The sequence below is a fragment of the Bombina bombina genome, chromosome 4, assembly GCF_027579735.1.
Source record: "Bombina bombina isolate aBomBom1 chromosome 4, aBomBom1.pri, whole genome shotgun sequence".
NCBI classification, from domain to species: Eukaryota; Metazoa; Chordata; class Amphibia; order Anura; family Bombinatoridae; genus Bombina; species Bombina bombina.
Window position 1 is genome coordinate 1117762469 of NC_069502.1, and position 72089 is coordinate 1117834557.

Sequence of the window (72089 nt, forward strand, 5' to 3'; positions counted from 1 at the left end):
TTAAATAGGAGTAATTTATTTATTAAGATTTATTTTATTTCGTTAGATAAAAATTATATTTAACTTAGGGGGGTGTTAGGGTTAGGGTTAGATTTAGCTTTAGGGGTTAATACATGTATTATAGTAGCGGTGAGGTCCGGTCGGCAGATTAGGGGTTAATAATTGTAGGTAGGTAGCGGCGACGTTGGGGGGGGCAGATTAGGGGTTAATAAATATTATGTAGGTGTCGGCGGTGTTAGGGGCAGCAGATTAGGGGTACATAGGGATAATGTAGGTGGCGGCAGTGTGCTGTCGGCAGATTAGGGGTTTAAAAAATTTAATAGAGTGGCGGCGATGTGGGGGGACCTTGGTTTAGGGGTACATAGGTAGTTTATGGGTGTTAGTGTACTTTAGAGCACAGTAGTTAAGAGCTTTATGAACCGGCGTTAGCCCAGAAAGCTCTTAACTCCTGGCTTTTCTCTGCGGCTGGAGTCTTGTCATTAGATTTCTAATGCTCACTTCAGCCAAGACTCTAAATACCAGCGTTAGAAAGATCCCATTGAAAAGATAGGATACGCAATTGGTGTAGGGGGATCTGCGGTATGGAAAAGTCACGGCTGGAAAGTGAGTGTTAGACCCTTTCCTGACTGACTCTAAATACCAGCGGGCGGCCAAAACCAGCGTTAGGACCCCCTAATGCTGGTTTTGACGGCTAACGCAGAACTCTAAATCTAGGCGTAAGATAGCTACAATGTAACTATTAGTTATATTTTAGCTAGCTTAGGGTTTATTTTATAGGTAAGTATTTAGTTTTAAATAGGAATAATGTAGTTAATGATAGGAATATTTATTTAGATTTATTTTTTCTAACACCCCACTCCCACCAACTTTAACCCCATAATACTGCCTAGTGCAGTTGTTTTATTAAAAAATAAAGATGCTGCATCTTTATGTTTTAATAAACTACACTAGACAGTATTTTGGGGCAGACTTATAAAATTAACCCGAGATCCGATTTCTGGTTAATTTTATAAGCGCTAATTTCTACCGCAAGCTTGCGGCAGCAATAACCAGCCTCTTGTAATGGCTGGTTAATTATCTCGCTCGATAATTTAGCGCTTCACTTGTAATATAGACATTACTTTTAGAAATATAACAGCTAACCATAAATAACTAACTAGCTGACTTTCAAGTGACATACTCTGTAGTGGCTCATTATAGCAAGTCTTCAGTGTAAAATGTTTAACAGGTAAAACTGTTGATCATTAATTAGGGCAATTTATAATGAAATACTATGTATTAATATTTAAACATAAGCATTTTCATTTTTAAAAATATATCCCTAATTTAAGTACATTTTTACTAACTTAAGTTTTAAAAATTAATATAACATTATACATGTTAAACACATTTCTGTTGCAATAAATGTAATTTTTTTAAGAGTACTAAGTTGGTTTAAAATTTGTTTGTAATGAACTCTGTGCTATTCTAAGGCATTTAACGGACTCTGCACTGTTTAACGTTAGTTAAAAACAAAGGATAATACAGCCATTTAGATACATTTGGTCAAAGTCAGTTTCAATTTTAAACAAATCACCTTTATGAAAATGTGTTGATTTAAAGGGACAGTCTAGTCCAAAATAAACTTTCATGATTCAGATAGAGAATATCATTTTAAACAATTTTCCAATTTATTTTTATCACCAATTTTGCTTTGTTCTCTTGGTATTCTTAGTTGAAAGCTAAACCTATGAGGTTCATATGCTAATTTCTAAGCCCTTGAAGGCTGCCTCTTCTCTCAGGGCATTTTGACAGTTTTCCACCACTAAAGGGTGTTAGTTCATATGTGTCGTATAGATAACACTGTGCTCACGCATGTGGAATTCCAGTAAACCAGATCTGATTGGCTAAAATGGATGTCTGTCAAAAGAACTGAAATAAGGGGAAAGTTTGCAGAGGCTTAGATACAATGTAATCACAGAGGTAAAAAGTGTATTAATATAACTCTGTTGGTTGTGCAAAACTAGGGAATGGGTAATAAAGGGATTATCTATCTTTTTAAACTATAAAAATTCTGGTGTAGAATGTCCCTTTAAATTTGACTTGATTCTGATGAGTTTGACTCATTGACTGACTTGTCAGCTCTTATTTAAAAAAGTAAACTGTTCAGTCAGAAGTTTAGAAACAGACACCTAGTTAAATTATAAATAACTCATACATTTTGCACACTTTTACTACTTTGTGGATATCGTGGTCAGGTTTTGAAAATAAATCACATTATTCTTTTAACAATAGCCCTGTTTCTCACTTTTGTTGTGAATTATTTATTTTTTAATTTTGAATATATTTTTTTAGTATTATATGTTAAGGTGTAATTTTATTTGTATTTATATTTACTTAAATATGTAATACGTTCACTTGTTGAAGAGTCTACAAATATTTAAACCTTTTAAACATTCTGCTAATGATTTAATAGTCTTGTAACATGATGGTTACATAAAATAGTACTGCATTTTGATTTCTAATATATAATTACTGAAAAGTTGTTCAGATTGTTTCGTACATGTTTTGATATTGATATTGATCACAGAAATCATGTTTTTGTCATTACATACAAAGTTCAATTATTTTACTAGGAATAAGTCCTGAGTGGTTCTAATATTTTAAAGTATTGTTCTTACAAAATAAAAAATTGTCAATGGGAATTTTTGTATACAAATCATATGTAAGCTTTTCAAAATTAATGGAATATACGGTACCCCTAAATATGTATATTGGTAGTAAATTCAAACATATGCACATAACTCTAGCAATCCCCCCAAAAATATATTAGGTAGTGTTACATATATTGTATGTTTTCTTGATAGACTATTACTTCTTTTTGTGATACAATTAGAAAGTTGATGTTATAAAGATTCATATTTTTAGTTTTGTTGTTTTATTCCAAGTTGGCTCATATTACCACTGTTGTCCTTACAAATGTTTATTTTACTATAAAAAACAAATGTTATTTATTTGAAAGGTTGGGGGAAAAATCTGCATTTATTTAGAAGTGCAATTTAAGTTATCAATTATTAAAAATATAACATAACTGTTCTATTTTGTTACTGATGTATACAAATTAAATGAATCAAAATCTATATTAATACCATTTAATACAATATATTTTATTTGTACCCACAATATTTATTGTGGTTCTACAATCTGCAATTCTACTTTATATTTGCTGTTATATTAAAAAGGATGGGATTGATAATTGAAAACTGTATTTTGGTTAATATTATTAAATGTTTTGGCCTATCAGTAGATCATGATGTCAAATAATTTTGCTTTTGGATGTTTCACTGGTGTTAGGATTGTTATTGTTTGCCTGACATAAAATGTGTGTAAATATTACATTGATAGAGTTTTACAGTCCTTAAAAATATAAATCTGAAACTAGTAGATTTCTGATTTATTTCTTCTTTACAATACGCCTCTTATATTTCATTGTAAGAATTTGTTTAATGAATATCCTACTTAATCATCACTACTAGGGCCTGATATTCAAAACCTTGCCCGCATGGAGAAAAATCAAGCAAATATTATTTGTATTTGTTTTGCAAAATCACACTGTATAATTTATTTATTCAAAGCAGCTGAATACATTTTTGGATTCAGTGTAACTAATCATATAATATTTATGGGGAACATGAAAAAATAAATAGAATTAATAGATTACTTATGTTTCATTATTTGCCAACTATTGTACAACAATTCCTTGGTATTCTTTATTTTTGTGTTAATATCACACAACATTTTTAAGATGCTAAACTTCAATAAACAAAGTTAAGTTTTGTCAATATAAGGAATAATAGAACAATTCAGTCAGATATAATGTTGATGCAATATAAGCTACTGCAATGATTATTGTTTTTTCTCACCATTTTTAATAACTTACTGGTAAAAAAATGTGACTGACATATTTTATTAGATATATAAAACTTACACGTTGAGGTTTTCAGGTAAGTTGCTCTTGGACAAATTAGAAATGTGTCACCCAGAACTATGAGAATCTCTCCATATAGGTGCAATATTGCTCCAACTTATTTCTGACTTTTGTGTGAAATAAATGACTTAGAGAAAAATCTCCAAGTTGGCTGTCCACAAACCACTGACTTGTAATGAATTTGTTAAATCCAGACAACTTTCTGGCTAAAGCTGGTGATTCAAAGACACAGGCTGTTTATCTACTGACTTGCTATGTTTAACCCCTTCACATCAGGCAGTGAGCCATGCAGAAATAGTGTGGTTGCACCGCTGTTGGTGAGAACCACACTCCTACCACCCTAGAAGCCCTTACCACAGCCAACTTACTGGGTACAGTGCAATGGGGTTAATGTAACAAGCCTTATGTATGGTGATACTTCATAAATACAGGTGTCAATTGTTATTAGGATGTTTTAGAATTGAAAAGAAAATGATCAAATAAGTATCAATATTTAAACACATTCTGAAAATTAAACAGTGGTATTAAATTACATTATAACAATGTCACTATATTAAATTGCAATAATAAGATTTAATATATAGTATTATTAAATGTAGATGTTCACAATATTAAATTCAAAATGATGTGAGCTCTTTATCTCTTTATGTGGTGTGCTAGCTACTACAACAGTTTACAAATGATTTTGAAAAGTTCCAAATTGGTTGTAAATCCCTTGAAACTGAGTTACGGCCCAATAATCTAAACTCCACAGGATGTTGACGCTCTCGGGTTCAAAGGGTCTTTCCATGTGAGATTTCTCCCCTAGAAAGTAATGGCGTTTGTCAGGGAGAGTGATGTTAGCAGGGCACAGAGGGTACACTTTAAAAATTAGATACTGGAGCCAATACAAATCAGATGACTTTGTTTTCAGAGACAGTAACTTACAATCACCCCTTTTCTTCAGTTTGCAAGAAAAAACAACAAGATATGCAGGAAGCATTTTTAGTGAATATGGAAGACCTAGTTAAGAACTTTCAGCAACACCCAGGGAATACTCCTGTTCAGCACTCTAGCAGAAGCAGGGAAACTCATCTTACTATAAGTAAAACAATACACTTTTAAGTATAAATTTCACTGAGTTTTTTTGCATGTGTAGTGTAGTTTTATTAGGATTTCTGCTGTGTGCCTTAAATAGTTTTTTTCCCTACGTAATTTCAATATGAATATAAATTTTTCCTTAAAATACATTTTTTGATGAACAATTTCATTGCAAATTTTTTCCAATAATTAATGTATGTGTTTACACAAAAGTAACAAAGAGAGCTTAATATCAAGTATGTAATCAAATACTAAACAAAGTGCCCACACAAAATAGTTTCGCTTGTGTATCCACAAACTGTGTGCAGTCACTTTTAGAAAAAATTCAAATGTTTACTTGTCTCCTGCTGCAACGGCATCTGAAAGGCTTATGATGGAAGCAATACACTCCCGCATGTGGAACTGGCCTTCCATGCGTATCACAATACTCCAAATCAAGGTGCTGCTGTGAAAGCCTGAACGTGTTGCCGGCATTCTTAAATCGAAAATCACTGCAGGGGAAATATGCAAAACTAAAGCACACCTCGATTCAAGGTAAAAGCTCAATAAAATTTACTTGAATAAAATGTTGTGCATAAGTATAAAAACAAAGTATATGAGTCTCTCCGTCTCACAGTCCCTCCTCCTGTATTTTTCCTTTGTGACACAGACTTCAGGGCTACTGTTTGACCAGGGACTCCCCTTGATCACACTCCTTCCCTTCTACTCCACTACTTCCCTCCACCTCTACGCGTTTCATCCGCCCACTCAGCGGACTTTCTCAAGAGATATGGAGATCATACATCTTTTAAATCACACTTTTTTGTAAGTCTTATTGTTATGCATCTCCTTAACAAACCTTTGTGAGACACACTGTTTTCAAGGTAAAAACTGCTTTTAGAGAATAATGACAGGGGATTAGTATAGTAGTGGTGATTTTTTTTAGAGAATTTAGCAAGAACAGAGAACTTTAGATAATCAGGCCAAATATATCAAATTAGAATCTTCATGACATGTTGTTTAAATGAATTGCTGGTCAGTTTTATTTTATTTTAAATGTCCTGTTTTTTTTTTGTGGTTAGTACAACTCTAGCTCAATTTGAAGCTCCTATCTTTAAAGGGACATCAAATTTGCTTTGTTCTCTTGGTATTCTTTGTTGAAATATAAATCTAGGCTCATACGCTAATTTTGAAGCCCTTGAATGTTGCCTCTTATCTCAGTGCTTTTTTTTAGCTAGACTGTGCTAGTTCATGTGTGCCATATAGATAGCATTGTGCTCCCTCCCATGGAATTACTTATGAGTCAGCACAGATTGGCTGAATTGCAAGTCTGCCAAAAGAATTTAAATAAGGGGGGCAGTATGCAGAGGCTTAGATACAAGGTAATCACAGAGGTAAAATGTGTATTAATATAACAGTGTTATATATTACAGAAGAAAACTAGACTTGTGCCTGGCGATAAAATTCTGTTTGGATAGTTTCGGATGTTTTCAAATTTCGGTTCGGATCGATTCGGAAATTCAAAATCGATCCGAATCTCCGAATTTAACAAATTCGGACGAATTTCGATTAGTTCCGAATCGAAACGCACATGTATAAAGAAAACCTGCAGTCAGTATTTATCAAGCAGGGGTCATCAGACCACTGCTTTCCTGTACTGTTCTCCACTTCTTTTTTAAGACACTTTCCAAAAAAATAAAATTGTCAGAAAAAAATCTACTACTTATTTGAAATTCAGAGTAAGTTCTATTGCATTTTCTTTCTATTATGTACTTGTTAATTATGCATTTCTATTGTATTGAGTGGTCCTTTAAATTAATAGGGGTAAAATAAATCATGAAAGTATAATACAAATTTGCATTACTATGCATAATTAAAGCTTTGATATTAAAATCTTAAGGTGTTTATTTTCACTTTAATCCAAAGCATAAGGCATAAACATTGGTCTTTTACGTTATTGGTGCAGTTGGATTCTCTGTAAGGATTATTTAAGGTTTGTATGCAGTAATCTCTTTTTCCAGCTGGAAGAAAGTAATACAACAGTAGATATGTTGATTTGCACAGATCTTAGTGTGTTGTACTTACACAATAAAAAATTTTCCTCCAAAAAGAGGCGAATGCCGCAAGCAGCAGCCTTCTTCTGCATTAGAAGGCATCTGAAACCTCCGGATGCACATATATAGAAATAAAATAAAAAATATATATATATAATTTGAGAAAGGCTATGTATAATTCTTTAGTGATTAACAAATTGCAGCACAATTGAAGAACTGAGCACTTGACCTATGTTATTTAGGATAAGGAAGTAATTACATCATTACTTAGTGTGTGCAATGTTATTTTGAAATGCAGTACCAGTGATTACGTTTTATATCTTTATATAGCATGTCATATGCTTCTTAATGACGGATACAGTCTTAGCATATGGCAAGGGATATTTTTGGAGTGCTTTGTGTTAAAAACCATTTATAATACTAAGTATAAAAAGGTTATTTAATATGTATCAGTTCTATTCAATAAATTGTTTATATTTTTCCAATGTATAATATAGATGTGTATGTGATTTACAACTTCTAAACTATTTAATTTAAATGAAAAATATGTTTCTCTTCATATGAAGGTCAGAATAAAATATGGGTGATATCTAACAGCTGCATGTTTTCTTATTTACAGATAAAGTTTAGGTTATATGTATGTGCAGTATACAGAAAGATAGATTATTGTATATACTATTATGTTGCAGCAACATGGTGGAAGTTTGGGTAATAATTTCCCTGTGATTATTAAAGAGGCTACAGACCTCCCATAAAATAATTCCCAAAATTTCAACCATGCAACTGTAACATAACAAATTATCATGTTTTGCATATTGACGACTAAGAAATTGCAGTAGCAGAGTAAAAAATATTAATTTTCTCCTATATTTAACAAGTAAACTAGAAACTTTTTTTACTTTCCACCTCTATGTGTGTGTGTGTTATTTTATTTTTATTTTTTCACAACAAAAGTTTTAGGGCTAGATTACAAGTGGAGCGTTAATTTATTGCGTGCCTGCAACGAGGCAAATTCACTCATTTGCGGGCTCACAATAAATAAATAACCAGCCATTTAAAAAAAAAAGAAAACTGCACTAGGCAGTTTTTGGGAGATAAAGTTGGCGGCTGTGGGGTGTTAGAAAAAAAACGGAACTGAAAGTGCCTTTACATTGTGGTTTATGGAAACTGTGTATTCCCTGTAAACATATATGTATAGTATGTATAGGCTTAAATACATATATATTTATGTGTTAATATGTGTATATACACACATTAACACATAAATATATATGTATATACACACATTAACACATAAATATATATGTATATACACACATTAACACATAAATATATATGTATATACACACATTAACACATAAATATATATGTATATACACACATTAACACATAAATATATATGTATATAAACATATTAACACATAAATATATATGTATATACACTTATTAACACATAAATATATATGTATATACACACATTAACACATAAATATATATGTATATACACACATTAACACATAAATATATATGTATATACACACATTAACACATTAACACATATATATATATATATCTATACACACATTAACACATAAATATATATGTATATATTCATATACATATACAGTATATATATATATATATATATATATATATATATATTTGCTGCGCTAGTTCTCATGTTGTGTCTGATGACATGAGAATGAGGCTCCCATTGGAGCCTATGGAAGCACGATCTTGTGAGCACAAAGCTTCCATGAAATGCGAACGTGAGGTTGCATTCGCATTGCAGCAAACTTGTAATATCAGCGCACATTTGCATGCGCTGGTATGGTATTACAAAGTGGAGTGCAAATATTACTTTAGCAAAACTCTACTTGTAATCTGGCGCTTATAGTTTTTAGGGTACAACCTTTTATGCAATATTTACTTTGTATCCTATATCCAACATGACATTACTTCATGCCAACCTAATAATATTGCTGAAAAACATTTAATGAGATTCATGCTAAAAATGACCACCAAACTTTAAAGGTGATACACTGTGAGTTTAATTTCCATATTACTGTTGCTAATACTTTGCTGGGATACAAAGCTGTGCTCAAATTGGCCTTTGTTATCTTAGTGCAATTTTTAGAAAGTTGAACCTATTTAAGAGATGACTTTTTGAATGTGCTTTTCTAAAACTCAGGTCCTTCCTTTAGATTTTCGCAGTACCAATGTTTTTTTCAGAGTTGTTTACCAAGAAAATTAAATATATTTTATATAACTGCAGAAAGTGTAATAATAATGATAATAAAAATAATCATCATCTGCATTATATTGAGCATATATCACTTTTCAGACATTATTGCTTATTGCATTTCCCTTTTACAGTAATTCATACATCAATAAACTGTGTTAATAATTTATAAAACTGAGTGGTTAGACTACTGATAAAACATTATACATTATGTAATATTAGCAGCTGTTTATAACTGTTTTCTGTTTGGTTTTAATGCTCCTTCCCTACGTTCTATACTTTGTATGCGATATGTAATAAATCTAATTGTAAAAAGTATAGGAAAGCAGCATAGGATTCATATATGTAATGTTTTTTATATGAATGAGTGAAAAGTAATGAGAGGTTTATATTTTGAAAAGGAAGCAATTACAATATAATTTTTACATAGGCGAGCGAGAGAAAGATTGTAATTTGAAAAGATTATGTGTAGTCATATTTTACAATATACTTTAGTTATTTTGTCTCATTTTCCTGTAACTCTGAAAATTGGGGGCTTTTCAATTGTCCTGAGTTTCTAGAAAGTAATTGGAGTCACCTTGTTAAAACCTAGATTAACTTTAATATTTTTCTGCTTAGGACGATTACAGACAGGTATATGTGCAAACAATGGCTGTGTGCAATATAGCAGGTTTAAAGGGACTTTAAACTATGTCAAATAGTAACAATTGTACACAACTATTGTTTGTTAAACAACTAATATTATTTTAAAAAATGTATATACACATTAACCTTTTAACGCCGTTATGCCGTTCTATGCCGTCACAATTACACTGGGCTTAATGCCGTTCTGACGGAATAGAACGTCATAACCGTTGGCTGTCCTAAAGCCAACTGTGCTTCCGTGATGTGATTGTGGTCTGGAGGGCGTGCCCTAGTGTCACAGGGATGCCCCCCTTGACCCGATCCCATCATTGAAATCTCGCGATCACGTGCGTTGTTCCGATGTAGACAAATTAACCCGGCCATCAAAGGGTTAAAACCAGGCTAATGTTTGTTTTGAATACATCATTATATCTGACATTTATTTACTGGCTATTGTCTATTTAAGAAGATACTTTATTGTAGAAGAGTGTGAGGAATGAGGAAATATTTTTATCATATAACGAAATGCAAAGAACATATTTATAGGTGTGAGAGAAAAGAAAGAAAGAAAGATAGATAGATAGATAGATAGATAGATTATATATTGTGCAACAGTATCTGAGGTCTGTTTTCCAAAGCAAATCGTCTTATGAAATGAGAACTAAACTATGTAAATGTTTCCCTGGGTAGTAATATAGAATCAGTTAAATGACTTGAAATAAAGTTAGAAAATTATGTTACAAAATCCATTGTTTATATGTAGACTATATTTTCTAAAATCATTATATATAATTTGTAATACATAGTACCCTCAGTACTGTAATCAGAAAGGTAATTATTATTGATTTAAATAACTATTATTTGCCTCTTAGAACACAAAAAAAAAAAGGACCAAAAGGAAGGGGCAGAAAAGATTGTAATTTACAGGCTGTAATAAATAGTCATTTTTAAAAATGTTATTTAAAAAAATAATAATTAAAAAGTTAGGATATCAAAATAAATTTGGATTTTGGAATTTTGGATTTAGGGCTTTGTACCTATATTATCTTTCTATCATGATATTTTAGTATTTTATTTGACAGAATAATAGCTCTTAGTATTAAAAGTAAAAGTTAATACAGGTATAATTAATAATATAATTACTATAATACAGGTATAAAACAAAAAAACATATTTAGTCACTATTAAAATGTCAGCTGCTCCATTCTCAGTAAACTGAACAACTAGATAAAAACAAACAAATGTTAAATAAAACTAATCTCCCACATTTAAGCGTCAAATGGAATGAGTAGGTTAGGTTAGAATTATTTTTTGAGGGAGAGATGCTGCAAGATGCTGAACAGTTTTTGTTTGTTAAATGATTGTTTTCTGGCAGCCTCTTATCTGTAACCTAGAGACTGCAGGCTAACAACAAAACCAAAACATGTCAAAAAGCGCCCTCTTTATTTTATATACTTTCTCTTTGCAGTGGGCGTGTTATAGTGACGTAGTCAATCCCCGCCCAGCAGTCACATGCCAGCCCTCTGCAGTCACTCAGCTTGGTTAGGTTGCATTGGCTCATGTGAGTGACATTCAGGGCTTAACCCTTGCGCTGCCAGAGAGGACCGCAACGCATTGATGGGAAGTGCCCTGATTTCCTCTTTTTCCAGCCAGGATGACTAAAAACCCACTAGCAATATATTGAAATCCGCTATCGCACTGAAGAGGTTATCCGTTAAATACTATTAGGGAACAAGAGAGGCATTTAGAGCCACTCTCTTTGGCAGCCAACATGTTAAATGTGTGGGCACAGCAGTTAGAAACCATTGCAGTCCTTTCCGGCAGCCAAAGGGTTAATCTCGTGCTGGACCAGGAGCCAAGTCCAGTTATGGAGAGAGGTTTCCCTTCTCCCTCCCTTTCTTTACTCGCTTCCTCCTCCCGTAGTCCTAGTCCTTGTTACTTGCATCACCGACAGGGCTCTCTCTGCTATAAATAGAATGACGTCAGAGACTGGGCCAGCATTCCAGAACGCCCTCTCTGCTATATAAAGAGGTGATGCAACTCCGTGCGAGATAGTGACCGTGAGATAGTGAGTGGCCGGCGGGTGAGAGCAGCAGCAGCTCATACACACACAGGGCAGCCGGCAGCTCACTCATCTGGACTTTTTTCTTGTTGCCACTGTTGGACCACTGCTCCCTTCAGCTAAAGAGCAGGGCATCACCAAACCGACAAGGTGAGCTGGGGCTTCTCTTTATGGCCACTTTTATACTTCTTCTGTAAGAACTTTCTTTGTTTCGTGTGAATTGTTTACTCTTTATGCCTGCCCTCTTCTTCCTACTTTATTCTCTATTTATTCTTTAACAAGCGCCAAAACTCTTACATTTTAGATCTTAGATTTTATCCAAATGACTTTTTTTTTTGTTCTTATTATTTCCTTTGTCTTTGTTTTCCCTGTTATCCTGCTGGTTGTTTTGTTTCTTGCCACTTTTTAGTATTTCCCGTCTGCGTGTAGCACATCCCTCAGGTACAGAACATGAGCACCCTGCTAATTTGTTATGTAAACCTGCACTTTATAAGTTCTTACCCTTGTTTTGTTTTAAAGCTGAAATATAGTAAACGAGTTATATATATATATATATATATATATATATATATATATATATATATATATATATATATATATATATATATATACACATACATACACATACATACACACATACTGTGTGTATATATATATATATATATATATATATATATATATATAAGCTTTTTTTATAGGGTGAATTATGTTTTTACAATTTAACTTTTAGACTTTATACGTTTTTAAGTTCCATGTCTATCATTTGCAGATACAGATAGTTGTATATAATGTGTAATATACACACTAATGCGCCTTTTAAACAATGATTTAATATGAGGCGAAGTGCAGACACATTGGGGACATTGCGATAGTAAATAAAGGACCTCACGTTTATGTAGAAAGTTCTGTAGCCAGGTAAGTAGCCTGTGATTTCCCGGACTCGGGCAGCTGGAGCTCTCAGGCTGATAAGGATCCTACACGACCCTCAGGCGCAAGCACAGTTTTTTTTTCTCTTCAGAATTTCAGGCATCTGATGAAACTGCTGGGTAATAGTTTCAGTTCTTCTTTTTTTCGTGTTACACCCTGAGACCAAAAGGTGGCGATCAAATTCCCGAGAAAAACATCAATTTGAAAGTTTGGCTGATACTCAGCAGTTCATTTACTTAGGACAATTGTGCAAACTGGTTTATTGTTGTGTACAACGGATAGGTTAGATTTCCTGTGCAAATACTTTTATTTTGTATTTGTAGTAATAGTTAAGTTTTAGCTGACTCCCTTATAGAACCATGTTGACAGCTGCTTATTGCTTTGCCTTTTTATAACAGGTGAGCTGTGTGAGAAAAGGTTGGATGCTGTTAATATTTTAGACTTCTACAGATAATAGTTTTGATCCTATGATGTCATGTTATGATATCATCATAGGTGATGTCATGTATGATGTCACCAACAAAGACAGATTCTGATGTTCAAGTCCACAACAATGTAGTTAGTTGTTATTTTAAGCAGAACATGCGACCATCCCTTGGCCAAGTGTCCTCTTTCAGATGGGGGTTCTAATGATCATGTAGCTATTGGGTACATTCCCTAGTAATTGGGACCAACAGAAGGCTTCATGCAGGGGACAGAATGCAGGAGATAAAATGAGACAGGAGGATGTGATTGTGAACAAGAATGAGGAGATAGGATCCAGAGGGCAAACCCACAGGTGCTACAGATGGACCAAGGCACAGGAAGAGAGAGTGGGAATGAGAATGTAATATGGTCACAAATAACAGATCATAACATGAGAGTGAGTGAGAGAAATAAACCTTTACTCATTATTAGAATCAGTGGCTAAGTGTTAGTATTTAAAGGGACATGAAACACATTTTTCTTTCATGATTCAGAAAGAACATATCAACTTAAAAAAATGTTTCCAATATATGTCTTATCAAATTTACTTAGTTCTCATGGTATTCTTTGTTAAATAGAATACTTAGATAGGTAGCATGCACACGTACGGAAAACTAGATGGCAGCATTGTTTCCACAATGTATAACATTGTTAAATTAATTTTTGCAAAGTGTTTGCCATATAGTGTTCCAGGCATGTGCACATGAGTTTACCTACTTGCTTCTCAACAAAACATACCAATAGAACAAAGCAAATTTGATAATGTAAGTAAATAGGTAACATTTTTAAAATTATATGCGCTATTTGAATTATGAAAGTCAAATGCTGTTTCATGTCCCTTTAATTGAAAAAGGACCTGCTTTCTTTATTTCACAAGGAGCCTTGAAATATACTTTTTTTTACAATATAGTAATACAATAGATATATCACACACCATAAGGTACCCTTTAAATGTAGTAAAATCTCTTACTTTAAAATAAGGATCATAGAAGTTTGAGAGTTCAAAGAACTAATTGGAAAATTATTGCTATTTATTTATTTATTTAAGCATGGATTAAACACAAAATAATTCTATGTTACAATTCTTAATATGTAGTTGTAACTGCAAACATTTTTTTTTATTTCTAAATCCCAAATAGTACTTGCAAACTGAACTTCACAGCTTTAACACCCATGAAGGCAGTTTTAATTATTTTAATAGTAATGTAACAAAGCTCAAATTGAAATACTCTAAATTTACCTAGCAATTTCACAGATATGCTTTTTTTTTTTACATGTAGTGAAAATCATTTACACAGAGAATTTGCTTGTAAAACATTTTGCCCGCATCTGTGAAGGTCTAACAGTAAATTTCTGAATGTAATGTCATTGTGAAATATGACAGCTAGAAGACTTATCAAATGGCCACATATCTCAGGAGACAGAGTAACTTCTTACAATGTTAAAAATTCAAAAACACAATAAGGGCAGTAAGTATTTTTTTTTTTTAATATAGATATTTGAGAGTTCACATAAAAAATGACCAAACCTTACAAAATGCTTGTAACTTTGGTAATGTAGTTGTTTGTGTGCAGGTTTAAAAGTTAGTATAGAATACATTGTTTGGCAGTTGTTTATCTGACAAAGCCAAATAGGGAGCAGAGTTATCCTTAAAGGGCCAGTAAACCTAAAAAATAATGTTATATAATTCTGCACACAGTGCAGAATTATATAACATTATATTAGCAACAGCTTTATAAAACCTAATATTCCCTGTGAATTTTTATAAAAAAATACTGTTTTCCAGACCCGCTCTCTGTGCTCTTCTGAGCGGGTCTGTTTTTATCACAGAGCGCATCTGGCCAGCTGTCTAGTCACAGCCCGACCGCGCCATTACTCTCAGTGCAGCTCGCTCCTGCTCTGTCTGACAGTGAGAGCGAGCTGCACTGAGAGTAATGGCGCGGTCGGGCCAGGCTGTGACTAGACAGCTGGCCAGATGCGCTCTGTGATAAAAACAGACCCGCTCAGAAGAGCATAGAGAGCGGGTCTGGAAAACAGTATTTTTTTATAAAAATTCACAGGGAATATTAGGTTTTATAAAGCTGCTGCTAATATAATGTTATATAATTCTGCACTATGTGCAGAATTATAGAACATTATTTTTTAGGTTTACTGGCCCTTTAAAGGGATACTGAACCCAATTTTTTTCTTTCGTGATTCAGACAGAGCATGCAATTGTAAGCAACTTTCTAATTTATTCCTATTATCAAATGTTCTTCATTCTCTTGGTATCTTTATTTGAAAAGGAAGAAAGTAAATTTAGAAGCCGGCCCATTTTTGGTGAATAACCTGGGTTGTTCTTGCCGATTGGTGGATAAATTCACCCACCAATAAACAAGTGCTGTCCAGAGCTTAACCAAAAATTGTCTGGCTCCTTAGCTTAGATGCCTTCTTTTTCAAATAAAGATAGCAAGAGAAAGAAGAAAAATTGATAATAGAAGTAAATTAGAAAGTTGTTTAAAATGGCATGCTCTATCTGAATCATGTAAGAAACAATTTGGGTTCAGTGTCCCTTTAAGAAATCAGCAGGGTACATGTCAAATTCTGAGAAATAGAAATTGCTCAATTTTCAAAGCTAAATTACATGAAAAAGGGCACAAAATAAACAATTACATTTTATTGCAAAGTTGTTTCATTATGCACAACTTAATATTTTATATTGAAGTCTCAATGTATTTACTGTACTGTCCCTTTAACACTGACAAAAGTGTTTAAAACAGTGATAAATACCTACTCAGGTTCCTCAGAGAACATGCTGGTCCGAAGGAGGAGACAGCTGTTGAGGCAATTGTTAGGGGCAGTCGCAAACAAATTAGTCATTTTTACACTTTAATATCCATTTACAGACATTTTTACATGTATTATTTTTTAATTTTTTTTTTAAAACCTAGGATAATGAAAATGCTTCATAGAATTACTGTTTTTAGCTCTTAATGTAAATTTAAAACTTAAATTGTGCACCACACAAAAAAATTCTTTGTTGAAGAACATACTTAGGTAAATTCAGGAGCTGCAATGCACTACTGGAACCTACCTGGTGATTGGTGGCTGCACATATATGCCTCTTGTCATTGGATCGCCAGTTAGCTCCCAGTAAATGCACTGCTGCTCCTAAACATACTTAGGTATGCTCTTCAACAAAGGATACCAATAGAAGAAAGTGCATTTGATAGTAGAGGTAGATAGAAAAGTAATGCATACTCTGTCTAAATCATGAACGTTTGATTTCCCTTTAAGTTAAAGGCTACTGGGTAAAGTGGTGCAGTTATTTTTCTAGTTGAGCATTACTTTCCTGAATAGAACATGGGGATTGAGCACATTAGGAGTGGCAAATTCATGTAGCTGCCACTCTGGTCATGTCTTTAAAAGGAAAACTAAACCAACGCTTAATTCCTAACTGGCCTCAGCTGGAGAGGTCAGATAAAACAGACTTTTTTGACCTATAATAACTTGGTTACAACATGGCAGCACCCTTAGTAAAATGAAACTAAACATTTACACTTATTTATTAACTATTTATACAACTTATATAATTAAAAAACACATCTGCATATTATTCTTAGGCGATTATTTGCTTTGGATTCATCATTATGTCTAGCATTTATTTTATGGATTAGTGACCCTTTAAAGGGACACACAAGTCAAAATTTAACTGTCTTGGCCAAGGTAGAGCATGCAATTTTAAGAAGCTTTTCAATTTCAGCTGTTATCAAATCCACTTTGTTCTCTTGGTATCTGCTGTTGAAAAGCATACCTAGGTATGACCAGGAACATCACACATGTGCCTCTTGTCATTGGCTTACCAGATGTGTTCAGATAGGTCCCAGTAGTGCATTGCTGCTCTGAAACTGACTTAAACTATGTGTTTAACCCAATGCAGAGATTGAAAGCAGAGTTATATTGAAGCCACAGTGCAATAACATAAATGCTCTTACACCTTACAGCATTTTCTTTTTGCACTTCTATATTTGTTAATAGTATATATACTTTTATATTTACGTACATTGTGTAATACACCAGTTTAACTAAAAAAAAAAAATGAAAAGTCACACTGACTGTAATAATATTTAAACATACTGTTTATTTATTAAATTAATAATAATTTCTCCTCATTGCCATAGCAACATCATCACGTTGTCATTTATTACCTTAAACATCGAGGCAGTTGCTTAACGGTTACACAAGAGAGCTGTGGGATAGCAACACCAATAAAACAGACCCAGTTTCCTGGGGAAATTTAAACTTGCTTCCTGCTTTCAGCAGATGAAAGAGAATCCGCGCACATGGTGAAGCAATACTAGCTGCTCTACATGATTACTGATGTCAGAATGGTGCAGGTTAGTTTCAGGCCAGTAAGGTCATGAACCAGCTGACTGTGGAAGCTTAACCTGAAGTCATCATGACTTGTAGCATTTGATATACATTCATTTGTCTGAGGAAGCAGAACTAGTGAAGCTTTATTCAGTATTATGTCAGTGTGAGGAAATAAACTAGGGAAGTCATTTAATGTGTGCGGCACTGCCCAATGGTCGTGTGAAAGTAAGACTTAAAGGGACATAAAACCCAACATTTTTCTTTTATGATTTAGGTCCCCCGCATCAGCAAATCCACAGTGGGCGGAAGATCCTTCTCCCACATAGCAGCAAAGACATGGAACACCCTCCCGCTGCACCTCAGACAATCCACCTCCCTTACAAAGTTCAGAAAGGACCTCAAAACCTGGCTCTTCAACTGAACGCCCATCCCCTCCCCCCCTCCTCCTATCTGCTTTCCCTTAGCGCCTTGAGACCCTCAGGGGTGATTAGTTCGCGTTTTATAAGTACCCAATAGATAGATAGGTAGAGAATACAATTTTAAACAACTTTCCAGTTTATTTCTTTTATTAAATTCGCTTCATTCTCTTGGTATCATTTGTTGAAGGAGCAGCAATGCACTACTGGTTTCTAACTGAACACATGGGTGAGCCAATGACAATCAGTATTTATATACAGCCACCAATCAGCAGCTAGAACCTAGTTTTTTTGCTGCTCCTGAGCTTACCTAGATAAACCTTTCAGCAAAGATAGCAGGAGAAAGAAGCAAATTAAATAACAGAAGTAAATTGGAAAGTTGTTTAAAATTGCATGCTCTATCTGAATCATAAAATACATTTTTGGGGTTTCTTGTCCTTTTAAATAGGGTACATGCATTTTTAAGGCTGCTGAACTAAACGGTAGAAGCTGGCTGTGTGTATTGTTTATTAGACAGTGAATTTTAGATGAATGCACAGTAGCAGGCCAACACAACAGCCCTAGTGCAAAATATTTTTACAGGTATAGATACCTATTTAACATTATCAGATATATGTAGAAATATTTAGATTTAATAATAAAAATTAAAAAAAAAAGAACAGGAATGTAAAATATGCGTAACGCGATTCGTGTTTTGCGCTTTAGGTCTAACGCAGTGTCGGGTTAGCGCTCATGAAGAATTACTAATCTCAAAACGTGTTTATGAAATATTGTATATAAAATATTTTTAACAATGTATATTATTAGACATACTGTAGAAAAAATAATAATAAATATATATAAATATATATATATATATATATATATATATATTATTTAGCATTTTCTACAGTATATATCATTTTTCAGAAATGCATTTGGAGATTAGTAATTCTTCATGAGCACCAACCCAACACCCCGTTAGACCTAAAACACGAATCCTGTTACCCATGTTTTACATTAAATGTAATTTTTATTATTAAATAAATATTTCTTTATATATCTAATAATGTTAGTATAAAATACATATCTATATATCTATAGGAATAGATATACAGGTATATGTATATACAGAAACATATAGAAATATGTATTCACAATAAAAAATTAAATTTTCCTGTAAGTGAATAACATTGGAATGTGAAATATATACAGTAAAACACATAGATACATATGTAAGCATATTCATTAGGGCAGTAAAAAGTTTAATTAGTCAAAACTGTAAGCACTAAAATAAAACATCAAGACCATTCCAGAAATAATGGGAGTCCTGGTGTCATTCTGGAAACTGGGGCAGTTAATTGGTGATCTTGTGCTAAAAATAAAGCTGGAGTTTGTGTAATAATAAACCAGTTGGATGTATTTTTTGTAGCTAGTTGAACCTTTGTACTATCTTAACCCGATTACTTAGAAAAACCTAGTTTGGAATAGATTTACCCAAGCTACCTCTTCTGCTGCTACGTATTATAAGGCAAGCAGGGGATAATGCCATTATCATCTAATATAGTGATGGTCTCCTGGGTTTAAAGGGAGATTCTGGGATCCTTCATTATTGGGCAGTTTGGCTCCAGCATAATATATACAATAATATTGACATAAACATTGTAAAAAAAAAAGAAAAAAATTGATAGAATTAAATTAATTACTAGTGCATTTTCCCAAAACCCTCTATTTTTGAGGATGCAAGAATCCGATAGGGTAATATCTTAATACTGTAGTAAATTGAATAGGTTTCTTTAAAATTGTGTGCTCTGTCTGATTCGTGAAAGTTTAATTTTTATTTGCATGTCCCTTTAATGAGACAGAAATGTAATGTGTTGAAGCCCACTCTGTCAATGAAAAGGGTTCATTATATTTACCAGTTAGGGAAAACTAAGTAATAATAATATACTCAAATTTATAGCCAAACACTTTTTCACTTCTCATATTTTTTTAATAATCGTCCCAGACAAATGGAAATTTCCAGCCTTGTTTCTTGGCATTGATTTCTATTCAGACCTGCCAAGTTTAACCTGATGATTAAATGGGACGTGATTGATTGATTAATAAACCAGAAGAACAGTTAGAATGATTAGTATATGATTGTATGACCCACATACATAATTTTGTCATTTGGACTAAAAGATATGTTATAGATCATATTAAAACTCATTATGGGCATAATTATGTATAGCTAAACCTTAATTATCTTGCATGGGTCTTTTTTTTTTTTTTTTTTTTTTATACTGCTGGCTAGCTCAGGGAAGGTGGGAAGGTTGTCCAACATAAGGCCCTTGAGCCACACCAATGACCTCTACAGATTTGCCCACTTACTCATTTGCAAATCTATAGAACAGCTCTCTACATGGGACTGACTAGTTCCTGTTTGTATATAAAATTATATTTTTGTTCACCAACCCTTTCGGGTTAAAAAAATCTATTGTATCCATTGTGGGATACCTCTAATGTAGCACAGAGCTCAGTTTCTGGGTATGACTGCTCACTGTTAGCAATTCTAGTTACATTGTAGCAAAGTAATAATTTAGCTTTCTTGGATATAGGATCAAGTGGGCACTAATATCTCTCTCTCCCGCATCTCTGATTTAAAATCAATGCAGCTGATTCACTAAAGAATGAAGAGTGAACAGAATAACATAAGAACTGGCAAGATTCAGGGAATGGAGAGCTGTTAGTATATTTTTACCAGTGTTTGAACAAGATGCTTAAAAACTGTTGTAGTTCCAAGTTAAAAATCCATAAACCCCCAAGTTCCGGTAACTTTCAAGGTATTTTATAAAACCTTTGCTGGCATTTTTAATGCATGTTCTGTAGCTGATTACCAGGATTTTTTAATTTCTCCTCCCCCAAATGCCATTTATTACTGTAAATCTTTTTTAGGTGTTAGCAGACATAGGAAGTTTTTTTATATTTTTTATGAGTCACATATTAAGTAAGAACTTTATGTGTAATTTCTAGAATTTGGCAATGTTCTATATAAATTGGGCATAAAATGAGTTCCTTAGAATTTCATATCTGCTTGTTGAACAGTAACTTATCAGGCAATAGCTGGGGAGGTGTGGTTCATACAATTCTAATTCTGGGTCCTAATCTTTTTTTGTTTATTTTGCTTACATCCATATGTAAAACCATTCCCAGATCCATAAGCTATTAAGTCTGTCATCCTCCTGTATGTGTGTGATATTATATGCATCTTCTTTTACTTGTCTTTCAGAAAATGATGCTGCAACACCCAGGACAAGGATCCGCTGCTGAAGTCAGCGCGACTGCGATTGTCCCGTGTCTGTCACCTACAATGACATTTGGTTTTGAAGATCTTACCAACTTATCTCCTCTTGTTAAAGAAGAATTAAGATTTGCCATTCAGAATAAACGTCTTGCCAACAGACCACCCTGCTCGCTGGACAATGTAATTGTTTCTGAGGGGCCCATAGAAATGACCTACCCTAAAACAGAGGTGCGTCTTGTAGAGCCGCTTTCTTTAGTTAATACCATGATGTCCACTAATTATATTATTAATGCTTTTGAAATGATTTTTTTTTTGTGGTGCTTTACTTGAGTTACTTTACCATGGTACTAATATGGATTTGCATCAGTTATTTTAAAATATCTTGCCTTTGATTTTTCATTAAAGACCATTAAATACAGTAAAATTGCATAGTCAGCAAATGCATATTAAAAAGACAATGCAATGATACTTAATTTGAATTTCAAATGAGTAGTTTTTTTTTTTCTTCCTGGCAAATTTCAAAGTTAAAGGGACATGAAACACAATTTTTTTTCTTTCATGATTTAGAAAGAGCGTACAGTTTTAAACAACTTTCCAATTTTCTTCTATTATATAATTTGCTTCATTCTCTTGATATCCTTTGTTGTAAAGTATATCTAAATAGGCTCTGTAGCTGCTGATTGGTGGCTAGACATAAATGCCTAATGTGATTGGCTCACCCATATGCATTGCTATTTCTTCAACAAAGGATATCTAAAGAATTAAGCAAATTAGATAATAGAAGTATATTGGAAGGTTGTTTAAAATTGTATTCTCAATCTGAATCATGAAATAAAATTTTTGGATTTCATTTCCTTTTAATTCTATTTAGCCGGAAATGACTGCTAAGAAGCAGCGGTCGTAAGACCGCTGATCCTTAACTTATCCACCACCTTTTAGGTAGCAGACTGCAATCATCTCGATACGATATGGTCGATTGCCTGCGAATGGGGCGGCATTGCACAAGCATTTCTTGTGAAATGCTTGTGCAATGTTAAATGTCTGCATTTAGCGATGTCGGGCGGACATGGTTCGCTATAGCGACCCCTATATCTGAATTATGAAAGTTTCATTTTTACTTTAGCGTCTCTTTAATACACTCCCAGTCAGAAGCTATTTTGCTTCCCCGACAGACTGATCTTTGTTTGTCCCTCGTGTCTAGTCATGTAACAAAAAATTAAAGGCCAAAAACTGTTTTATTTACCTGTCAACTGCTATTTCTTACTAGTACAAAATCCAAGATTGTTTTCTTAATATACTGACTTTTGTGCCACTTTACAAATAAATTATCTATCTATCTATCTATAAATATTTAAACACTGTGCAAAAGAGCAGCATGAAAGTATATACTTCAGATACAAACATTTTTTTTATTATATCACTTCTCAAAATCTCTTCCACATTATTGGCACATTCATTGTTAATTGCGTTTATGTGCCTTAGTCATTCAACTTAAAATAGTTCTGTTCTTTTTGTGTTTCTCATATTTTGCTGATTTTGCTGTTATATCTCCGGCTTTAGTAATCTCACAGATATTACAAATCCACATCCCTCATTCAGTTTTAACTCTTTCCATGCTGTGGGGTGTTATATCTAGAATGCAGTAATCGTGTATGGCAAGTTAGAAATTGATGCTAATGCTGTCAAAGTTGAAATTCCAAAAAAGAATACTGGAAAGATGAAAACTGGAGCTAGTTATTTGATAGTATAGGACAAGCCTGATGTACTATGCCAGGTTTCATATTTTACTCCATGTCTGTCCTCATATTTTTGCTCTGAGTTTATCTCTATGAAGACACCCAAACACAATCACACTGGATATTATACAGACAACTCACAGTCAAAGCTAAATTCCCTTTAACGCTGGGCCAATGTACAGTTAAAGTAAGATGCATTAGATGCAGAACTGATCCAACATTTCTGGTGTAGATGGCCAAAACAATAAGAGAATAATTCTACTTATAAATATATATATATGACAGGTAATATAGAAAACAATGATAGTAACCCAATAAAAAGCTAATTTATTTGTACATTTAATTGTTTTCTATTGGTTTGGTACAGGGGTATACAATTTGTCATAGCTGGGAAGCCACAACTACAGTTTATAACTTTTACTCCTATTTCTATCATTCATATCTACAGTATATAAAAATAATCATTTACATGTTTCAAATATGTGTCTGGTTGCTCAATATTCTATTCTGGAATACTTCCAAATTGTTTATAACTCTGCCAGTCTCTGATTTAGTAGAAGATTGTAGCTTCCTGTTTTGGTTTCTGTATAGTGAGTTAGGTGTAACTTCTCGTCATAAGATAGTAGCGCACTTTGTATGGCTTACCTGTGCTGCTTGTTTGTTAGTACACAAATACTCCCTCTCACCGATTGTGGCCTCTCAGCTGCCTGTCACTCAAAATTAATGTTCTTCTGTCTGTCTCATAGTTTGTGCCAGTGGAGGACGAGAGGAAAAGGAGAAGAAGGGAAAGGAATAAAGTGGCAGCTGCAAAGTGTCGAAATAAAAAAAAGGAAAAAACAGAATGTTTGCAGAAGGTGAGTAGATACCATCATCAAAGCTGTAACTGTCCAAAAAGGTGTAACACATTGCACACGGCATATTCTGCCAAAGATACAGTCTCACACAAGCGTTTCATGTCCTTTACTCGCTTGTGTCTATGGCATCAGAGGAAAAGTCATACGCGCGCTCCATTAGTAAAAACAAACTTTTATTGCACAACAGCAAATTTAATAAAAATGGAAGGCAAACTGTGAAATCCGTAGATGTCAGATAATACGACTACGCATTTCGGCTGATACCGTAATCAGCTGACTTTCTACAGACATGATTTATGGTGGACTAAAAATATTAGTAATACCGTTAGTATGTTTCTAAGAGATAATTTGTGCAGTTAAATCAACTGTACTTTCTATTTTATACTAAAAGGGGCTATTAATTAAATAAACATTAAGTTTATAAATTATTATTAAATTATTAAAATGTAAAACATTTTCAACTACTCTCTGTTTGTAAAATATTTTCCTAGCTGAAAAAATGTTACCTGAACTATGCAAAGGGTGACAATGTAGCCACATTTGGTAAAACCCTTGGATACCATAGAGTCCTAACCCTAAATTGGACCTAATAGCAATATAATTTTTTTGTGACATTATGATACTGTAACTCATTTTGCTACTTACATACTGTAACATAGCGTAGCAGTAAGTGTGGTAAACGGAACTTGGTTTCTAAATTGACTTTCTGTGTTCATAAATCAATAAACCACAAAATAAACTAGCAAAGAATTTGATCCAAATCTCATTAAACAGTTTGTGTTGTCTTTGTTTGATACACTATTACAGTTAGCAATGTGTTATTAATTATAGAGCACTGTTAGTACTGCTTCTGTTCTTATAGTGCCATCTATTGGTAGCTTAGTAGTATTAAAGCACAATAATAATAAATAATATACTGGTGCCAGATCTATCGATCTATCTATCGTCTATTTAAATTCTGTGTAGGAGCAGCAGGAAAATATATACTCTGTACACAAATCATTTTTTAATTATCATTTCTCAAACTGTTCTACATTATTGGCACATTCATTGTTAATTATGTTTCTGTGCCTTGGTCTTTCAACTTAAAATAGTTTTGCTCTTTTTGAATTCTGTCTAATTATCTGTATGTCTGTCTATCTAGATACAATATTAGTTTTATATGTTACAGTCAGTGTGTGCCTGTATTTTTGTTTTATAAGATGGTGTCAAGTTTTGGTTCTAACATTGTAACTTATAATCAAATGTTTTTTTTAATATCAAACAAGGAGTCAGAGAAGTTGGAATCTATTAATGCGGAACTGAAAGCTCAGATTGAAGAACTAAAGAACGAAAAGCAGCATCTTATCTACATGCTGAACCTCCATCGACCTACCTGCATAGTCCGAGCACAGAACGGGAGGACACCAGAAGATGAGAGGAACCTCTTCATTCAGCAGATTAAAGAAGGAACCCTCCAGAGTTAAACACCAAGGGAATGAACTAAGAAACCTACTTATGTATTACAAGTAAAACTCCTAAGACACCCAGGGCCTTACAGCCTTGATGTGCATTGGAGAGATTAGGTTGATGCAGATTTCTTCATAAGAAGACAAGGTGTTGTGAACGAAACCTCTGCACAACTTACTTATCAGTTAACTGGATGATGACTTGGAGAAATGGCTCCCTTTGTCTGCCGGACTGATGTTTCTGGAAGCCATATCAGAGTGATATGTTGTACTTTTGAGGGTTTTGCTAGAATCCATTCACAAATATTTCCTGTAGCAGCACCATGTGAATTGTTATTTACATATTTACAAGTATTGTCTATTTTAATGGAAGCTGACGCCTAAGTATAAACATTTCAGTATTCAGAACTTAGAGTGAAAGCCTTTACTGATCTACAAGATACAGCCACCCAGTTCTAGTCTATTACAGGGGAAATGCTTCCTACCTATGACTCAGTAAGTTCTTGAATGGATATTTGTGGTAAGACACCTGCAATAGAGTTTAGCCCTTATGCATTGCCTTAAAAGCCAAACCTGATCAATAGTATTTATTTGTAATGACTGTTCTACATTTTAAGGCATCTAATTGTTGAGATTTGGTTACTTTGAGGCCACTAAATGGTACTTTGCTGCTGCCAAACTTTGTGTTTTCATGTTAATTCTTGATGTTGTGTAATGTGTTTTGTTAGTGCACTTCTTTGTATCTGTTTTACCCATCCAGCTGCCTAAGCATTTCAAGCTCTGGGGCAGAGGAAATAAAATAGAAATATAGGAGAAATGTATGAGGAAGTAATAAAGGGAATGTCCGTTAAAGGGCAGCTTAAGCAATAAGAAAGGGCATGTTGTAAGTGAATGGTTTGCTCCAGTGCAAATATAATTGGATGAACTTCTGCACCAAAGCGAGCTCTTAAATACCAGATCTAAACTGTTTTTAGGAGCTTGCAGTAAATTCATGCAGCTGCTAGCATCTTCACAAAGCTGTGTATCATTGTTCGGGGGAACAATTCTTTTTTTAAATAAATTATTAGTTATATATGCTGGCAACAATTTATTTTATTGACACTCAAGCATTAGAGAAAGCTTCAGTTCTTTTGAGTACCATGAATATACATCTTAAAAGAATATTAAAGGGACATTAAAGTCAAAATTAAATGTTTACGATTCAGATAGTGCATATGATTTTAAACAACTTTTCACTTTACTTCTATTATCTAATTTGCTTTTTCTCTTGGTATCCTTTGCTGAAACGCAAACCTTAGTAGACTCGAGAGCAGCAATGCACTACTGGGAGCTGATTGGTGTCTAGACACATAGGGCTCTTGCCATTGACTCGATTAGCTCTCATTAGTGCATTGTTGTTTTGGAGATGACTTTTACTATGGGCTAAATTAAAAGTGAAGCGCTAATTTAATGTGCTGGTATTACTGAGTGAAGCACAAATTATGCTTGCGAAAGCACAATTTTGTGCTCCACTCTTAATCTAGCCCTTTATGTTTAATTCCTTTACAGTAGTTATTAAACACATAGTTATATGCAAGCAATAGTGCAAAATGAAAATGCTTTAACATATAGCATTTTATTTTACTTTTATGTCCCTTTAAGTTCAGTAAAAGTTGCATTCATTAAAAAAAAATAACATTTGTATGTTGATGCTTGTGGACTTGAATGAGATTCAACATATAAAGGTTTCCATTAATTGGGACCTTTAATTATGTCTTTGAGAATCGACATCTGAATGTTGTTGTTTTTTTTTCATTTAAGCATCTATTCTACTACATTTCAATGTCATATTCTCTTCTCGGATTTAAATATATTCATGCTTGTGTGTTCAGCAGTGCTTAGTCACCTGTGCACAAGCTGTGATAGTTCAATCATTTCATGTTTACATTTCTTGATTACTGGAGAGAGCTGCTCTGTAGTCTGTGGGAATTAACAACAAATCTCTCTTCAGAACTCTATAAACTATCTTTTCATGTAAAGTGCATTTCTAGGCCAGTGACTTCTTGATGAATAGTTTCCACACATAATCAGCACCTCATTGAAATATTATTGTCGGATTAATAGACATACAATGAACTAAAGCTGAGACTCGCCATTTTACCACATTGATACATAGCAAGTGTTTACTGCAATGAATCCAACTATAGCAAAAATATCATTCAAATTTCATATTGATTAGTTTTGTTTTTTTTAAACCATATTTTCAGTGTGTTTTAAAGTACATTTCTTGTAAATTTTTACCTCAAACTCGAGGTTTTTTGTTTTATAAATGCCTGGAAAGTATCCCAGCTATCAAATTCTGAGACCTATTTCATTTTTATATTCTGCAACAGAACTTTTTTTTCGAATAGATTATCATATGATCTGAATTTATTACAATGTCCTATTGTCTTTCACTTATAAATGTTTTTTTGTTTTTTTTGAGAATTAAAAGTCCATAGCATATGAAACTAAAGTAGGAAACATAAAACAGAATGATATAAATCATTCTAATCCAAATGCCGTGTATGTGTATTACTTAGTGATTCAGAGTGTTCCAAATGTTTTGATTGTTTATAATCAAATTTTGTGCTTTGAGAAATGTATAATTCATTTTGGTAGGTGCACTGAAAATATTAAAAATGGATTGTTTTTTCTGCTTTTCTGTGCGGCTCCTACAACGTAATATATATCCAAATATATTACATGTGACGCAGGCGTCATGTAATTTTGTTTGGCTTTTTATGTTATACTCAAGTGTTTACTGGCATGTATGATGTTAATTATGTTAGCACTATATATAAATATAAATATATATTTTTTTCACTGTAACATCTGCAGGTTCAATTATCGTTGTGGTACTTAGTTTTAAAACTCCTCACGATATTACAGATGTGAGAGGAATTGCATGTTTTAGTGTATGTTCACAACAGACATACAGATCTCTCAAAATAAGGTACTTTAAAGCCTTTTGTTTTTCTATATTGAGGTTTTTGAGTTTTTATACTTTAATAAATATATATGAATACAAGCAAATGATATCTTGTCTGTGTCTGTGTGAATTGTGCCAAGATCGTTGACCTCCTAGTCTCATCCAATACCTTGAACACCATTTCTATTGGAAACACTTCCAGAACGTCTTCAACCAGTTTACTTTACATTGGAAACTTCTGCTCTTCCTGCTTTCTCAACCCTTTTCAGAGGGTGTCCCAGCCTAATCTCATCAACAGTGCTAAACTGGGAGCTTCAAAGTAAGTTTTAAAAAGGTTTTATACTGGATTTTTATATCAGTATCTGTGCATATTCTTCTTTATAGTAGTGTCTATTACATGCAGTTATATGGAAATTTGTTGTATACTGTCCCTTTAATAAACTGTTTTATTGAATCTGAACATTTACAAAAGGTAACAAAGCTTAGAATTTGCACTCACAGAAAAAAACAAAATACATACAAAAGATAATTTCCTGAGATAATAATCTGAGGACCTAAACTAGATAACTGATACATATTTACTGAGCCCCTACTTTGTATAGGGTATTTAGTGGGTACACGGTTATAAAGCTTCTGAAGGACAGTTTAGTAAATACCTCAGGCCTACATGAATGCTAGATTTATACATACAACCTAGATTATATCATTTAAATTAATGAATGAAGAGTTGGCATGGATGGCTGATACATGGCAACAAGAGAAATTATTTTTTCTGTAGATATTGTAGCCATTTTATTTAAGGGATTACCTCGCATGTTGTTCTCCTTACAAACATTTACATTAACAGTGTTAATAATTAGTAGGATCTTTATACTCTTGTCTAGAGTCTTGATGCATACCATAATAATCATTCATTTAAAGACATGAAGATAATAGGGTGATTGCTATAAATTGGAATAACATGTGACAGATTCCTGTTTTAGACGCACTGAGATCTTTACTATTACGTGGCATATACAAACTGTTGGTTATCGTTTACATTAATGGGGCATGGTAAAGTGCCCACTGTCCAGTTACTGCAGTATAGACATTTAACTGGCTGTAGTACACCATGGCCAATATAATTCCAATACTGCACTGGGTATGTGCATATAGAGGGCTGAATTATTGATTAAAGAGAATATAGGACATAAGAGCCAAACAAATTATTTCATGATTCAGGCAGAGCATGTCATTTCAAACAACTTTCCAATTTACTTCTATTTAATTTGCTTTGTTGTTGAAGTACATTGGGAAGTTGCTTAAAGGGACACTGAACCCAATTTTTTTTCTTTTGTGATTCAGATAGAGCATGCAATTTTAAGCAACTTTCTAATTTACTCCTATTATCAAATTTTCTTCATTCTCTTGGTATGTTTATTTGAAAAGCAAGAATGTAAGTTTAGATGCCGGCCCATTTTTTGTGAACAACCTGGGTTGTCCTTGCTGATTGGACAGCACCAATAAACAAGTGCTGTCCATTGTTCTGAACCAAAAAATTGCTGGCTCCTTAGCTTAGATGCCTTCTTTTTCAAATAAAGATAGAAAGAGAACAAAGAAAAATTGATAATAGAAGTAAATTAGAAAGTTGCTTAAAATTGCACGCTTTATCTGAATCATGAAAGAAAAAAAATTGGGTTTAGTGTCCCTTTAAAAGTGTATGTTCTATCTGAATCATGAAATATTATTTTAGTTTTTTTACATCTATTTAACTATTGGAATCAAAGCTTTCTCTTGGGTACTATTAACAGTTGTAATGCACCAAACAGATTATGTATTATATTTCCTAATGGAGAAGATGTGCCTGGGGCATTCAAGAGTTATAAAACAGGACATAATGTAAATTCCTCTTCCCAGACCATTTCACCCAGAAAACCCGTCACATTTACTAAAACTTGCTCTCAGCATCTACAAATAATTTTAGGAAAATATTTTGGCCATTTTTATTTCATTCTCTCTGTCTGCATCATGCAAGACATACTCTTCCCAAATGAACAATTTGTCATATAATAATATTTCCTATGCTTAACTACTTGTTTAGCTCAAAAACAAGCCTATAAATGTTTAATAAATGACTTTGGTGGAGACCCTTGTACTAATATGTTTTTACAACAGATATGAAAGGAAAAAGAAAGAGAGAGCTTCTCTTTATATGAGGGAATTTAGCACACTTTTACCAAATATTTTTATTAAACAAATTCATATTAATTGTTACAAAATACCACAATTCCTGGTAGGTTTCACTCTTTCAAGAAAAAAAATACGTGAAGTAAAGTGCATAACATCATACAAAACATAAAAGCTACATCACAAAAACAATAGAGAGCTGTGGCAACGTAATGGCAGATACACTTCAGAGAACTATATTTTTGGGACTAGCAACACCCAGCCGACAGTGAACCTCACCTATTAGGGGAGTAGTGTCCATGCAGGTTTTAAATGGGATGCTATCCCGTCAACGATATCTGTAGCTAAATGCCATCAAAAGCATTAGCAGAACATGATGGAAGTATGTTCATAAACTAGAAAGTCCCACATGACTATAGTATAATATAGTAATCGAGATATCGACGATTAATTCATGCACTATGTTAATACATGCACGTTATAGAGTTAAGGCAAAGTTACAAACGCTTGAGGTTAGTGCTTCAACCTAATTAGTTCAAGCAACAAGTCAGTGGTTTTGCCAAGCACCAAGAGCTTGTTTCCATTGAGCCATAATTTGGTTTGTGCGAGATTGCAAACCGATAAATATGCTGTCGGAAGCAATTTCGTTTATCTACTGCTTCAGATGGTGTGTTATACCTTAAAGTTGAAAACATTTTTGGGTCCCATAAAAAGTATTAGAAGCTGTTAAGCAATAACTGTAATATTTATTGTTGTCCCATGTATAGGAATAGTTGCACATATGTTCTTATGGAATTATCAGTATGTATTTACATATAAAAATATATGCAAGCACATATCTACAAAATTCAAACCAGGCCTATGCCTAGGGCAGCAATACATATTACATATATTAATAAAGTGGAAATTATAATTATAATAAAAAATAGTATTTGCTTAAAGTTAAAAAATATGTATTCTAAATAAGTGTATCTTTGTTTCTGCTTCTCTTTAGAGGTGATCACAGAACTGTAGTTAACTGTTTTCCCGGAAAAAAAAGTTGCACAAACCACTTCAAAACTACATTACAAAGTACACTTACACTCATATTAACACTGTCTAATAGTTTTTTTTTAACTATTGCACAAAAAAGTTATAAGGGCTCAAAGATATGAGATCTCTGGTGTTAGAAAAAAAAAAAGCCGCCAAAGTTTTTTAACATACAGATACATACACATACATTGCTAAATATGTATTTGTATGTATATTGATATGTCTATATATGTGTACATATATATTAACCCTTTGAGTCCTAAGCACTTTCCCACCTGGGTGCTAAGCTGATTTAATTAATTTTTTTATTTTGTGGGGAAAAAAAGTTTTAACTTTTTTTTATTTTTTTTTCCAGATCCCAAAGACTTACACCATTAAGGTTAGGCGATTACCTTTCCAATGGTCCTGGGGGTCTGTAGCTGCTAAGATGCCTGAGATACAGGCTTCTAAGCAGCATGCCCCCTTTCCCTATACTTTGTATTGACAAATTGTTAATAAAGTTGCGCGGTGACGTCACCGCGAAACGTGATGCCCCAGCGATGACTGTCACTCTACAGGCACGATTGCCAGAGTAGGAGCGGGTGGGAGCCCCCAGATCTTCCTCAAGTTGGGAGAGTGCTAGTGACGGCTCTGAGCCGTCATTAGCATCAGAGTGGGAAACTCTGTGATGGCTCAGAGCAGTCATTGACACTCAAAGGGTTAATGTATTTATATGTGTATATATGTATTAACAGACATACAGTATATACACATATAATCACATAAATATATATGTACACATTTATAAACATATATATAAGTGCATTATATCCCTTTGCCATTAAGTAGATGAAAAGATGAAGCATTGATTCAAGGGAGGATTCAAGGGAGGAAAGCATAATTCTTTCACTATATAAATCCCTGGTAAGACCTCACCTTGAGTATGAAGTGCAGTTCTGGGGACCAGTCTCAAAAAAAGACATTGCAGACCTTTAAAAAGTTCAGAGAAGGGCCACAAAGCTAATAAGGGGAATGGAGAATTTAAGCTATGAGGAGAGGTTAGCCACACTGGCTAACCTCTCTAGAAAAAAGGGGATTGATAGGTGACATGATTACTTTATATAAATATATTCAAGGCCCATATACAGAGATGACAGAAGCTCTGTTTATTCCAAGAAAATTGTTTGTAACAATAGGTAACAATTTAAGACTGGAGGAAAGGAGATTTAATCTCCTGCAACGGAAACGTTATTTCACTGTAAGAGCAATAAAAGTGTGGAACTCATTACCAAAGTAGGTAGTGAATGCCAATACCTTAGATACATTTAAAAATGGTTTAGATATATTTCTGGCTAGAAACAGAATTCATGGATATGATTGCTTGGGTTAAATGGGTCATCTTTTAATGGGATTAATTTAAGCTCAACTGGAGCTTTTTTGTAAGTATATTAGATTTGTATAGGTTGAACTCTTTGGAATTTGGTCTTTTTTTCAACCTCATCCAATACCAAAGTGAGCAGTCACAAGGATTAAAGTGCAGCAGATATAAATGTCACAAGAGTGTGTTGGTACACAGCTGACGGACTTAATCTGAGAGTAATTTATCTTAAAAAAACAATATTATCCCATATATACTATATGTTAACCCTTCCAAATGCCGCCGTGGTCCCACCTGATCCAATTATAGAGCCACCCTTCTCTGTGCTATACAGTCATGGCCAAATATATTGGCACCCCTGCATTAATGTCAGATAGTGCACCACTTTGCCCAGAAAATTGTTGCAATTACAAATGTTTAGGCATTCTCATGTTTAGTTCTTTTGTTTGGATTGGTATGACACAAAAAGTGGAGAAAAAAAGCCAAATCTGACACGTTCCACGCAAAACTCCAAAAATGGACTGAACAAAATTATTGGCACCTTCAATTTAATATTTGGCAGCACACCCCTTGGAAAAAATAACCGTAATCAATCGCTTCCTGTAAAAATCAATAAGTTTCATACACCTCTCTACTGGAATTTTGGACCACTCTTTTCTGCCAACTGCTCCAGGTCTCTCAGATTGGAAGGGTTCCTTTACCCAACTGCTGTTTTGAGATCTCTCCACAGGTGCTCTATGGGATTGAGATCTGGACTCATTGCTGGCCAGTTCAGTGTTCTCCAGCACTTTGTCTTAAACTATTTCTGGGTTCTTTTTGACGTGTGCTTTGGGTCATTGTCCTGCTGTAAGACCCATGACCTCTGACGGAGACCCAACTTTCTGACACTGGGCCCTACATCGCATCACAGAATTCTTTGGTAGCCTTCAGATTTCATAATGCCATGCACACAGTCAAGACATCCAGTGCCTGAAGCAGCAAAACAACCCCAAAACATCAGTGAACCTTTACCATGTTTGACTATTGGGACTGTATTCTTTTCTTTAAAAGCCTAATTTCTTTTTCTGAAGACAGTAGAATGATGGACTTTATGCAAAAGGATTTTGGTTTCCTCAGTTAAGTTTTGGCAAACTCCAATCTGGCTTTTTAATGTTTTTGTGTCAGCAGTTGGGTCCTCCTGGGTCTCCTACCATAGCGTCCCTTTTCATTCAGATGGCAACGTATAGTGCGAGCTGACACATTTGTACCCTGTGCCTGAAGGTCAGCTTGAATTTGCCTGGAAGTTGATCAAGATTCTTTATCCACCATTTGAACAATCCTTTGTTGCAATCTTTGATCAGTTTTTCTCTTTCGTCCACATCCAGGGAGATTAGCTACAGTGCCATGGGCTGTAAACTTCTCGACAGTATTGCGCACAGTGGACACAGAAACATAAAGATCTCTGGAGATGGACTTGTAACATTGAGAATGTCCATGCTTTTCCACAATTTTTGTTATCAAATCCTCAGACAATTCTTTGCTGCTCTTTCTCTTCTCCCTGCTCAGTGTGGTACACAGAGACACACAACAGAAAGGTTGAGTACATTTTTCACCATTTTAACTGGTTGCCGGTGTGATTTTTATATTGTCAGCATCTGTTAATTAATACAGGTGGGTTTATTTACAAATTAAAGGAGCATCACAAACTTGGAATGCAATTATTTCTTACAGTTTTGAGAAAGTGCCAGTCATTTTGTCCAGTCCATTTTTGGAGTTTTGCGTGGAATGTGTCCGATTTTGCTTTTTTTTCCCTTTTTTTCCTCCACTTTTTTTGCGGCCAATCGGCCTCTAGCAGGGGGTGTCAATCAACCCGATCGTATTCAATCGGGTTGATTTCTGTCCGCTGCCTCAGAGAAGGCGGACAAGTTATGGAGCAGCAGTCTTCAGGCTTGCCAGAAACAAGGGGCATCAAGCTCCATATGGAGCTTGATAAATATGCCCCTATATGTGTACTGGTGGCCATCAATTTGTTCCATTGTGTGAAGAGTTCTGTAAAGTGTAGCAGGTCTCTGTGATGGGAGTAGCCAGGGCTGGCGGATTGTATAAGGCGACCGGATTGTATAAGGCGGATTGTATAAGGCTACCGCCTTAGTGTGCCCCAGCAGGGTGGTGCAATTTAGAGCAGCCTGATTTTTTTTACTTTATGTTCCTGTTCCTTATCTTTTTTAGCTCAGCCATGCACGCAGACGCAGTGCAGCATATCACATGGCATCCCCCCACAGTCCCAACCAACCAACACTGCCCCCTCTGGCACACCCACCCTATTGCAACCATGCACATAGCTGCAGGCCTCCAGCAGTGTTTAACAGGTGCCCGGCACCGCACCAGGGTTTCAGGAGGCTGCATGGTACTCCAACAACTCCCCCACCATATCTGTACTGGCTTCAGGGCCGGCTCCCTCTGTATTGGTCCAATTTTGTCCAATTTGGTCAGGTGCAATAGGATCAGCAGTGCATCACACACGATATTGCTATTTGCTCTAAAGAAAACCAAAATGTTAAATCCCGCGCCCACGCACAGCACAGTGCTAGCCTGTGCATGGGCTTTTACAGACTGAGACCCTGCTCTGCAAATGAAAATTGTGATCCTGGCTGCTGGTGATGCTGAAGGAAGACACATAAGGTCTGTAAATGATATGAAATGGGATGGTATGTAATGGGGGGGGGGAGGCGGCAAAATGTATCCTCGCCTGTGTGGCCAAAAATCCTAGTACCGGTCCTGGGAGTAGCCATGCCAGCCATCCAATATTATCTGTCTGTAAAATTTCCCTATCCAACTGAATCCATTGTTTATTTTGAGAGTTATAGCTCCAATCTACAATTCTCTGCAGCAGTGTAGCAGTCCTATATTGATTTATATTTGGGACTCCTAAACCACCTTTCTCCCTATTGAGGTATCATTTTTTTTTGTGACTCTAGGTTTAGTGTTGAACTGTTCCAAGGTGCTTGAAGGTGATTAAGGTAATTTCTTGATAGTGAGATGGGGACAGCTTGGAGGAAATACATTATGTGTGGTAACATGTTCATTTTAATTACATGTATCCTACCTACCCAAGACAAAGGTTAATTTTTCCACCCTGATAGGTCCTTTACTATATTTTTTTTTTGCAGAGTACCAAAATTGGAGGCAAATAGGTCTTTTGTAGGTTGGATCCCCAAGTATTTTAGCTCTTTTTGTTGAATTTGTAAGGGGCATGAGTGACTTAATTTGTCTATTACTTGTGGTGGTGTTGATATATTCAATCATTCTGATTTAGATAAGATAAGGTGAAAGTTGGATACTGTCCCGTATTCAGTCAGGGTGTCTAGTAATGCGGGTAATGAAGTCTCTATATCTGTGAGTGTGAGGAGAATGTCATCAGCATACATCGCCAGTTTGTATTCTGATGTTTGTGTGGATATTCCTTTTATAAGCATATTAGATTTTATTTTCTGTGCTAGTACCTCAATTGTGAAAGCAAATAAAATGGGTGAGAGTGAGCATCCTTGGCGGGTGCCATTTTTAATGTTAAAGAGTTCTGATAAGATTGTATTGGTTTTGATTTTCACTGTGGGCGTCGAGTACAGCAAAGACATTTTGTTGATAAAGAGTTGGCCTACATTCATTTTCTCCAGGGTGGCTCTGAGAAAATCCCAGTCCACCCTGTCCAATGCCTCAGTGGATATGAGTACAGTACTAGGGGTATATTATTGATGCGTGCGTATGATGTAAGTTTCTAATATTTCGAGAGTGTCATCCCTAGCTTCCCTACCAGAAATGAAACCCACCTGGTCGGGGTTGATCAAATGGGGGAATTACCGGTTTAGCCTTTCGGCCAGAACTTTAGCATATCTTTTTATGTCAGTGTACAAAAGAGATGTGGGACAGATATTTTCAGATGTATTAGGGGATTTGCCTGGTTTCGACAGCACAGTTATATGTACCTCTAGCATTGTTTTGGAGAATCCCTCTATTGCATCTAGCGAATTAAATAGAGCCTCTAGTTTGGGTGCTATGATATGTATATACCTCTTGTAATATTTTGCTCTGTAACCATCCGGTCCTGGACTTTTCCCCGCTGGGAGATCTTTAATGGCTTTCTTGATTTCCCCTGTGAATATGGGAGTATCTAATTTTAGGGATTGCTCCTTGCTTAATCTTGGCATACTAAGTCCTTCCATGTATTTGTAAATACTGTCTGTTTTGATTTTGTTGGTGGTGTGTGTTGAGGTGTTTCCTTCAAGGTTATATAATGTAGAGTAGTATGTACGGAATGCTTCTGAGATAGAAAAGCTGTCTGTCGCTGTTCTTTCAGGGCTTTAGGTAATAGCTTGCCTGCTTTATTCCCGTGTTCGTAATAATGTTGTTGTAGTTGTAATGCTTTCTGCTGTTGGTCGCGTTGGATGAATTTATTTAGTTCCTTTCTGGTGTCAATTAAGTGTGTGTTGTTTTTGGGGTCAGTCTTATGTGCTTTCTCTAGGAGTCTTATTTCTTTGAGAAGGGATTCATATTTAGATCTTTTTTGCTTAGATAGGTTAGCTTTATGTTTAAGGAACTCGCCCCTAATGACACATTTATGTGCCTCTCATATGGTGATGTGCGAAGAATCTGGGGTTGTGTTGAATTGAAAAAATTCCAGTAGTGTTTTCTCTATCTCGGCCCCCACAATGGGGTGATCAATGAGACTATCACCTAACTTCCATTGAAAGGGGGTCAGTGGCTCTTCTGGCCATGTTAAATGGCCTATCACAGGTGCGTGGTCTGACCAGGTTGTGGGAAGTATTTGTGCTTTTCCAGTAATTGAAAGCCCTATCGAGTCAGTCATAAGGTAGTCGATGCAGGAGTATACCTTGTGGGGGGATGAATAGAACATGTAGTCGTTAGTGGTGGGATTGTGTGTTTGCCATATATCGTGTAGAGTTAGTGAAAGGTATTGTTTGTTTATGTTTCTGATTACATATGTTCAATCACAGGTGATCTTCTATACAAATCACTCACTGATATGCATTGCCCACAGTCCGCTCCGGCCTCCTCAGAGACCCCAGTCCCCACCATTCCTACCTCACTTGTCTCTAGTCTCACTCGGTCTGTGGGCTGGGCTTGGCCGGGCTGTCTCCGTCTTTGGCAGGCAGGCAGCAATCACTCACCTCCCCGCTTGATTTCTCCCTCCAGTCTCAGTTAAGTGAGTCATAGTGTCTGACTCTGAATCTGATTAGGCAGTGGCAAGTGAGCTCTGCCTCCTCCACTCTCTGACATCACGCATGCGCACTGCAGCCCTCCAATAGGCTATAAGCAATAATAGGAGGGACAGCCCACTGACAGGAAGTATACACTGTGTACACGCAGCGAAGGGAGCCAGCCAGAGCCCCGGTCACGGGAATCACCGATAAAAAATAATAGAAATATGACAAGTAACATAAATAATACATATACATTTCATTAAATTATTAACAAGTTAGTGTTACAACAACAACATCAATCATTATTACATTAATACATCCCTTTGTCTGTCTCTCACTGTCATGATCCATGATCATGCTTCAGGGCGGCAGATTTTCTTCGGCAGTCGGCACCGCTCTCCGCGCCCCCTGCTGGTGCGCTCTAAGGTGGCTGCCTTTACTGCCTTATATAAAACGCCGGCCCTAGTCATGGTTATTCATTTGTAAACTATCTAGGTATGCATTTGTCACACATATAGATAGTGTGCTTGTACCTTTAACCAGTCTATTCTCTTCCTATCTATGATGTCAGCATCCTATAAAAGGCACCTGTTCTATATGGGAGGTGTTTGGTTATCATTCAAGACACATTGCGCAGGGAAATTTTTTGCCAGCTGCGAGTACAAGCAAAGGAAATTCACCATGTGGGTGCATGTGATTAGAGGTCAGTGTGTTAACAACTTATTGAGCAGAAAAGCAGCCTGTGGTTTGGGCCTAGTAGCAAGAGTGAATGAGATCTCAGAAGATATGTTTGGTGAATTGGGCCTACTGAATTGCAACCCAGTCCGTATATCACTTAAAGATGACGCAGTCCCATTCAGCATTACCACTCCCCGTAGAATTCTGTTCCCGCTCATGCCTCAAGTGTAGACGGAGCTTCTGCGTATGAAGAATATGAGGGTTATTGAAGAGGTTGTTGAAGCAACTGACTGGTGTGCCCCCATTGTGCCTGTTGCGAAGAAAAACGGGAAGGTACGCATCTGCGTAGACTTGAAAAGGCTGAATGAGGCGGTGAAGAGAGAGATATTTCTGCTGCTGACACTTGAAAACATAGCTCCAAAATTGACAGGGGCAAAGTTCTTCTCTACATTGGATGCTTCTAGCGGCTTCTGGCAGATACCTCTAGATTTAAAGTGCCGCAAACTGACTACCTTCATTACACCAGTAGGTCAGTTTTGCTTCTGCAGACTCCCCTTCGGGATATCCTCTGCTCCTGAAATCTTTCAAAGAGAAATTATTTCTTTCCTAAGAGACCGCGTGGGCACGGCAGTCGTCATGGACGACATCTTGGTGTATGGGTCTACATTGGAGGAACATGATCAGCGACTGAGCTGTGTGCTGCAGACTATTAGAGAGTCCGGGCTGAAGTTAAATAAAGAGAAATGCCATTTTAGGAAAGCTGAGTTATGTTACTTTGGGCATATCATCAATGGGGATGGCATCAAGCCAGACCCGAGAAAATTTGTGCTATTGAACAGATGAAAAGTCCTTCTGATGTACATGAGTTGAGACAAATATTGGGCCTTGTAAATTATGTGGGCAGGTTCCTTCCAGATTTATCCACTATACTACACCCTATCACAGAGTTGCTAAAGAAAGTTGAAAAGACAATGTTGCCTGGGTCTGGGGACCTGCACAGGAAGAATCCTTTATGCAGGTCAAGTCCCTGCTGGGGTTCTATGACCCTTCCAAAAAGACTGTGGTTAGTGCTTATGCAAGCAGTTATGGGTTGGGGGCCGCCCTCCTGCAGTTGAATGAGAACAAACTACAGCCTATCGCCTACTGTTCCTGTACACTGACGGCTGCTGAGTCGAAATACGCCCACATTGAGAAAGAGTGTCTGGCTGCAGTTTGGGCCTGTGAGTGCTTTCAGTGTTACCTAGTGGGTTTAGGGAAATTTAGTCTGGAGACTGACCATAAACCGCTAGTCCCTCTAATCAACTCCTATGATATTGACAAAACACCCCTAAGATGCCAGAGACTTCTAATGAGGCTGCTCAGGTTCAAAGTTCAGGCAGTGCATGTGTCGGGGAAACAACTGGTTGTGGCAGATACACTTTCCAGGCTACCGCTGGCTGCTGCTAAAGAATCTTCAACGGAATCAGATGTGAAAGTGTATGTAGATTCAGTTCTGGCCTCCAAATCCGTCTCTTCAGGGAAGCTAAAACAAATAAGAAAAGAAAATATTTTGATACAGACCTTCAAGAAGTTATAAAGTAAATAAAAGAAGGTTGGCCCGAGAGTCGGGCAGCCTGGATGTCTTTAAGTTTTTACCAGTTAGAAAAGTCGCAGCTCACGGAGCTGGATGGGCTGGTGCTGTTCCAGGACCGCATTGTTATTCCTGTCAGCATGCAGCAGGAGATGTTAAACAGGATTCATGATGGCCACTTAGGCATTACAAAGTGCAGAGAAAGGGCACCTACGGCAGTATGGTGGCCTGGGATCAGTTCCGACATTGCAAGCCATGTGTCTAAATGTGACTTTTGCCGGGAATGCCGGCCTACTCAGAGAAGGGAGTCCTTGATTTCTACGCCGCTGCCTGCAGGCCCGTGACAGAAAATAGCTGCTGACTTGTGCGAAATGCTCGGGAAAAAGTACCTAGTCGTGATTGACTACTATTCCAGGTATTTGGAGATTGCACCCTTGAATGAAATCACAAGTCAAGCTGTTATCACTCATCTCAAGAGCTTGTTCGCCCGGTTGGGCATACCAATGAAGTTGGTGAGTGATAACGGAATGCAGTTTGCTTCCACAGAGTTCAGTTCTTTAAGCAGAGAATATGATTTTGTACATTCCACGTCAAGTCCACATTACCCGCAGGCCAATGGAATGGCTGAAAGGGCAGTTCAAACAACAAAGTTAATTTTGAAGCAATCTGAGCCGTACCTGGCCCTCTTGTCCTATAGGGCTACTCCCATTCAAGCCATGGGGTTTAGCCTGGCACAGCTGATGCTAGGACGCCAGATTCGCACCACCTTACCCTCTGTGGGTGTCTTCCAGCCAACTAGCTCTATTCCTCTGGACGAAGTCCTAAGGAGGGATGAAGAGGCAAAAAGGGGCTATCGATTCTTCTACAACAGGAGACATTCTGTGAGGCCCTTGCAGGAGCTGAATGCGGGGCGGCAAAGTATCAGAATTAAACTGGATGATAAGAAGAAATGGAAGACGCCCGCTACGGTAATTGGATGCTCTCCAGAACCAAGGGCTTATGTAGTCCTTACTGATGGAGGGACATTTACACGTCGAAATCGAAAACATCTTCAGCCTGAACCTGAGAGTTTGGAACTGGATGCCTCAGTACCACCGCCGGTGGGATCCCCTTTTTTTTAACAAGATCACAGCAGGGATATGTCTTTGCCTCCAGCAGACTTTCAATCACCTTCTTCTGTATCAGAGGACAGTTCATGTAAAGTTACATCAAGCGGAAGAGTGGTGAAACCTCCGGCCCGATATCGGGATTAACATTAGTTAGAGCAGTGACCGGAAGTATGGGCAGAATAATCCCATGGTCACTGTGGACTAGGGTAGTCTACCCTGATGTTCAAGTCAGGATATAATTTATGTTGTTTATACAGATATTCTCTTTAACTTGTTATTTGTTATATACTATACAAAACTGTTGTTGTATGCTTCTTGTATACTTGATTATTTGTTGTATTCTAATGAAAAAATATGTATGTTTTGTCCTTTGAAAAGGGGGAAGATGTGATGAGAGTGGGAAGTGACGTCACTGGATGGGGCGTGGTTTTAGGTCCGTTATTGTCTATGTCTCAGTTACTAAGTGAGATCAATGGTACCAGATGTATTTTTCCATGCTCTGCAATAAAATAGTGTTGTACCGTCTTCGCTGTGTCCTACATCTCATGACAGGCAGTTTTCCCATTATTATTGGCAAAAATGCATATTGGAAATCCCCAACGGTAAAGGATGTTGTTTTGGCATATGTTGTCAGTGATATGTTTTAGGTCTCTGCGCTTTTGTAATGTTGCAGGCGATATGTCTGAGAATATATGAATCAGGATTCCAGAGTGTTTAACTGGGGCTTTATCTCTTGCACATCTGGCTATTTCTTCTTTATCAACATAGTTGAGAAAGTGGACAATAACGTCCTGTGGTGGAACCTTAGCAGGGGTCCTAGGTCTCAGAAATCTATGAGCCCTCTCAAGTAGTATTTCAGGTGGTGAAGGCTTCCTTTTGATGGTTCTGAAGAGGTCCTGTAGGTATCAATTCAGAGATGTAGGGTTTATGGACTCAGGGATTCCTCTCAGATGGAGGTTATTTCTCCTGTTGGGATTGTCAAGGTCCTCAATTTTATTCATGAGTGATGATATTGTTTCTGTTTGCTGAGATAAAAGTTGCGTGTTTTGTTCTACTTCAGCTTGAAGGGTTGAGTGTGATTCTTCAATTTTATTTGCTCTATTGGTGAGAGATGTTATATCATTTTTCAAATCACCAAAATATCCTCTGACTTCAGTTAAAGGGACAGTCAACACTAGAATTTTTGTTGTTTAAAAATATAGATAATATTTATTACCCATTCCCCAGTTTTGCAAAACCAACACTGTTATATTAATACACTTTTTACTTCTGTGACTAACTTGTATCTAAGCATCTTCTGACCACCCCTAATCACATGACTTTTAGTTATTATCTATTGACTTGCATTTTAGCCAATTAGTGCAGTGTTTGCCACTAGCCACAAGTGTCATCACAATGCTATCTATATGGCCTACATGAGCTTGCTCTCCCCTGCTGTGAAAAGTAAATAAAATAAAAGGCAGTCTTCAAGGGCTTAGAAATTATCATATGCACCTTCCTAGGTTTGCTTTCAACTTGAATACCAAGAGAATAAAGCAAAATTGTTGATAAAAGTAAATTGGAAAGTTGATTAAAATTACATGCCCTATTTGATAAATTAAAGTTTTTTTTGGACTTGACTGTCCCTTTAATATTTATTTTATATCCTCTTTAGAAGATAATGACTTAATATCTTCCTTAGTAATGATGTTATTAGTAGTGGGGTCTTGGTCCATCTCTGGTGTTTCGGCCTGTGAGTCGCAGCAGTTATGTGTTGTGGCTTTCATATACTGCGTCATAGTGGTAGTTTTAGTTTGCTACACCATTTTGGGAGCTCTTTTGCAGGGCATAACCGTCTATTAATGTGTATGCACAGTAGAATATCAGGGAGCAATACACTCACCACTGTTTGATATGTTAATTAGATTTGTCTGTCTGTGGTCAGAGTTCCTCTTTCAATTTTCCCCCAAAAAGACTTTCTCCTGTCTATGTAATGTAATGGGCCAACAGTATAGTAATGCTCCGAGCGTAGCAATAATATATTCTGAGATATGGGTCTGATCTGCCTTTTATATGAGTGGACCCTATGGAGTCACTGTAAGCGCTCAAACACATAAGCCTTTGAGGTGCCATGCGGATATGCTTTTGTTTGTATGTACCCAACCATAGGCTCAAAGCAGGTGCAAATTTTTGCTGTTCCACAACCTGAAGCGTTAGTGGTTATTTAGAAGCTTGTTATGCCTCTAAGTCGATCCAATTCACCTTCACGGGTGGGAGACTTGTTCTGCACAAGTGTAATGCGTGTTCCTTGCGGTCCATGTGATTCGACCGCTTGCAATGAGGCCCTGTGTTGCTGTGACACACATCTGTTTAGGCGCTCTGCGCTCGCATTAGATTGTAGGCTTTTTCTTTTAGCAATTTTTCATCCTCTTATGTGTTTAGGGGTATATGCCCAAAATTTGCAGGTTTTAAACTATTTGGGTAGCCGTCCTTTTATGTGAGACAGGTGGTAGGTCTTCAGAGCCGTTTCAGTGTGCAGCCGTTCTCCTGGGCTGCTAGGCTCCGACACCAACATCTTTTAATCAAAATTATGTAAACTCAGAAACACTACTTGTTCAAGATGGGAGAGGAGAGGGGGTTCATAATGGAATGTTTTTCACTTACTTTGTATGTAGTTTAGGTTCACTCACCACCTTGACAAACAGCAGGTTTAGGATTCCCTTATAAAAACAGCTGTTTGGGAGTTGATTGTATTCAGGCCCTTTCTCAAAATCCATAGCTGCAGTGGAAACGCATTGCAGAGGAAATGTGTTAAAAATGTTTTCCTGTCAAACCTAGATATGTAAGCATGCTTCACAATGAGAAATTTTACTTAAAGGGACACTGGACCCACATTTTTTCTTTTCTGATTCAGATAGAGCATGCAATTTTAAGTAACTTTCTAATTTACTCCTATTATCACATTTTCTTCATTCTCTTGGTATCTTTATTTAAAAAGCAAGAATGTAAGTTTAGATTTTTGGTGAACAACCTGGGTTGTTCTTGCTGATTGGTGGATAAATTCACCCACCAATAAACAAGGGCTGTCCAGGGTTCTGAACAAAAAAATAGCTTAGATACCTTCTTTTTCAAATAAAGATAGCAAGAGAACTAAAAAATATTGATAAAAGGAGTAAATTATGGGGGCGTAGCCAGCGCTCAATGGAGACGGCTGCATTCTAGTGGGCTCCGAGTTCCTTAACGGGCAATTTGGACACTCAGGACCAACCAATCTGGCACAACTTACAGCTACAGTTGCTGGAAGATGCCGTGACTTACCTTTGGAAAATGTAAGGGTCAAGATCCAACAACGGCAGACGCGGATTCAGTTACATGACGAGCAGGCCACGTGGGTAGGCAACATACAGGCACTGCGCAACACCGATTCAGAGCCCCAACTTGTCGCAGTTCTAGGAACCCTGATCCTCATGAACACACAGTCCCGATACACAGAGGGTGCCTTGACAGCTGCCGGAGGAAAGATAAATGTACAGGAGGAATGAGACCTATTATTTTTTACCCACACCGGAATCCTGAGTCCTCTCAGGCCTACTAGGCCACTTACATATCTAAGCAGAACAGGAAGTTCTGTATATAGATTCTTTGATCAGTGCTATGTATAACTTTGGTGTGTAGAACAACATTGATATCTGAAACATTAATCAGTGAGCTTCACCAGGCTGTTGCATGCAAACACTATAATCTCACAACTGCCTCATATAAATTTTCGGCATAACGAAGGAATGCTAGACAGTGCAGCAATATCCACCATAATAGGCAATGAAGGACTTTAAATGTGGCACATTCTTGCACTAAATGAACGTCTGTGAGATATATCAGAGGGGGAGATCCACATTAGTTAGACAACTTAGTCATACTAAAATACACAGCTGCCACTGAGCAGAAGTTGTTAATAGAAAATTTAGTCAGCTTTATATACACATACAGTGACCACGCAATAGAATCTTTCTGGGAAGAATCACAAAAATACTGAGACTTATTTACCACATGCTCATCTACTATATCCGTGGGTCACATAATACAAATATGTCTCCTAAAAAAGGCAGCAAGGCTGATAAACCGGTCAAGATACAAACTCCTTCAGCACCGTCAGTGAACAATTTTTTTAAAAATCTAGAAACACACTCAAAGGTAAAAAAGAATCCTCCAGAAACACTCTTCAGAGCTTTGTCACTGTCCTCAGAGGAAGAGTCTCTTGACACAGCAATTTCTATTCCCAGGGCCCTATTAGACTACTTGCCATCTAAAAACGACTTCTCAAACCTCATCTGACAAGTCAAACAATGCATTAGAGGAGAAATTCCGGAAATTAAAAAAAAAGCTCTCCGATGTGGGACAAAGAGTGGAAAAATTGGAAGGGGATTCTGAACTTTTCAATTCTAACTTAACCTTTTTTAACACCCGCATGTCCCAACAAGAGGAAATAATTATGCAGATGGAGAATAAAATAGATGACCTGGAAAACAGAAGTCGTTGCAATAACATCCGAATAAGAGGAGTCCCAGAGACAGTGGCACCCACTGAATTGGAACACTACTTGCAAGGAATGTTTGCTTTCCTAATGGATAAACATGAAGAAGTAACCATCGCCTTAGACAGATTTCACAGGGCACTGCGTGCCAAACCACTAGGCGATCAGCCACCCAGAGACATAATAGTCAGAATAATCTGTTATCCAATTAAAGAAAACATAATGAAAAAAGACAGACAAAAACACCCGATAAAATTTAAAACCAACTCCCTACAACTTTTTGAAGATCTAACACAGAGGACACTGCAAAAAAGAAGGGACTTTCACACGCTTACAACTAAGCTACGTCAACACAACATATGGATGGGGTCATCCCTTTAGCCAGCAGATCTTGTGGAAAGGCAGAAGATTATTGTGTAATACACAAGAAGATTTTGGACGGATCTGCACAGAATTGGAGATAACACCTCCTTCTCCCCAAGATCACACTACGGTCTCTGCAAATAAAGGGAACTTAAGACAAACAGCCCTGGACTTGAAGGACGGTAACAAACACTTCATGGGATCTATTTCTTATATAGATCAAAGTTCTGTCATTTCAAAATATTTTACACTTTAAAGACACTTTTTTAATGTACGTTAGTATTTATAAATGCTTTCCTGTTTTCCTAAATTGAAAGGTAGCCTTGATCATATTCTTTCTTTGCGTTTAGATCACTGTAATTAGCTCATATACCTAAGTTCATTTATAGGCCACCTATTTTGCCCAAAGGGGATATATTCCCCTACCTTTAGAATTATTATAACATTCTCATGTTTGTACACCTGTTGTGTACTGTTAGTTTTAAAAATAGTTTTATATGTTCTGTTTGTTTTGTTCATAGCTGTTAACCAAGGATTAATATGTCTTCTACAAAATGATATTGTACTCCAACTGCTTCTCAATGCAAAGTATACAACTCATATTTATATTAAAACCGTACACTCTACTTCCCATAATATCCATATCCTTACACAAAATGTAAAGGAATTTAATTGTCCCAATAAAACAGCATTAGCTATTCAAGACCTCCGTTAAATTATTACTGCAAGAAACCCACTTTAAAGCCAATAAAATCCCTAAATATTTTTCTATCCATTATCCCCAACATTACCATGAACGGAGTAAGTATTTTAATACATAAATCCTTATCTTTCAAACTTTTACAATTAGATAAAGACAAGGAGGGAAGGTATTTGGGTATTACAGGTTGCTGTTTGATAAACCAATTACCTTAATTAATGTATATGCTCCGAACTTAGGCCAAGACCATTTTTTCTCACTCATTACTAATAAGATCATAGATCTCTATAAAGGTCCCCTCATAGTTGCAGGCGACCTGAATATTGCTTTGGTCCCTAATATAGACAGTTTAAACTCCTCCATTCGTATAAATCAAAAAACACTTCAATCTATCTGGAGAGACCTCAAGACCCTTACCCTTCACGATGTGTGGAAATACACACATCCCCATACAAGGGACTACACTTTTTTCTCCAACCTACAAAAGAGTTACTCAAGGATAGATTATATTTTGTTTGAACATATTGCTCTATCCTTAATTAAGCAAATTAAAATCAAACATACATCGTGGACAGATCATTCCACGGTTGAATGCACCATGCACTGGCCTTCAATCCCAAAAAACCTTTTACCTGGAGGCTAGATGATTCTTTGTTATCTGACCCGTTGTTATTAGAAAAACTCACGAAACAGATAGACACCCATTTTACCATAAACAATATCCCTGAAACTAAACCAACCATGGTATGGGAAGCCCATAAGGCTTTTATTCGTGGGGAACTCATTAAAATGAAAGCATACAAACACAAACAAACTATAAAACTATACACCAAACTGGCTCAAGAAGTAGCCAAAGTGGATTTCAAGTTGAAAATGTACCCCTCTGATCAATCTCTTTTAAACAGCTTAAAAGATAAACAAGACAAACTAAATGAACATCTCCAAATTGCATCTCAAAAACATTCAATTGTTTATAAAAAAAAAAAATATTATGGAGAGGGCAATAAAGCAAGTAAAAAAAAAAGCTAAAATCTTACACTCACTCTCTCAACTCAAACCAAGGGACAAAAGTAGAAGACACAAATACTGTAGGTAAAATGTTTCAATCTTTCTACAACAAATTGTATAATCTATTTCCCAGGAGATCCTTAGATCTACATAGGGAAAGATGTGAGACCTACTTAAATAGTATCCCCTTACCTAAATTAAAGGCAGAGGATGTTAAGATCCTAGAATCATTAATTACAAATAAAGAAATCCTAGAAGCCATCACAGACATGAAGCCAGACAAATCCCCGGGCCCTGACGGCTTTTCAAACCAATATTATAAAACTTTTGCAACTCAACTTATTCCCCACTGGCCACCTCTCAACAATGTTCATATCAGACACTAGCATATTCACAGACACCATGCTACAAGCACATATTTCAGTGCTCCAAAAACCAGACAAACCCCCGGAGGCCCCAGCAAATTTTAGGCCTATCTCCCTGCTCAATGTTGATTTGAAACTCTTTGCAAAGATTTAGATAATAGAATAAACCAATCACTGCCGAACCTGGTTGATTGGGACCAGGTTGGGTTCGTTCCCAGTAGAGAAGCTAAGGATAATATTGACAAAGTACTAAACCTTTTAGAATATATAAAAAATTAATCTATCTGTCAACCGATGCTGAAAAAGTATTTAATAGACTAGATTGGACGTTCCTGCACACCACCATTTTAAAATTTGGATTCCCCACAAAATTTATTCACCAAATTTTAGCACTTTATTCCAACCCGTCCGCTCAAGTGAAGGTTAATGGCACCTTCTCAGACACATTTGAAATCTGTAATGGCACCCGTCAGGGATGCTCACTTTCCCCACTTTTATTTGTGTCCTTAGAGCCTTTAGCAATAAAAATACACCAGAATCCACAAATAAAGGGAATCAACATACAAGATCAGGTATATAAATTAGCAATATTTGCAGACGACATCCTAATGACTCTGTCCTCCCCATTGCACTCTCTCCCTGTTGTCCAAGCAGAATTAAAATATTATGGTGCAGTGTCACATTTTTTAGTCAATAACTTAAAATCCAAAATTGACCCTATTAACTTGCATAAAGATTCAGGAAAAAGCACTGAAATATCTAGGAGTTTTTATTACTTCTAATACGCACATTAAATTATGGCTGACTACAAGAGAAGTTTTGTACTCTAACCTCTTCTTGGCTCCCAAAGTATGTTTCATGGCTAGGAAGAATAGCCGTTAAAATTATATTGTTACCAAAAGTTTTATATATAATGCAGGCACTGCCAATCCCAGGTGCTGGAGCAGACATTTGTAAACTACAATCCATCATAGATATATATGGCATTGTAGGCCACCTATACTAGCTAAAAATACTCTTTGTATCCATAGAGAGGAGGGTGGCCTGGGAGTCCCTAATCTTCAATTATATAAATGGGCGATATCACTAAACAGGGTCATTGAGTGGTGTAGACAAGGAAAGTCTACCTATAAAAGAAATATTAATTTAGAAAACCAGTTGTTAAACACATCACATATTGGGAGAAAGTGTTGGGCACCTCAAACATTTCCTTTATCCTCACTTGTGCTATATCCAATCATAAAGGAGGTATGGTCAGATTGGGTGACTGTGCGTAATAAATATCACCTAATCTCATCCTCTTACTCCCCTTTGACTACCATTCTCCTCAACAAAGAAATCCCAATTGAGACTCGTGGTAAAGATATGTGCACTTCTAAATTATCGGACATGCTAAATTTCCTACCTATTCATGAGCTTACAGAATCGGGGCATCTAGCCTCGAGACAGATACTGATAGAAAAAGGAATAACTCAGTTTAATTCCTGGTTGTTTTATCATCAAACTAGACATTATATCATCACTCACAAATCAAAATCAGATAAGTTAAGACCGCTTACCCCATTCAAAATGTTATGCGTTACACAACGTCACCCCAAAAAGTAATATCGACAATGTATAGGTGTCTTCTTAGGTCACATCTACCTTTAAAACCAAATTATACCCAGAAATGGGAAAAATAATAAAATCGGTCAATACCTTTCAAACTCTGGTCATCCTGGTTTAAAGCAACGGCAAGATCAGTCTGACTTACCTCTTAGTGCTACCTGTCTGACTTTTATAATATGCCATTGCTGTTTTTAATGGAATAATTAAAGATGAACTTTTTATTACACTGAATCTGGGATTCCTTTGCGTTCCTGTTCTTGGATTGACTATGTTCGCCAGTAAATCCCAGATATCACATATCAGTCTCATCATCATTGACTATACCTTGCCGCTGTTCTATCTGGGGAGAGAGAACTGGAGACGCGGATTAGCACTGCAGCAGTGACGTCATCTGTCGGGGCTGAAGGCTGGGAGCGCAACGCGTGTGGAGTAGAGCAACACGAGGACGCGACGGATAACATATCCTCCATAGCACCACAGTGATCCTATTGAGGAAGTGGGCATTACCAAGGAGAAAAGCGACCGATTCGCTGGGTGAGTCCCCTGCTTAACTCGAGTGGGGTGGTACTGTTTATTACCTCCGTTATTGAGACTGTCCACATAAGGTGCTTGGGTTTTTTGAAAAATCTCACTACTTTTGATAAGTCTTATTACGCACACAGCGCTGGAACAAGTTGGCTCGCCACTTTAAGTGCCTTACAAAGGACTTACCTCTCCCTTAGTCTCATTACTTATCTGTGATTGGGGTATATGCTGTTCTTATCGTAATATATTTGTATTTCCTCCAAGCGAAATTTCTATCATTCAATGAGGCATTGAAGGTACAATTCACAGTAGATGCACGTTTTATCATTTAAACTATTCCTTGGGAATTTTTTATTTATGTTATTTTTTCTTCCCTTTCCCTTTCCCCTAATTATTTCAACAAATATGTTGTTTTTTCTTATATTTCAATAATCTGTTTAGACATTGTAGGTTCCTAAAAGCCTCATTAGAAAAAGCAGGAATTATTTATTGGGGAAAATATAAAACCATATATATGGACTTTATACATTGTGGACTCATTAAACTTTGTTTTAAGATAGTTCATATTAATGTCTTTTAATTTTTTATATATTCTCCTATCTGAAATGTCTGAACCTGCGTGTTCTGATCAGTTGTAATGCTTGTCTTTTGAAAACGTAATAAACATTAAATAAATAAAAATAAAAAAAGGAGTAAATGATAAAGTTGCTTAAAATTGCATGCTCTATCTTAATCACGAAAGAAAACATTTGGGTTCAGTGTCCCTTTAAAGGGACAGTCAAGCCAAAAAAAAAACTTTCATGATTCAAATAGGACATGTAATTTTAAACAACTTTCCAATTTACTTTTATCACCAATTTTGCTTTGTTCTCTTGGTATACTTAGTTGAAAGCTAAACTTAGGAGGTTCATATGCTAATTTCTTGGACCTTGAAGAGTTGAAGGCCGCCTATCTGAATGCATTTTGACAGTTTTTCACCACTAGAGGGCGTTAGTTCATTTTTTTCATTTAGATAACATTGAGCTTGTGCACGTGAATTTACAGAGGAGTGAGCACTGAAATGCAAGTCTGTCAAAGGAACTGAAACAAGGGGCAGTCTGCAGAGGCTTAGATACAAGTTAATTACAGAGGTAAAACGTATATTAATATAACTGTGTTGGTTATGCAAAACTGGGGAATGGGTAATTAAGGGACTATCTTTTAAAACAACAAACATTCTGGTGTTGACTGTCCCTTTTAAAGGGACATTGTTCTATAATAAATTATCCCCTTTAAAGTGATTGTAAATTTCAATGAATAAGTGCCTGATTTTTAAAACTAATCTTAAAAACAGGGGCATTACAACTTTACAACAATGCTTCCTTTTTAAAATACTAATAGTTTATGTTAAATGTTTATGGAAAACAGACCGGTGATCCTCCACCCGAAGCTCCTGCTGTAGTTAGCACAGCAATGACGAATCCAGCTTCCTCCTTTGGCATTCAGCTTGTGAGGCAACACAACGATTGGTGGAAACCGGATTCGTCCTCAATCTGCTAACTACAACAGGAGATGCGGGCGGTGGATCGCCGGTCTGTTTTCCATACAGAAAGGTAAGTATTTTTAAAAAGATGCATTGTTGTAAAATTTAATGAAAGAAAGTGTCCCTGTTTTTAAGATTAGTTTTTAAAACTGGGCACTTATTCAATAAACTTTACAATCACATTAATGGTCCATTTTACCTGCTGGTGTATTTAACATCTCATTTACATTTATTTTGTTTTTTGAAATAGCTGCATTCTGTAAACAGGAGATAATAGCACTGATTACTTCCCAAGTAAAGGGTAGAGGAGAGGAGAGACAGTGTTTTTGTATCTAAAATAGCATTTCAATACCTAGCTATGTTTAGATATGCATTACATTAGAATATCTTCTTTACCTGCAGGCTCGGACCATTTTTATGGACATATCCTTGAGAGCAACTGGTGGTGATTTTACAAAAATAAACATGAAGGAACAATTTCCCATGCATTTTAAGCTCTGCAGTAGATGTAATAAGTGTTTTGGAACACATTAATGGAAAACACAATTTTATAGTAGTGTCTCTTTTAAGGTGATATAAACAACCACCACTAGATGTCACTACTGACACAACAATATATTCAATGTTGTATCAATACCCCATCTACTGGATAAGAACAGTAATTATTCTTTAAAGAATTACTAGATGTTACTTTCTATTTTAAAAATATAAATTTATATACATGCTACATATACATAAAACTGTATATTTAAAGGGACAGTAAAGTCAAAAGGATTTCTTTATGAACCAGATAGAGTGTGCAATAGTAAGCAACATTCCAATTTACTTCTATTGTCAAATCTGGTTTGTTCCTTTGTATCCTTTATTGAAGAGTAAAGCTAGGTAGGCTGATAGGAGCTTAGGAGTGTACACATGTCTTTTGCAGTTTATGGCAGCAGTTATTGCAACTATGTATAATATTGCTATAAACATTCTTACAAACACTGCTGCCAAATGGCTAAAGATACGTGCACGCTCCTTAACTCACCTGGGATTACTCTTTAACAAACAAAACTAAGAAAACTAAGTAAAAGTGCTCGCAAAAGCAAATTGTAAAGTTGTTTAAAATGTCACGCTCTATCCAGTTCATTTAAGTTTAATTTTTAGTTACTGTTTCTTTAATCTCTACTCACATGCACTTTATAAGGTATTATTACTATTGCTTTTTTTGTTTTATTCTTTATTTCTGTGCAGTTCCAGCATTCTGACCCATCACCTACAACATTCTATATGTGGGGAGTGCATCAAAGTACAATATAATGTCACATTGTGCTTCCTGTGCTGTTGTGAAAACCTGGCATAAAATGTATTTAAAGGTACTGCAAAATACTGTACTATATACTATACTATAGATAATTTGCCTCATTTACATGTCATTTAGCTCTTCAAATTGTAGATTTTCTAATTCTCAGAAATAGATATGCGCCCTGCTGTCTCAATGTTAACCATGCTACATATCTTTCCCTAATTGGCTTCAGCAGACAGCAACTCCAAAACCTGCATTTTATGCTAACATAATCACTGTGGCTAACATTGTTGTCTGGCTTGCCTCCTCCAAATAAGCAAGCAGTGGGTAAAGTTTTGTTACGGAAAAACAGTTGCAACAAAAATATGTTAATTTGTTTTAATCATGTTTATACTGGGTTGTTTATTCTATAGCAAGAAAACAGACATATCTTGTAATTACATGGTGTTCAGAATCTCCTACCAACTTCACTTTGCATTGGGTGTGCAAGTTTCTACCAACATACTACAATAAAGAACACAAATCAGGTTTAACCCCTTAATGACCACAGCACTTTTCCATTTTCTGACCGTTTGGGACCAAGGCTATTTTTACATTTCTGCAGTGTTTGTGTTTAGCTGTAATTTTACTCTTACTCATTTACTGTACCCACACATATTATATACCGTTTTTCTCGCCATTAAATGGACTTTCTAAAGATACCATTATTTTCATCATATCTTATAATTTACTATAAAAAAAATATAAAATATGAGGAAAAAATGGAAAAAAACACACTTTTTCTAACTTTGACCCCCAAAATCTGTTACACATCTGCAACCACCAAAAAACACTCATGCTAAATAGTTTCCAAATTTTGTCCTGAGTTTAGAAATACCCAATGTTTACACGTTCTTTACTTTTTTTGCAAGTTATAGGGCAATAAATACAAGAAGCACTTTGCTATTTCCAAACCACTTTTTTCAAACTTAGCGCTAGTTACATTGGAACACTGATATCTTCCAGGAATCCCTGAATATCCCTTGACATGTATATATTTTTTTTTAGAAGACATCCCAAAGTATTGATCTAGGCCCATTTTGGTATATTTCATGCCACCATTTCACCGCCAAATGCGATCAAATAAAAAAAATTGTTCACTTTTCCACACATTTTGTTACAAACTTTAGGTTTCTCACTGAATTTATTTACAAACAGCTTGTGCAATTATGGCACAAATGGTTGTAAATGCTTTTCTGGAATCCCCTTTTTTCATAAATAGCAGACATATATGGATTTGGTGTTGCTTTTTGGTAATTAGAAGGCCGCTAAATGCCACTGCGCACCGCACGTGTATTATGCCCAGCAATGAAGGGGTTAATTAGGGAGCATGTAGGGAGCTTGTAGGGTTAATTTTAGCTTTATTGTAGTGTAGTAGACAACCCTAAGTATTGATCTAGGCCCATTTTGGTATATTTCATGCCACCATTTCAACGCCAAATGCGATTAAATAAAAAAAAAAGTAAAATTTTTCACAATTTTAGGTTTCTCACTGAAATCATTTACAAACAGCTTGTGCAATTATGGCACACATGGTTGTAAATGCTTCTCTGGGATCCCCTTTGTTGAGAAATAGCAGACATACATGGCTTTGGCGTTGCTTTTTGGTAATTAGAAGGCCGCTAAATGCCGCTGCGCATCACACGTGTATTATGGCTAGCAGTGAAGGGGTTAATTAGGTAGCATGTAGGGAGCTTGCAGGGTTAATTTTAGCTTTAGTGTAGAGATCAGCCTCCCATCTGACACATTACACCCCCTGATCCCTCCCAAACAGCTCTCTTCCCTCCCCCACCCCACAATTGTCCCCGCCATGTTAAGTACTGGCAGAAAGTCTGCCAGTACTAAAAAAAAAAGCTATCCTTGATAAAAAATAAATAAAAAAAAAAGGCATATTTACATATGCTGCTCTGGAGGATCCCCCCTTAGCCCCCAACCTCCCTGATACCCCCCAAACAGCTCTTTACCCATCCCCCTCTAACTTATTAGTAGCCATCTTTGGTACTGGCAGCTGTCTGCCAGTACCCAGTTTATAGTAAAACATGTTTTATTATTTTTTTTTAAATAATTTTCTGTAGTGTAGCTTGCCCCCCCCAAAAGACCAACCCACCACCCCTCCCAGATCTCTCAGATCTACATATATTTAAATATTTTTGTCCCATCATTTTTCTGTAGTGTAGCGGTTCCCACCCGCTTCCTATCCCCGTGCGCGCACCCTCGTGCACGCGCGCGCACCCGCGCGCACCCAGCGTTCCCACCCACGATCCCGCCCCCCTCCACATCATACGGCCCATCGATGGCCGCCCACCCGCCTCCCAGACTGGCTCCCACCCACCAACGAAACCGGCCATCGATGTCCGGTACAGAGAGGGCCACAGAGTGGCTCTCTCTGCATCGGATGGCCAAGGGGGGTTATTGCAGGATGCCTCGATGTTGAGGCATCACTGCAATAACCGGAAAGCAGCTGGAAGCGAGCAGGATCGCTTCCAGCTGCTTTCCAGACCAAGGACGTACGCCACACGTCCTCGGTCATTAACTGTATTTTTTTTGAGGACGTGTGGCGTACGTCCTTGGTCGTTAAGGGGTTAAGGAATATGAAACTCACATTTTTTCCTTTCATGATTCAGATAGAGCATGCCATTTTAAACAACTTTCTCATTTACTTTTATTATCAAATTTTCTTCTTTCCCTTGGTATCTTTTGTTCAAAAGCAGGGATGTGTGGAGCACTATATGATAGAATAATAAAAGTAAATTGGAAACTTTATTTTAAAATTGTATGCTATGGGGAAGATTTATGAAGTAGCGGATGCTGCCATCTACCACTGTAGTTTCCAGATTACTGGAAACAAGAGTTAAGATGCAGCGGTCTTAAGATCGCTGCTCCTAAACTCATCCTCAGCCTCTGAGGTGGCGGCCGGACAGTAATCATCCTGAACGGATAAGATCGGGATGATTGACATCCCCTGTTAGCAGCCGATTGGCCGCGAATGTGCAGGGGGCGGCATAGCACAAGCATTTCACCAAAGGGACATTAAACACTAAATACATGCTAGATAGAATGAAGCATTTAAAGAAAAGATTAGTCCATGACTAACATGTAGATGTATTTTTTAAAGTTTCATTAGTTGCTTAAAAAGTGACAAAATAAGTGTAAAGTTTTAGTGTCTATAAAATACTGGGAGCTGCCATGTTGTAACTTAGGTTACCTTCTCTGCTGTGACCAATTAGAGTCAGTTAAAAATAAGCCATTAGAGTGTGCAGCCAATGGTTGTGCTGGATTTAACAGTGTTCTGCACTTCCATTTCTAACAGGAACTGAAAAGCTCACAATTTCAGAATGGAATTACAGGCAAACAGGCCCATTTATCAAGCTCCGTACAGAGCTTGAAGGGCCGTGTTTCTGGCGAGTCTTCAGACTCGCCAGAAACACAACTTATGAAGCAGCGGTCTAAAGACCGCTGCTCCATAACCCTGTCCGCCTGCTCTGAGCAGGCGGACAGGAATCACCGGAAATCAACCCGATCGAATACGATCGGGTTGCTTGACACCTCCCTGCTGGCGTCAGCAGGGGGCGGCGTTGCACCAGCAGCTCTTTTGAGCTGCTGGTGCAATGTTAAATGCGGAGAGCGTATTGCTCTCCGCATTTAGCGAGGTCTTGCGGACCTGATTTGCAGTGTCGGATCAGGTCCGCAAGACCTTTGATAAATTGGGGCCAAAGAGGACAAAATAAATAATGAAAGTATATTGCAGAGTTGTTTTATATATACAATTTATCATTTTATATTACCATCTCAAAGTGTTTAATGTCCCTTTAAGAAGGTGATCTACAAACAGCTGGACTCTTAGGCCTACAATCTAAGGGGGTGCAGGGGATAGCAATGGAGGAGAGGAACTGGTTAGTGTAGGCAGTTTATACATACATTTTAGCTATGAGTTTTGTGAAACATTTTTGTTTTGCAAAATCCATAACTACCGGTCTCAGATAGCGAAATGGATCGCGGCGGTATAGACTATAACGCTAGCGTTATAGCCGGCACGGACAACCTGTAATACAGGTGCAATGAAAATGGAGAATGGAGAGTTGCATAAAGGCTAAAACGCTAGCGGTATAGCTGTACCGCCGCGACTTGTAATACGGGAGACCTGCATATTCCGCGCGCAATGGCCAATTTTTCAGCGGTATAGCTGTACTACAAGACTTGTAATACTGCTGAAAGACGGCACCAACCAGACTTATTCCCTCTTCTCCTTGTTCACCACTATCAGACCAGAAACATTTCTAATTCAAACTGACCCTTATTTTAATACAAAGGGTCCAACAATGAATTGTGCTTCATTTTAATCTCACAATGAAATTTAAAGGGATATGAAACCCAAAAATTTGCTTTTGAGATTCAGACTGAGCAAACCATTTAAAAAAAGTTTCCAATTTGCTTCTATTATCAAATTTGCTTAATTCCCATGCTATTCTGTGTTGAAGAGATACCTAGGTAGGTGTCTGCAGCACTATATTGCAGGAAATAGTGTTGCTATTTAGTGCTCTTGCAAATGGATAAAATTCTTGCAGAAATGCAGCCATATAGTGCTCCAGAAATGGGGAGGCTCCTAAGCATACAACCCTGCATTTCAACAAAGAGAACGAAGAAAAATTGATAATAGAAGTATTGTAAAAAGTTGTTAAAAATTGCATGCTCTATCTGAATCATGAAAGAAAATGTTTGAGTTTCATATCCCTTTAAGGCAGTACTGATTCTCATTGTGAGATTGAAACATTGCACACTCGATAGCAGTGACTGACTCACGTTAGGTGAAAATGCTTTTAAAGCTGACCTGAGATATTTGGGACTAGAAAATTAGTAATTTCTTACCGTAAGGGACGTTCAGTTCCAAATGTAAATTTTAGCAGTGTAAAAAAAACAGTTTATTATACTTAAAGGGACAGTAAAGTCATAATTAGACATTCATGATGTAGACAGAGAATACCATTTTAAAAAACTTTCCAATTTACTTCTATTATTTAATTTGCTTCCTTCTCTTGTGATCTTTTGCTTAAAGGTTTATCTAGGAAAGATCAGTAGCAGCAAAGAACCTAGGTTCTAGCTGCTGATTGATGGCTGAATATATATATACTGATTGTCATTGGCTCACTCATGTGTTCAGTTAGAAACCAGTAGTACAGTTCTGCTCCTTCAGCAAATGATACCAAGAGAATAAAGCAAATGTGATAATACAAATAAATTAGAAAGTTGTTTATAATTGCATGTTTGTTTATTTTAACTGCCTTCTTTGTAGCTTAAAGGGACATTCCAACCTAAATTGAAATCCACATAGCTACATTTCAATTTTGAATAGAAGCATTTTTATAATATACTGTACATGTATTCGCAAAAATGCTTCTAATAAAAGCTATAGCTATTTTAAAAGTGTATTTAAAGGGACATCAAACCTAATTTTTTTATTTTATGATTCCGATAGAGAATACAATTTTAAACAACATTCCAATTTACTTCTATGATCTACTTTGCTGAATTATTTAGATATCCTTTGTTGAAGAAATAGCCATCCACATGGGTGAGCTAATCATATGAGGCATCTATGTGCAGATGCCAATCAGTAGCTACTGAGCCTATCTAGATATGCTTTTTAACAAAGGATATCAAAAGAATGAAGCAAATGAGATAATAGAAGTAAATTAGAAAGTTGATTAAAATTAGAAGCTCTTTCTAAATCATGAAAGAAAAAAAAGGGGGTTTCATGTCCCTTTAAGTATGCACCATGCACCAGCATTTTAAACACAGCACTTGCTCAGAGAGCATACGATGCTTGAATCATCTGGTAACGACTCAATTTGGTAATTGCTGACATGATACAAGCCCCACTGACTCTCTAAACAGCTGTGGTATTTAAAATGCTGGTGCAGTGAGAATATCTAGCTATGCTTCACATGCACGTGCAGAGAAAAATGCTAACTCTAAAACAGTCATTACTTTTACTAGAAGCATTTTTGCCAATACGTGTATATTGCAAATATGTTTCTATTGAGAGATGTAATTCGTCTATGAGCATTTACATTTTAACCGGAATGTCCCTTTAACTCTGAATAACGGCCTGCTGATTTAAACTTTGCAGGATGGAACATGGAAAACTACTTAAAGGGACATTAAACCCCAAATTTTTCTTTCATGATTCAGATAGAGAATACAATTATAAACAACATTCCAATTTACTTCTATTATCTAATTTGCTTAATTATTTAGATATTCTTTGTTGAAGAAATAGCAATGCAGCCACCAATCAGCAGCGACTGAGCATATCTAAATATGCTTTTCAGCAAAGGATATCAAGAAATTGAAGCAAATTAGATAATAGAAGTAAATTAGAAAGTTGTTTAAAATTGCATGTTATTTCTAAAGCATGAATGAAAAAAATTGGGTTTTATGTCCCTTTAAACACTCACAGGGACTGCTTTCAGGGAAGATGTTTCCCATAGAAAAAAAAACTCAGGGAGAGTGAAGTTAGCGTGGAGCAGGCATAGTTTAGAGGGATATGAAACCCACATTTTTTCTTTCATAATTCAGAAAGAGCATGTGATTTTTCTAATTCACTTCTAATACCAATTTTCTTCATTCTCTTGGTATTTTTTGTTGAATAGCAGGGAAATAAGCTTAGGAGCCGGCCCATTTCTTGAGTACTACCTAGCAGCAGTTTGAAGAATGTTATCCAACTGCAAGAGCACTAGATGGCAGCTCTATTTCCTGCCATTTAATGCTCCATATGCCTACCTAGGTATCTTGTCGACACAGAATATCATGGGAACAAAGCACATTTTATAATAGCAGTAAAATTGAATTTGTTTTAAAAAAGGTTTGTTCTGTCTGATTCACAAAAGAACATTTTTGGGTTTCATATCCCTTTAAAGATGAAAAAGTGCAGCCAATGCATATCAGATTCCTCTGCTTTCAGCAATAGTACCTTTATTTTTGTATACATGGGTTTTTCTGTAAGAGTAATATGTGTTTTGCATATTTTGATACAAACTCTCCACCTTTAATTTTTCAAGTTAAAACTGTGGTTGTGGGGGTGTTAGGGCTAGATTACAAGTGGAGTGCTAATTTATCGCGTGCCCGTAAATGGGCAAATTTGCCCATTTGCAGGTGCGATAAATAACCAGCCATTACAAGTAGTCAGACCTCTGGTTAATCTCTTTCCAATGGCATGGAGAGTCCACAAATCCATTCAATTACTAGTGGGAATTCAACTCCTGGCCACCAGGTGGAGGCAAAGAACACCCCAGCAAAGCTTCAAGTATCCTCCCACTTCCCACAATCCCCAGTCATTCTTTGCCTGTGTAACATTGTAGTTGATGTACGAAGAAGGTGCCTGAAGAAATCAAGTTGTTAATCCTTTAATGGGTACTTTTCCCTGCAAGCAAGGACTGGTGTTATGCTGTGCCATGTAATTATCTTTAATAAGAGTAATAGTGGCTTTTAGCAGTTGGAAGAGGTAGTCTTTGCTTACCTTTCAACATTTTTGCTACCCCTATATAGAAAACCATGGTTGGTTACTCTGTTTTTTCTTTATCTACAGGTCTATGTCAGTGAGGATTCTGTCACACCTGTTGCTCTACCTGCCCTACAGCGGATCCACAGGTAAGTGCTTTTACCTTCTAGGTGAGAAGGATGCAGCACTTAGGAGTTCCTTGTTTTGAAAAAAAAAAAAGGATATTTAGAGAGAAAGGTGGATCCTTATGGGACTGAATATCCCTTTTAAAGATTGGTGGATTTATTGGGCAGCAGTTGAGGGCACTGTTCTGTCATGAGAAGGCTTTTTTGATTATGGCTATGGGAGTTTGATTGCACAAGTTTACATTTAATTTTATTTTGGTAATCTCTCTTTAAGGCAGTTGTTGGCGTTTTTTTTTACCGCATCTTACTTTTGAATTTGCGTTCATGTGACCGCTCAGTTACTTCTTGAGTGCATTGTTTTATCTGCTGGAGTGGATTTGATTCCTTGTTGGGTGTGTCTCTCCAGCGTGGCTGGGGTGTAGAGGTGCCGGTTATAATAATTATTTGATATCTATGCCTAAAAAATTTTATTCTAATTATTTATATAGAAATTAGAGTTTAAGGAAAAAAGGGGCTATTTCATTGCTTTACCTAGTTCTGGTAAAAGGAATAGGAACTCTAAGAACATTTCTATGGGTTCTGATTCCGCCAAGACTGATTTGGTCAGTCTTAGTTATCTAGCGAGGATAATTCCTCTGCAGATTCTGAGGGTGAGATCTCTGATTCTGAATCTGCGGTACTTAGTACAGTAGATTCTGAGGAGGTTAATTTTAGATTTAAACTGGAGCATCTCTGTTTACTTTTGAAGTAGGTTTTAACTTCTTTGGATGACTCTGAAACAATTGCAGAGGCTCCTAAAAAAGCTAATAGGCTGAATAAAGTTTTTGATGTCAAACCTAAATCTGTGGAGGTTTTTCCTTTTCCAGATCGCATGTCTGACATTATATCTCAGGAATGGGAGAAGCCGGGTGTTCCCGTTAACCCGTCTCCTGTTTCCTGTGGCTGATTCAGTGTGAGATCTGTGGCACACTGTTCCTAGAGTAGAGGGCGCTATATCTACCTTAGCCAAGAGAACTACTATTCCTCTTGAGGATAGTTCCTCTTTTAGAGACCCTATGGTTATTTAAGAAAGATGTTTCTTCATTAGTGTTTGCAGTGGCAACCAGTTGCTAGTATTGCAACAGTTGTTGGTGCAGCCTCTTATTGGTGTGACTCATTGTCTGATCTCATTTCAGAGGAGACTACTGTAGAGGAGATCCAAGATAGGATCAAGGCTCTAAAGCTGGCTAATACTTGTATCTGTCAATCCAGTATGCAAGTTGTCAGGCTGGGAGCCAAGATTTCTAGTTTTTGCGATTCTAGCCCACAGACCCCTTTGGTTAAAGTCTTGGTCTGCGGATGTGACTTCCAAATCCAAGCTTCTGTCTCTACCTTTTAAGGGTAAGACTTTATTTGGTCCTGGTCTGGCAGAGATCATTTCCATGGTTACTGGTGGAAAAGGAGTTTTTTTACCACAGGATAAGAAGAATATGCCCAAGGGTTGTCAGACTTCTAATTTTCGTTCCTTTCGTAACTTCAAGGGACAGAAATCTTCCTTGTCTTCTAAATCTGAGCAAGCCAAGACTTCTTGGAGAGCTAGCCAGCTTTGGAATAAGGGTAAGCAATCCAGAAAGCTTTCCCCTGATGCTAAGTCAGCATGAAGAGGCTGCCCCCAATCCAGTTCTGGATCAGGTAGAGGGCAGGCTTTCCTTTTTTAGCAGGCTTGAATTTGTGACATTCCAGATCCTTGGGCAGTGGATGTTGTCTCCCAGGAATACAGGATAGGATTAAAATCTTGTGTCCCCCCCCCCCCCCCCGGGATGGATTTCTATTATCAAGATTATATATAAACCAGGTAAAGGGAGAGGCCTTCTTAAACTGCATAAGGGATCTGTCTTCTCTGTGAGTTCCTCTAGCAGAACAGGGTCAGGGATTTTATTCAAATCTTTTTTGGTTCCCAAAAAGGAGGGAACTTTTCAACCCATTCTAGACCTAAAGTCTCTCAACAAGTTTCTCAAGGTTCCGTTCTTCAAAATGGAGACTATTCGTTCTATTCTCCCTCTAGTTCAGGAGTGTCAATTTATGACGACCATAGACCTGAAGGATGCAAATCTTCATGTGCCTCTCCAAAGGGAACATTTCAAGTTCCAGCGGTTCACTTTTTGGATCAACATTTCCAATTTGGAGCCCTTCCTTTCGGCCTTGCCACTGCTCCTCGAATCTTTATGAAGGTTCTAGGGGCTCTTTTGGCTGTGGCCAGATCTCTAAGGATTGTGGTGGCTCCTTACCTGGACGATATCTTGGTTCAGGCACCATCTTTTCAGTTAGCAAGATCCCATACAGATTCTCTGTTAGCTATTCCCAGGACATACTTGAAAACAAGAGAAATCTCAATGTATCCTTCCTGGTAAAATATTTTATAAATAAATAAATTCTCCGCTCTCATGGGTGGAAGGTGAATCTAGGGAAAAGTTCCTTGGTGCCAAGTATCAGGGTATGTGTCAGGATTCCTGCACTTGCATCACTAACTCCTCCCAACTTCCCTTCATAACACCTGTGCACCTCTTATTTGGTGCTTAGTAATTTCGTCTAGGAGACCTAAAGCTGCTAGATCCTAAGCTCCTTACAAATAATTTACTTCCCTGATTTGGGACTACAGACTCCCAGGAGAAACATTACCAACTTGCAGTTCTTTCTCCTACCCTCTCATGGGATAAATCCAGCTGCCAAGAGCCTCATCTGATACTTCTAAGAACTGTTAGCCTTTTCACTACAATTCCATTTCACAGAGAGCTGACAGGCATTCACTTCCGGGTTTCGAACTTACCAGTTAAAGAGCAACAGCTTTTTCCTACAACTCTCTTACAGCTGCCACAGGTCTGGTCTAGGAGGTATTTATCACTTTAACAATTTTACTGTATGTGTTGACTTGTTCTAGCATTGGAAACCGCACAGGATAACAAAGCTCTGTGACTGGAACACGCCCCTTTGTGACGTCATCACTTTTGTTTCTATTTGCTGCTGCAGAGCTTACAACAGGTTTCTTTGTTGCCAGTTTGCCTGTTAATTGTAATTGAACATTTCTCTTTTCATCTTTTCATTTAAAGGAACACTCCTCTTTAAGCACTCCTCCAGCAGTCTATCTGTGCAATCAATAACAGCACAACTTTGCTTGTTCAACTGCAGCTGCTTAAATAAAGCAAGTCATATGCAATCTCATTACTACTAACAACTACACAGTATAAAATCACTGCTTCTAAAAAATCTCCTAGAAGTTAATGATATTCACTGTGTTACATTCCAGCATTTAAAGTCACAGTACATCAACCTAGTCTGTAGCTGAGATCCACTTGAAACCTAAGTTTCACACATTCTTTGTGAAAGTTACACTGATCCTTACATAATTACTAAGCCATAACAATGGATCCAACAGACCTGCCACAGTTAGTCTACAATTTATCCCAGAGAGTGGATCAACTGGGTGAAGGCTTAAGAGAGCTTGAAATAGAGAACCAATCCCTAAGGAGAGTTATTAGGGATTCAATCTCCCAGAAACCACAGTTTCGAGATTCCACCCCTGAACCTATAGTCTCTATACCAGACCCTTTCTCAGGAGAGAGAAAATCATATCGTCATTTTAAAAACGCTTGTTTGTTACTCTTTAATTTAAAACCAAAAACTTATTGTACAGAGAGAATTAAAGTCCTAACCATTATTTCCTTTCTACGAGCTGAACCCAGGGTGTGGGCAGATTCCTTTTTCGAGAATGATGACCCTATACTAAGATCTTTGGATGTGTTCCTGAACACTATGGATGAACTTTATATGGATACCAATGTCCAGTTGACTGCTGAAGCCTCTATGCGCAGCCTGAAACAGGGAAGGCGACCAGTCAAAGACTGTATATCTGAGTTCAAGCAGTACACCACAGATTCTCAGTGGAACCCAATCGCACTAAGGAATCAATTCCGGCTTGGTTTAGCTGATAACATCAAAGATGAGTTGGCTCGCACTGATCTCCCTAAAACCTTGGAACTACTCATGAAGTTGGTAATTCCGATTGACCGCAGATTGAGAGAAAGGTGCACAGAACGCTACCATACAGATCCTGCTCCTCGCTCATACTCTACCACCCCTTTATTTTCTCCATAAACTAAACCAGAAGCAGAACCTATGCAGATAGGTCTTGCCAGGGGACCTTTGACCCCAGAAGAACGGAGCCGCTGTAGAGAAAACCAGCTTTGTATGTATTGTGCCAACCCACACATACTGTAAAGGATTGCCCAATTCTCCAGAGATCTAAGAAATGTGAGTTGAACAAAATTAATGTGTCTCACACTCATAGTATTACTCCTACTTATTGTACTCTTTCTTTGTTTTTGCATTGGGAGCAAAACAGCCTTTGCACTGAGGCTTTACTGGATTAAGGAGCCTATGGCAGTTTTATTAATAGAGCTCTTGTAATAAAAAATAAAATACCTATTGTTTTGAAACCCACTGCTGTGTCAATTCGTGTTATTGATGGTACTAATATCGCCTCTGGACCAATCACCCATCAAACTATTCCGTTATTAGTAAAGACCCCATCTGGTCATACAGAATATATAGAGTTTGATGTTTTACCTTCACCTCTTTTTCCTGTTGTATTAGGTATCACCTGGCTACAAAAACATCAACCCACCATCAACTGGAAAACATCAGAAATCATATTCAACTCATCAGAATGTCAGCACTCTTGCTTCCTCTCCAGAGAAATTCTGCAAACTCAGGAAGTAACATCAGCACTTCCAGAAGAATACCGTGACTTTTCTGATGTTTTTAGCAAAAAGGAGGCAGAAAGCCTACCACCTCATCGGTGTATGATTGCCCTATTGACCTAAAACCAGGATCTACCATACCCTACGGACATCTCTACCCTCTGAGTCAGCCACCTCAAAGCCTATTTAGAAGAAAAACTCCGTAAAGTATCCATCAGGCCGTCCACCTCATCAGCAGGAGCAGGAATGTTTTTTGTAAAAAAGAAAGATGACTCTTTACGCCCAATCATAGATTACTGTGAACTAAACAAAAGGACCATAAAGAACCGTTATCCACTCCCTTTAATCCCAGAACTCATAGAACGGCTTACCGGGGCAAAAATGTTCACTAAGTTGGATTTGAGGGGCGCCTACAATCTGGTTTGCATAAGAGAAGGCGATGAGTGGCTGACAGCGTTTAGAACTAGGTATGGTCTTTATGAGTACCTAGTCATGCCTTTTGGGTTGTGTAATGCCCCAGCGACCTTCCAATATTTTATCAACGATGTCTTCAGAGATCTCCTTGATGTTTGCTTAGTTGTTTACCTGGATGACTTCTTAATATATTCCAACACATATGAAGAACATGTCAAACATGTTCGGAGGGTTCTTTCCAGGCTCAGAACACACTGTTTGTATGCCAAACCGGAGACATGTGAATTCCACACTACTGAGATCTCATTCCTGGGATACCATATTACCCCTTCTGGCATCAGTATGCAAGACAATAAAGTGAACACTGTAAAAGATTAGCCATATCCAACTTCCAAGAAAGAATTGCAATGCTTCCTTGGTTTCTCCAATTACTATAGGAAGTTCATCAAAAATTTCTCTAAGATAGCTAAACCATTGACCCAACTCACCAGCACATCTAAATCATTCCATTGGAATGATGAAGCAGCAAAGGCCTTCAATTTACTCAAAACTATGTTCACCAGTGCTCCTATTCTAAGGTTTCCTGATTCGAATTTACAATACACTCTGGAAGTAGATTCTTCAGATTATGTGATTGATGCAGTATTGTCTCAGAAAACCTCTATAACTGAACCATTACACCCCATCACATTTTTCTCCAAAGTATTAGCTCCAGCCAAAATGAATTATCCCATTGGGGAAAAGGAACTCCTAGCAATTAAAAGAGCTCTCGAACATTGGAGACATCTTTTAGAAGGGACAAAACAACCAATCATTGTTTATACCGACCACAAAAATCTGGAATTCTTACATTCCAATAAGACCTTGTCATCCCGTCAAGTTCGTTGGAATCTATTCTTCACACATTTCAATTTCCATATAATTTAAAGACCCTCCAGCAAGAATGGCAAAGCAGATGCTCTCTCTCTCGTAATGATCCAAAACCTTGCAATATATCACCCATGACATCCATTATACCCCCTGATAAATTCCTTGGAGTTACTAGTACCTTTCTTAGAGAACTAAAGACGTCCCTGAACTCAGATGATCAGCTTCCTTCCTCCGTACTCATCAAAAGAGAAGATGGACTATACTATCATGATGATAAAAAATACATACCAAAACCGTTATGACTCCTGCTATTGAAGACTCATCATGATTCTCCCCTCTCAGGACATCCGGGGGTGTTAAGAACTTTAGAACATTTATCCAGGCATTATTGGTGGCCATCAATGAGGAAAAGTGTACAGGACTATGTGCTAACATGTACTATTTGTGCAACTTCTAAACCTGACAAAAGACCTCCCTATGGACTCTTAATACCTTTGCCTGTTCCAGAACGACATTGGCTGCATCTTTCTTTGGATTTCATTGTTGATCTCCCACCTTCTTTAAAGATGAACACCATCTTGGTAGTGATTGATATTTTAACCAAGATGGCACATTTCATACCCTTTAACAAACTACCCACTGCCTCTGAGACTGCCGAGCTTTTTCTTGCCAATGTCGTGAGATTACACTGACTCCCTTCAGCTTTAACAACGGACCGAGGTACTCAATTTACCTCCAGGTTTTGGAAAGCCCTATGTCATCAACTTAAAATTGATCATAGGTTCACAACCTCTTTTCATCCCCAAACAAATGGTCAGGCCGAACGTTTAAATCAGTCTTTAGAACAGTACATCCGTTGCTATTGTTCTATCAACAAACTGAGTGGTTACAATATTTACCAATGGCAGAATTTGCTTTTAACGATTCATTCAATTCATCTATAAAGATGACACCTTTCCAAGCAAACTATGGATACCATCCCACATACGTACCATTTTCTGAAAAGGGGGCTAATACCACAACCACCTGTCCTACAGCAGTCGACCATTTTGCTAAGCTAAAACACATCTTCAAGGATTTAAAAGATAATATTCTCTCTTCTCAACAAACTCAAAAGAAATACTATGATCTCAGAAGACGCAACCCTCCACAATATTCTGTAGGCGATCTAGTGTGGCTGTCCACAAAGAATCTCAGACTCCAGATACCTAGTAAGAAACTTGGTGGTTTGTTCATCGGTCCATTTCCTGTAAAAAGGGTGATAAATCCTAATGCTTTAACTTTGGATTTACCATCTTCATTAAAGATTCACCCTACTTTCCACGTCTCACTCTTGAAACCTTATTCTTCTATGAGAGATCCTAGAGTAATTCTTCCCCTGAAAAGTAACATACTTGAGCCAGATGAATATGAGGTTGACTCCTTACTCGACTCAGTCACGAATCGTTCATGGAGAACTTGTTAGATGGAAAGGGTACCTACCCGAGGAGGATACTTGGGAAACTGCATATAACATACATGCCCCAAAACTTCTATTGATTTTCCATTGTCGACACCCTGACCGTCCAGGACCCTAAGCTGTGGTACAGCTTCCGTGGGGAGGGGGTCATGTCAGGATTCCTGCACTTGCTTCACTAACTCCTCCCAACTTCCCTTCATAACACCTGTGCACCTCTCATTAGGTGCTTAGTAATTTCGTCTTGGAGACCTAAAGCTGCTAGATCCTAAGCTCCTTACAAATAATTTACTTCCCTGATTTGGGACTACAGACTCACAGGAGAAACATTACCAACTTGCAGCTCTTTCTCCTATCCTCTCATGGGATAAATCCAGCTGCCAAGAGCCTCATCTGATACTTCTAAGAACTGTTAGCCTTTTCACTACAATTCCATTTCACAGAGAGCTGACAGGCATTCACTTCCGGGTTTCGGACTTACCAGTTAAAGAGCAACAGCTTTTTCCTAAAACTCTCTTACAGCTGCCACAGGTCTGGTCTAGGAGGTATTTATCACTTTAACAATTTTACTGTATGTGTTGATTTGTTCTAGCATTGGAAACAGCACAGGATAACAAAGCTCTGTGACCAGAACATGCCCCTTTGTGACATCATCACTTTCGTTTCTGTTTGCTGCTGCAGAGATTACAACAGGTTTCTTTGTTGCCAGTTTGCCTGTTAATTGTAATTAAACATTTCTCTGTCTTTCCATATCTACTGCTGAGTGAAACTAACATTCTGTTATGCAGAGAATTTAAAGGAACACTCCTCTTTAAGCACTCCTCCAGCAGTCTATCTGTGCAATCAATAACAGCACAACTTTGCTTGTTCAACTGCAGCTGCTTACATAAAGCAAGTCATATGCAATCTCATTACTACTAACAACTACACAGTATAAAATCACTGCTTCTAAAAAACCTCCTAGAAGTTAATGATATTCACTGTGTTACATTCCAACATTTAAAGTCACAGTACATCAACCTAGTCTGTAGCTGAGATCCACTTGAAACCTAAGTTTCACACATTCTTTGTGAAAGTTACACTGATCCTTACAGTATGTTTTGGGGGGACAATCATAGACTCAGTATCTATGAAGATTTTTATTGACAGAGGTTAGAAAATTCAAGCTTCAGGCGGCCTGTCGTTCTCTTCAATCCTATGTTCGTCTATTAGTGGCAGTGTGCGTGGAAGTAATTGGTCTCATGGTGGCATCCATCAACATTATTCCTTTTGTTCGCTTCCATCTGAGACCTCTACAGTTATGTATGCTCAGTCAATGGAATGGAGATGTCAAAGTATATGTAAGGTTAATAAATATATATATTTTAATCATATATTTTAAGGTTAATAAATATATATATTTTATCAGATATCTAACTGGTCAGTAGAAAATGATTCATTTCATTCAGGAAAAAAAAATGACTTCAATCATGTTTAATTCTCCCCCACTCAGCATTTAAAGTTATTCTAAACACACATCTGAGAACAAAGGATTGTTTCCAAGAGATCTCCCACACTCAATATGCTAAATTATGCAATTGTATAATCACAAGGAATGTACTATGGAAATTATGACTTTTAACAGCTGCCTGTTAAATAAACCCTGATGTGTGACTCTGACACTTAGATACACGTAATGCAGACACTACATCTGGGGGGGGAGTATACAAGCACTAAAACATGAACTCAAAAATAAAAACATTTATTTTATTCTCTCTGTTTTCCAGATATCTAATGAAAATTATAAGAGCAACTGAGTTAATGAGATATCTGTGTGAATAGATATATAACAATGCATAATCTGCTGGATTTTATATAATTTCAGATCTGCATAGCCTGCATAACCTCTGTGTTTTTAAGAATATTTGTGGACCTAAAAATAAATGATTAATAATACTTAATTTTATTTCAGATGGACCATAGACATATGAATGCTTAAATCATTTCTAACAATTGTTTCCATTTCTATTGCAGGCATCAATTCATATATGCAGAAATTGTCGGAGACATAGAACATACTATATTATGTGAAAACATATATAACAGAATGTATAAATGGCATTAATTTCAGAATAATTGGCAGTATAAATTGTTTTAATATAATATAATGGTGTTAAGGGCATACTGTGTTTCATGTCAAAATAATCAGAATAAATATTGTGACCTAGCCCAATGCATACAAACATATAACTTATTAATGTAAGGAAATTATGGCATTTATTACACATTTTAAAAAAATAATTTCTTTCAATGTTGGGTAGTAAATGTATTGCTTTGTTTGTTTGTCATGCTGCATGTATTGCTGTGTCTGTTTGTAATGCTGCCACCCGATGGACAAGGTACGGTGTTGCGACACAGGTATTACAGCCAGGAGATGATTGACTGTTAAAGAATGCATCTCCTTGGCAACCTGCATTCACGCATTCACAGGGTGAACCAATCAGAAGGGACAAGCAAAGGGCGTGAACGAACTAGGTCATCAATGACTATATAACAGGATTAGTCAATGCAAAGGGGACAGTTTTTTTGTGACTTGCTGAGACTAAGTGTTTTTGATTTTGGCTGCCTGGAAATACATTTCACTTCAGCAAGGAACTGGAAGCTTATCCCTGATCTATGCAATAACTTTCCTTTAAATGAGATGACCTAAAGACCGCTATGAATTGGTTCAAATTGGTTAGGTATAATTGTTCTAATTTGTAAAACTTGAAACAAAGCTTATTGGTAAGAACATAGTCAATTTGTATTTAATAGATTTAGAGAGCAGTCTGCATTTTTACTATTATTCAGCCTGTGTATGGTTAAACAAATCCTTGCTGCTAAATAATTAATCTGTGCAAAATATAGAATATATATATATCTTAGAATTGATTTTAATTATAAGTGATTAAAAATTTGTGCCAGTTTAAATAAATAGACATTTAAGTAACTATTCATATTAAGAATACATGTACTTTTAGTATCTTAATTACAATTGTATTAGAATCAATTGCAGCTAAATAGCTGAGTATATATATATATTGTCCTATTGTTTCTTAGCACTGTTAATGGTATTGCTGAATATTAGTAGCTGTTATTTTAAGTCTCACTGTGATATTTTAAATGCAACTCTGAATGAAAGGCTATTGTGAATAAGGCCAGTCCTAAAGGTAAATGTGTATGAACTCTGCATAGCATATTTTAATAGTTTTAAACGTGTATAGTTTTGACTCATATTTTAAGTCTTACAAATATAAATATATATATCAATGTGTTCATAGTTATTTACTAATAATAAAGAAGTCAGATATATATTTATATTAATTTTTTTTTTTTTAAATTTAAGTTTTTTTATTGAGGTTATAGTAAAAGTTTCACAACATATTCATCCAATAACAATAATAGCATAATTCTGAAAGATACATATAGTACAAACATAATCATAAATCAAGGAAAAATGGGCAAGAGACGAATGAGACTGCTAGGGTTAGTCATGTAAAACAGGGATGATATTA

General features: G+C 36.7%; 1 protein-coding gene across 2 annotated transcripts; it reads left to right on the forward strand.

The window, feature by feature from the left end:
- The first annotated feature begins 5831 nt into the window (after positions 1–5831).
- On the forward strand, positions 5832–28526 carry ATF3 (activating transcription factor 3). 2 transcript variants are annotated; one of them, XM_053712448.1, is made up of 4 exons: positions 5832–5851; positions 21420–21662; positions 23917–24024; positions 25293–28526. In XM_053712448.1, exons 2-4 carry the CDS (start codon positions 21423–21425, stop codon positions 25488–25490), a joined length of 546 nt encoding a protein of 181 aa, XP_053568423.1. In that variant the 5' UTR covers positions 5832–5851; positions 21420–21422; the 3' UTR covers positions 25491–28526. The 2 variants fall into 2 exon arrangements, with proteins under 2 accessions (XP_053568423.1, XP_053568422.1); XM_053712447.1 differs by lacking the exon at positions 5832–5851 and adding an exon at positions 11495–12158.
- Positions 28527–72089: the final 43563 nt, after the last annotated feature.

Bases quoted from the DNA above. Each gene is read 5' to 3' on its own strand.
- ATF3 (XM_053712448.1), top strand. From the start codon at position 21,423: ATGATGCTGCAACACCCAGGACAAGGATCCGCTGCTGAAGTCAGCGCG. The intron at 21,663-23,916 runs GTGCGTCTTGTA...TCTGTCTCATAG, and splicing joins TGACCTACCCTAAAACAGAG to TTTGTGCCAGTGGAGGACGA. The intron at 24,025-25,292 runs GTGAGTAGATAC...ATATCAAACAAG, and splicing joins AAACAGAATGTTTGCAGAAG to GAGTCAGAGAAGTTGGAATC.